This window comes from Lathyrus oleraceus, chromosome 3, assembly GCF_024323335.1.
Source record: "Lathyrus oleraceus cultivar Zhongwan6 chromosome 3, CAAS_Psat_ZW6_1.0, whole genome shotgun sequence".
Lineage (NCBI taxonomy): Eukaryota > Viridiplantae > Streptophyta > Magnoliopsida > Fabales > Fabaceae > Lathyrus > Lathyrus oleraceus.
In genome coordinates, this window is record NC_066581.1 from 244021993 (window position 1) to 244094081 (window position 72089).

Below are 72089 nucleotides of genomic sequence, written 5' to 3' on the forward strand. Positions count from 1 at the left end.
GCTATGTACGTGAATCACCACATTTATTTCAATGCAACTTCCTTACTTTTCAATTGTTCCCGTTGAACATTTTATTTTAATTTCATTTACTTTTGAGTTATCACTTTACGTTGTCGTCTACGCTATCGACACTAATTCTATTACAATAATAGAGTTCACCAAAAGCGTGTTCGTCGTGTACGTCTTTTGAATGTTGTAGCGCTATCGGTCACAAGTCACCCACAAGCTATAGCGTCGTTTAAACCGTTTGTGTGGAAAAACCTACGCTTGTTCAATAATTTGTCAGGATTCGTTCCTCACAAAGTTGTTCCGTCGAATTGAATAAGCCACACTTGCACTAGCACATGTCCTAGGATCAACTGGTCGATCCTGCAAGTAACCCTTAGTCTCAAGGCCTAACGAGGACCAGCGGTTGTTTACCAATTTCCACAGTAAACAACCCTGTACCTGGAAAAACAAAAAAAAAGCATTGGATGCATTCACATACCATTGCATTTTCATTCATCAATATGCATGAACATCATTTTCCAAAACAAAAAAAAACTCAGTCTTCCTTTTGTGCATACCCAGCTAGCTAATTACCCGACACACACTCAGAACTTGAAACATGTCTCGAAGGGCTATGGATGAACTCCTGCAAGGTTAAGAATTGTTGAGAGAGGAAGTCAACCAATTGAAAAGTTAGATAAGTTTGGTCATGGATGTCCTGCAAGCTTTGTTAAGGAAAGAGCGCAACCCTACACCATTTGCTGCAACAGAAATGGTGACCTCTATGCGTCCGTCCGGTGTCACCGTTGATCAAAGGCAACCACATGCAGTAAATTTTACAATTCAAGACTCTGTTCTTGGATGTCATCCTTGGCCCTTGATCCCAAGGTCTCCTCGCCAACAACCCTTGCCTATTCTCCAATAGAATCATAGGAATCAATTTCAGAACCAGAATCAGGCTCAAATCAGAACTTGAGTTGATCTAGAAATAAAACACCAAAATGTTGACCCGATCCTTGTGACATACAACCAGTTGCTACATTATTTTATTCAAAATGGTATGGTAGTACCTATATCATTGAGATTGATGCCTACGCCACACAAGCCTTGGTACAACGTAAATGCTAGGTGTGGTTTTCACGACGAGTCAAAAGGACATAACACTGAGAATTTGAAGTATATTTGTTATTTATTATAATAAACTATTTGTTTAGAGTATATAAAATCTTTTGTTGGTTTGTTTGAGCGGTGTAAGTCTCTTACTAGTTTGCTTGAGTTGTGGAAGCCTATTACCTGTGTGCTTGAGTAGAAGTCTCTTGCTAGTTTGCTTGAGCAAAAGTCTCTCTCTAGTGTGATTGACCAGTTGAAGTCTCTTGTTAGTTTGCTTAAGCAAAGTGTAATCGGTTTGATTATAGTGAAAATATCTTGTTGGACAAGGGACCAAACTACTCTCAGTTTATGAGAGAAACCAGGATAACACTGCGTGTTACTTTATCCCTTGCTTCTGATTATTATTCAATCCGTTGCTAACAACTATGAGATCAAATTCTTAAAGTGTTCAGATTCTGAAGTGGGTTTTTCAGAAGTAAAAAAGAATTAACATACATAATTCACCCCTCTTTCTTGTGTATTTTTCTCACCTTCAAAAACAACAACAACAACAACACCACCACCATTATGTGAAATAGATTGGAAGAACATACAAATAATATGTTCAAGGTTTGTAAAATTAGTTTATCCAACATGTGTATGAGAGGATAATAACACATAACCTTGAAATATCTATTAACTAATTAAGAAAACTTAAAGATTTTTCTGTCTTGCAATCCATCTCAAAGAATGATGTTTACGAATTTGAAGCGGTTGTAGATGGGTTAAGTTTAGGGAAAAACTTAATGAACAAATGATTTTATAGTTAAATTTGTGTATCAAACCCCTCGGTCAGTAGTGTAACCGATGGAATAGATCATTTAATGTTTAAAAAATAAAAAATAAAAAAGGTGTCACATTTAAAGAAATAAAAATATAAACTACCGTTTCTGTTATACGAAGCATGTCCCCTGAATTGGTTCACCCCTCGATCATCTATACCAACCGAGGAAAACAATGATATTTGTTTAAAAAAAATTAAAATATGGTGTATCCAGGAATTATACCTCAATTATTTATTGATTGAGGTGAAAGCTTTGTCATAAAATATATTATTTATAATAGTGAATAAGGATTCACTTATGTACTTCTCACATCTCCTAATGTGATCCATCCAGACATGAAAATAACCACCCAATATGTTCATCTCAAGGTTTACCGCATGTTGAATAACATAGAGGAGTTCAACACGCCTCATAAGACTCTAGAAAAATGAGAAAAAGTCTCTCAAATTCTTCATTGATGTTGTAAAAGATGAGAGTCCCATATTAAGAACGTTAATCCAACTTTGGACTTATAGGAACTAGTAACATATCTCACATCATGTCCATTTTATGATAAACTAGCATGTTGGCCATTCGAAACGCTAAACGAGCTTAGAAAAATACCAAGAAAAATAGTTATGGAGAAAATAGTGCGTCAAAGTGAGGATATTACAAGAGGTTTCCCCTTAGCAATTGTGATTGTGGTGCAAGATAGAATGATCGTGAAGAGATATTAGGAGAAAACACTTATCCAATTAAAAACCACTGGTGGAGAATCCTAAAAGTATCTTTCAAGATGTCTATGAATTCAACCTCGCCATATGGCCTAAAGCAAAATACCAAACCCGATGCACAAAAAAGACATATTGTGAGTACCATGACATTCATGGTCATTCCATCGATAAATGCCAAGAGCTAAAGAGACACAAAAAGAGACTAAATGACAAATGTCACTTGTGAAAATGTGTGGATGAAAATGATATACTTAACGACACATTAAGGTTTAGACATTGGAGAAGAAGTTCCATATTAGTAAACCAAGAAGTCCTGATAGAAGGAGAAACAAAGGCAAGACAAATGGTAGGAGGTTGGCACCTAATACAAAAAGATCAAACTCGTACTAAGGGATTTATGAGAGGATGATTGGGAAAAGTGCCAAAATAGGAATTTGACAGCCTCAAAATTAATTTGTGCTTTCACACAAGTCAAATAAACTATAAATTTAGTCACTTAAAAAAAGACTATGATGGTTATCTCAACATACTTAGAGAATTACAATATCCCAAAGAGTCTAATTGACCAAGGCAATTTGTTTGACATCATATTCTAATAGGCTTATAATCAATTAAGGTTACCTGAGGCAATCCTAAATCCCACAACATGATGTTGTGTATTAGTCATGGGAATCATAGAGGTTATGATCACCTTTGCAACAGGCATCAAATCTAAGTTATTTCAAACTAAGTTGCTAATAGTAGAAGACACATCTTCCTACAACATTATCATTAGAAGGACAATAATAACTCATTTGGAGCCATCATGTCAACACAAAGCTAGGAAATGAAGTTCCATCTCGATAATGGGAAATCACCATCATATACGATTACCAATAAGTGGATACACATTGTGACATCAACAACCTTAAGAAAGATCGAAGTGACCCCGATCGAGATGGGAACCCCATTTGATAAGACTAGAATGGGGAGTGAAAGTTCATTAAGTTGAAGCCAATGGAAGACATAAAAGACATACCTCAACTTATAGAGAAGGTAAATGAATTTGAGACCGCATACCACAAAAAAGTCACAAAGCTATGCACTCAAGTGACAACCAAAGGAGAAGCCAATTTTATGAAAAAACCGTGATACAAATCAAACCTATTTTCATGGATCCTATCCACATGTCTGAAATTGATCCAAATGTAGTCTCCTATCACCTAGCTATTAGTCAAATTGTCCGACCATTAGTGTAAAAGAAGAGTGAGATGAACACATAGAAGTAACTTGTTATTTACTAAGAAATTCAATATCTAAAAAATGAATGTTTCATCCATGAAGTTGTATATCTAACATGGTTGATCAACATCATGATGGTCAACAAATCCAACAACAAGTAAAGGATGTGTACATATCACTCATACATCATATATCTGAGGTTTAAGCTAATGTGACCTTCATATAATCCTCAAAGAACATAGCCTCAATCAAAGGACACAAATCCTCTCCTGATGCTCTCTCATATTTTTCATAGTGCTCCAATCTTAACCATTTATGCAGTAATTAATATTAATTACTTTTTATATTTGAACAAAATGAGTGGCTGAGATAGAGCAGGACCATTCAGCCACTGCAGAGGATCCATGTCCTCAATCAAAGGATCAAAAACTAAAAATATCATTTAAAATCAACAAGCTCAACTAAAACAATGTTAATTATTGTAAAACAACACCAATCCAACGTGAGAGACAAAAACCAGACATACTCGAAAAAAAGGGGAGAACTAAGGTGTAAGACCAAAGGAAAGCACAAATTGATAAAAAATAAAAAGGTTAAAAGAGTAGCGTGAAACTCATAAATGGTTGAAATAGAAATGGAGAAGAATAAAAATTGATGATGACAATACTACATTAATAATTATGAATGATATACAATCAATTATTACCATCCAATGATGACACTCATAATCAATAGAGCCAACCGTCGATAATGACTCTAAAAGTTACGACCACGTCATTACACCACTACTTTCAAGTTATTAAATCATACTATGCATTTATGATAATGAATAGTAATTACAGTTTTGTCAAATTATTATATTTATTTATTCAATAATTACTTATATTAATATGTGTGTAACACTTTTAAAAACTTTTATTTTTAAACAAGGGAGTACAATATATAACGACGAACAATGATGAGGGTGCATACAATTTTTATTAGGTATAATGTTGATACAAATTAGTATTGAAAAAGTAAAGAGACTACTCCTTATGTCCCTAATGAGTGATATAAATAAGTATTTCATATCAATTAAGAAAACTTGTAATAATGAAATAGAGAATAATATTTTTACTAAAGTATTTATTATCAAATATTGAGAGTGATGAAAGTAGTAATGATTAAGAGGTAGAATTGAAAAAAAGAAATTACTTTATATTGTAAATTTAAATGAAACATTTATTTTGAAATACTGTTTTATTACAAATGAACCACTGATTGTGAGTATTATTTTTGAACAAAACTCTTTAGTTAGAAAGACACTTATTTTAATATAGAGGAGTATAATGGGCTTAAAGTTTCAATCTTAAAGTTTCATTTTTGTCTTTTTAAAAAAACACGTTTTAAAGCAGATGTTTTAGAATTCAACTTAGAACTGACCTTGATGAAAACATATGTAGAGAAGCTAAAAGACTCAGATTCTGAAGGATCGGAATCTGATGACTTTGAACATGGTATCTCAATTTCTAGTGATAGCTCAGTCTCTAAAGACCCCAGCTTCTGATCCGTACTTTGTCTCCAAAGTAGACCGATCTTGTTGATCGCTCGACTGTGTGAGTCGAGAATGGGATACAAACTGCAAGTGCACAGTTCTATCGCGTAGTTTTAAAAGATATCGATCCCACAGGGACTTATGAATCGATATACCGTTATCTAAGGTTACTACGTAAATCTAAGGTGAAAATGTTTGATTGTTTGGGGAAAAACTAAGAGCTAAACTAAGATCTAGATTAAATATTAATAAAACGGATATCGGTATGTAGTTCGTCAAAACTAGGGAATCAAGTCTTTGTCGGTTTCTTGGTTTTAAAATGAATCGTTTCGGTTAACTTTATTGGTTAAAGGTTTTATCTCAAACTCTCGCTCTGTTGAATAAACCATGATTTTATATTAATGTAGCTGTCACTTATAATTAAGTCAAAAATCATATTTTGAAAACAATAAAGTTGCAGAAACTCCTTTTAAGAAAATACTGACCGTTTTAAACACCCTTATCTCAAACTCTCGCTCTGTTGACTTAGGTTATATAATCAAATCCAAATGCTTAACTCTCGTCCTCACATTCAATCTTTAAAAATACTTTTTGGAAAAGGTCAGAATTTAATTAACTCTAAAACTTGCTCTCGCCCTGATCTAGAATTAATGCCTAACTTACACTGTCCAGTTAAAATCTCAAACTCTCGCTCTATTGGTTTTAACTTCTTTATGTCTTTTACTTTTGTAAAAAATCTTGTTATTAAACCTGTAAGTTGAGACCGTAAAAAGATTGATTTTGATTTTAAGTTTAGATAGACCGACTCAGTCTTGATCCCTTATTCTGCTTACTTTACATACCGATACCTAGGCAAATTAGCCAGACATGCTAAATAAATAAGAATTTATATCATGCATAAACAGACTCATTCCAGGCAGATAATATAGATAAATAATAAAACAAAATATTAAATAATGATTAAAGAACCTGAATGCGTAATACAATAGTCTTGAACACTCCACCACAAGCCGGTAGGATTTGTTCTTGGATTCTTCAATTAAACAGTAAATTAAATCAAGGAAATAAAACTGGAATATAACGTAAGGTTAAATCCGGTATAAAGTTGCACAATAGTTTCCGGTGTAGAAACTATTATGCGAAAAATATCTAAAAGCTAAAATGGGAAAGGTAAATTTGCAAGGGAAGAAGAATGTAAAGCTTGCAAAAGAAATAAATAAAATAAACAATGCTGGAAAAGAAAAATAAGCAAAAGCGTGAAAAGAAAATTTGGCAGAGCTTCGGCAATATGAGCGTGGAAAAAACCGAGAGAGCTTTAGGTTTTTGAGATGGCTATTTATAATAGTGTTGGCAACTGCTTTCCGTTTCTCCTATTCTTCAACGTGGCTACATGCACGGCGTGGATATAGGAGACCAACTTCTCAACGTTCTTCTTCCAGTCTTTCTGAGGGCGTTACTTGCGCCAAAAAGGTAGTGGAATTGTGTGACGCCCGTCACACTATGTGTGACGTCCGTCACAAGGCTGTTTTGCGTGACGCTCGTCACGCACCCTGTGACGTCCGTCACAGGCACAACGTTGGTGACTTGTGCGCTTTGGGCTGGGCTTTGGAATTTGGTCCCTTTTCTCTCCTTTTTGCACCTCCTTTTCTTCCCTTTTTCACTTTTGCTTCAAAATGGATACCTGACATAAATAGCAAGGAAATACTGCATAATATCTGATAAAATGAGATAAACTAAAGTGAATGATAATATAATCTAATTGAATTAAGTCTTAAAATGTGATATAATTTCGTGTTATCAAACTCCCCCATACTTAAATCTTTGCTTGTCCTCAAGCAAAATTCAGTATAGAACTTGTTAAAAGTTTTAGCCAGATGAAATTTCAAAGCACACATCAATTCGTACTAGGTTGCAAATGGATTTTCGTTTAGGAGGACTTGAGTTTAATCTTGACATCAACAACTACCGTTATAACTTAGATAACCCTACCTTATGCAAATCAGTTCAAGTACCCTATGATAGCTATCCTGGTTCCTTAAGTCTTATTTTACCCGTTTTCATTCTAGCGAAATCACATTAAGCCCTTTATCTTTTCGCGCACATAGTGGAGTAACCGGTTAGTGATTATGATCCGCTTTTAGCTAGAAGTTCTGGTACATAAGTCGGATAACTTCATTATTCAGTCCATTGCAAATTGCGGGGGATCGAACCGTAGTCCGCCCTACCAAGTTCAGTACCAGATACCTACTGAACCAACTCATAATGGATTTTTCATATTGTGTTTTTGCATGATCTGCAACTTTTAGATTAAATGATCTGGTAAGGATCACCTAATTTAATCAGTGCATTTCCTGATATATTCATATATTTTATGTTACTTTGGGGATCATTCACTTATATTCATTGGCTCTCCACGTAGTTTGCTATTAAGACGGTGCTGACTTCTCGTATAAACTACTCGGGGTTGTTATAAAACTAAAAGTTCGAGGAATCGGTATAATAGGTACTTATCCTGATCTAACATATTGAGGTTCTCAGAGCGTTGTTATGGTAATGATTTTGTTTTGATTTCACTCAAGTTTTATAAAGTAAGCAACCTTTATACTTATTGGGTGTGTTAAAATTTTTTTTTTTTATGGCTCAAGAAAATTGAGGGAATGGATAATAGAAATTTTCACACTCGGACTTAACTTGAAATGAATTTTTTTTTTTTTTTTTTTTTTGATAAATAATAAGAAAGGGAAATAACAATGAAAGGGAAGGTAACATACTTGAAAAATGGAAATAGGAAGAATATTGTTTCCCCCCCATACTTAAACTAAACATTGTCCTCAATGTTTTAAGGAAATGAAATACAAGATGGAAAGGAAAAAAAAAACTACAACTAAGGTTGTCTTCCGCCTCTGGTTCTTGGACCTGGTGATCTCTGACGTAAGTCTAAGTTGTCGAACCTGCTGAACAACTCAGTAAACCGCTGGTCGGTTATGGCATTCCGAGCATCCTGTTGCTGTTGCATTTGATGCATCATCTGCATCATTTCGACATTCTGTGCCTGCATACCATCGATAGCATCCATAATGTCGTCGTTGGTTGCAGGCCTTCTTCGTCGACGACGTTGGGAGGATGGGCCAGTTGCATTACCGGAAGGGTTGAGCGGGACTGACTGTTGTGTAGGAGGATGATCACCTTGCTCCATTGCTTCAAACTCGTTTGTGGACGGGTTTGTTTGTGAAGGCTCGGTGGCTTCGGGAGCGTTTAGATCATAGAGGTGGCGGTCGGGGTTTGTGACATCAGTTAGGGCGATATTTGGTAGAACAACGCTTGGGACTGCCTGGTTGTTCACCATAAGATAATATCCTCCGCCTACTCTGTTCTTAATCAGGCGGCTGGATCGACAGTAGCTGATATCCATAGATAGGGGAGGTAGAGATTCTAAAGTTTGGAGTTTATCCCCTAGGTTTAGGCCAAGTGCTATGGTGGTGATTAATCCACCAATCATAAAAGGTTGCCGGCCTCTAGCACATAAGGTGCGGATATGATGAAATAGAAAGGAGGCGGCGTTTACCTTAGTATCCGGTTCGAAGACGCATTGGAGGAAAAATAGCTCCTTTGAGTTGACCTTGTTGTTGTTTGGTCGTCCAAAAACTGTGTTTTGCAAGATGCGGATAAAGTACCGGATAGTTGGGTTATGTATATGGGAAAGAAGGAGCTCTTCCCAGTTGTAGGCATCTATACCGGTAATTTTCTTAAAAAGGCCAAAAACGTCAATTGTGTTCCAGTTTGAGTTTGGAGGGATTCTGGGGTGTACCTGACCTTCTATGGGAAATTGTAACATGGTACTCAATTGGTTTTGGGTTAGAGAGTACTCGGTGTTAAACATACGGAAGGTTGCCGTACCGGTTAGAAATTCGTCTTCACCGGCGGGAGTGGTGTAGTCGTATGAACTTAAGAATTCTAAGGTTAGGGATGGGTAGGTGGGTTGATTATGAGTGCAAAGGAAGGTTAAGTCGGCTAGGCGGAGCATCCATTCGATACCTTGGAGTAGGCCTAATTGTTGTAAACAAGGTAAATCGGGGTACCTGGTGGAAACGACGCCTCGCTGTTGGAAACGCTCGAATTGCTCTTGCTGATAGTTGTCATCTCCGGATCGGAAGATGATATTTCCGAAATTTTGATTTCCCGCCATTGTGATGAATTTTGAAGGACTGATTTAGAGTGGAAAAGAATTGTATATTTGATATGAGAGAATTGTTTGTGGTGAATGAAGGAGGTTTTGGTAGGTATTTATAGGAGAAGGATTGGAAGATAGAAAGAAAAAGTGGTTGAAGAGTAATTAAGTGTGGTTAAATGAAAAGTGAATGGGGAATGTAAAAAGGTAAGGGGTGTAACGTTCGTCTCCAACGGCTCCCTAACGTTCACATGTCTGAGGGGCGTTACGCTCGTCACAAGGGTGTGACGTTCGTAACAGGAGTTATGCGTGCCGTTCGTCATGGAGTGTGTGACGCTCGTCACACAGTTCTTTTTGGCAGGGCATTCAGCAGCGCTTCACATAATTAATCTGGAGATGAATTTATTTTGATTATTTTGTTTTATTTGGTTTTTAGATTGTTCTATTTAATTTAGCTAATTAATTTGTGTTGCCTGCTATTCTATTTCACATAATAATAATTCATTCTGAGTAACAGTAGAACAGTAGAGAACATAGCCATTGCATAAATTAAATAAAAGCTTTAATAAAATTAACATAATGTAATACAGGAAGGGAAAACAATGAAATGAAAGGAAAATAAATGCGAATCATGAATTCAAATAACATTAATGAAAAATCTAGCCTAAAACTAAATAACTTAGAAAGAAATAACTAAATTCCATCTATCTTCGGATCTCTGGCCGGAGGAGCAAAAGAGTTAACACGATGCCGCAACATACGTAACTGACTTGCCGTGCTGCTCATGTATTCTAGGACTTCATGCCTCAAGTTGTGGAAATCTTCCCTGAGGGCGTGATGTTCTGACATCAAGGCTTCAATGACGGTTTTAATATCTGTTCCTGGCATATGATGTCGGAGATCAGGCATGGCTGATTCTTCGGTCAGGACAGGCTGAGGAGGAGGATCAATATCATAGTAGCCGGAAGGTGTCTGAGGGTCAGATTCAGCATGAGAGATATGGTCAACATAGTGCTCATAGTCATCACAGATCTCATAGTCCTGGATGGATTCGGTGGATCCAGCAGGAGTTGGGGTTTCATTCAGGTTATAGAGCCAGTTCCTTTGGTTATGAACACTAGTCCTAGGATCGGGCATGGTGAATAGGCAGAGAACCTGGTTATCAATAATAAGCTCAAACTCATCAGACCCTAAGTTCGCTATGAACATAGTGTTGAAGAGGAAAGGTATACTCATAGTAGTAATGCCACAAAAAGGGTTAAGGTCAAGCATAGGCTGACGCAATCCAATAGCATTACCTATCATGGTTATCAAACCGCCTATTCTAATGGGTGCTCGCTCATCCTGGATAAGGTGGTCCAAATTAGCTAACATAAAAGTAGCGCCGTTTACTGGACGGTTCTGGGAAGCACAAAATATGATGAAGAGTTCATCACGTGAAACTGAAGTACTATTTGGCTTCTTCCCAAATAAAGTGTGTGTCAGGATCTTATGGAAATAGCGGAAGGCTGGGTTGTGTATGCTTCCAGAGAGAAACTCATGTTCTTCGGGCTCATCATTTCCAGTCAGCTTACCCCAAAAGTGTTCAAGCTCTCTATATTCGAAAAGTTCTTCCTGGCTTACAGTGAATGTATCAAAGGAGGTAGGAAAACCCAAAAGGTTGGTAAAGTCTCTAATATTAAATTGGAACTCCATATTGAACATTCTGAACTGGATAAAACCTCTGCTAATTCCTTTTCCATGGCTGGGTAGATAGATTAATGAACTAAGGAATTCTAGTGTGAGTCTCCGGTAGGTGGTGAAATGTCTCAGGATAGGGGATGTCTCCCATCCTATCTGATTCAGCAGATACATGACACTCTGTCTCAGTCCAAGGGCAGTCATAGCCCATTCATCAGCATATAAACTAGGTAGCATCTCTCTAGCGGCTAATTCTTCAAACTTTTGCTTCTGAGCCATTCCTCTGAACTTGATACCCATACGATCAAAATGTCCCATCTGGTTAGTGTTAGCTAGAGAAAAGAAAACATGAGTTTAAGTCAGGATTTGGCCAAATGCCGAAAGAAGGAAAAAAAATATTATTACAATTTTTTTTTTTTTTTTCTTTTTAAATAAATCAAGAATGAATACTAAACAGAAATTAAAAGAATAATTAAGAAAGAAATAGGGAAATGATAATAATAGAATAATAAAATAACAAATTAATTTGTGGGTTGTCTCCCACTAAGCGCTTTGTTTAAATGTCGCAAGCTCGACAAAGAAACTGTTAAATATAGTTTATGAGTCCTGGGGGCGTTTCGTCTAAGTGTAGAATTTGCGAATCCTCGTTGGTTTCCGCATAGTGATAGTGTTTCAGACGTTGCCCGTTTACGGTGAACGGTTCTGTAGATTGTCCTTTTATTTCTACCGCTCCACTGGGAAAGATTTTAGTGATATGAAAAGGTCCTGACCATCTGGATCGTAGTTTTCCCGGGAATAACTTTAGTCTAGAGTTAAATAAAAGTACTGCGTCGCCTTGCTTGAAGATTTTCCTTGTGTTCACTGTGAAATTTGGCGAACAACCTCTGGTTTACCAAAACTTGTAGAATTGGGTCACTTGCAGGATCAACCACACAAATCCTAGGACATGTGCAAATCTAGATGGTCTTGAAGATGTCTAAAATCGCTATTGAATATTTCATTCCTGTTCTCTAAGCGTTTTACGTCGAAATGTGTTGATTACAATGTTAAATGGATGTAAATTTAACAAGATAAAGTAAATGGCGGAAAATAACTGATGAAACGTAAAGTGTCGAAAAGGATAAAGTGCAGAAAGATAAATGACTGGAAAGCATAAAAGAGATTTGTAAAGAATTTTAGACTTTATAAAATAAACTTTGAAAGAATTGGTGTTTGTTTACACATACATTTTCCAAATATGACTCTTTTCTCTCACACGGGTACTTTGAGTGTTTTCAGGAATTTTGTATATAGTAATTCTTCACACCCTTTTTTAGATAATAACTACCCTATATATACATAAATAACATAACTGTCATTAACGACTAAATCCTAAAACTACGACACATGGCTTTCTTCCTTTCGCCAGATGCTTCCACGCGTCTTCTGCCAAACGTCACAACCTTTTAAATTCAAATTTACTTTTAAGTCGAAATGACGTCTTCCTTCAGGATTTTGTCGAATTACCAACATACTGCAATGTCTTCCGTATTTTGTCGAAAATACCTTTCTAGTTGCAAATATCTTTGTCGAAATGACGAAACCTCCATTTTGTCGAAGTGTCGAACCATACTCTTTAGTCAAATTGTTTCAACCCCTGTCATCGTTTGTCGAAAACATCACTTCCCACACCAAATCTCATGGCGTCGAAAACGCACGTATACAAATTGCCCCCCAGCAAAGACGTTTCGACTGTTTGTTCTGGGAGAAACAGTCATTTGTTGTCAATCAGTGCTTTGATGCCATGTCACTTAAACCTCATTAAATGTAAGTCTGATAATCTCAATTTCCAATGCAGATTTATCATTACACTTTCTCCACAATGTCACGTCTAGCCCACGTTCACAGCCTACTTCCATCATTTCCTCACGTCATGGTTTCTTTTCAACTTCCAACTCTTTATTATTTCCATCAGAGACGGCCACGTGTCCCACTAACACCATTACCATCTAAAACGTTTCAACATCTTCTTCCTATAAATACCCATAAACCTTTTCTTTAAACCCTTTCACGTTTCAGATTTCCTTTTTTCATACCCATTTCTCAAGCTTTTCACATTTTCTGAGAAATCTTCTTCAGTTTTTTCCAGCAATGGCGCCTCAAAAACCCTCAAGCAGTAAACACTCCAAGAAGAAACAAGACTCATCTTTTCCTCCTGTGCATGATTTAAAAGGGCCAATGACCATAGGAAATCAACAGTATGTTCCGGAACCTCCAAATGAAAAAGAAAAAGACTGCATCTATAAATCTCAGGTACTAATCCCTGTTCTTATTTCTGGAAATTATCACGTTATGTTAGGTCCCCTTCCGAACCTAGAGATTAAACCAGAGCGTTTAAGAGAGTTTTTTCCATCTTACTTTCACACAAAACCCATAGGCGCTGGAAGAAAACCTCAGCCTAAAGAGAAAGTTGTAGAACAGAAAGATTCATCAAGTTCGACAGATATCGGAGAGTTGGACTTAGCCTATTTGAATTTTCCCAGGATATTTAGAACCTGCCCATGGTCGAAAGATCCTTCTGACTACGTATCTTGGTTAGATAAAATAGAAAAAGTTAAAGGGTCTTTTTGGAAAGAAATAGGCATTTTCGACCTTATCCAGTTGTCGAGAGTAGGACCCAATATCTGCCCAAATATGCTTTTGGCTTCTCTCTACTTTTGGGACAGTACTTACAACACCTTTCACCTTCCTTGTGGGATGGTTACGCCTACCCTTTTCGACGCAGCCGCCATTGTTGGTCTTCATCCCAATGGTATAGATTTCGACCCTACTGTCTTAAGTGAAGATACCATTGCTTTCGAGACTAGCCTTGCACCCTACTCCTTATTCATGTCCTATTACCATGATAAGAGTACCACTGAAGTTTTAGATGTCGAACATATAGCCTTTTTGACACTATGGCTGTCCAAATATGTGTTCTGTTCTCGCTCTCTTCAAGTTGCCAAGAGATTCATCACCATAGCCAATCAGCTTCATGCAGGCACGAAACTATGTTTGAGCGAAATGATTCTGGCGAATCTCTATGAATCTCTGAGTGAGAGTGTGCATTTCTTAAAGAACACCAAAACCCAAGGGAAAATCAACTTGTCAGGACCCTTTTGGCTCTTGCAACTATGGCTCAATGCCACATTTGAAGCTAGTCTTCCTGTAGCACCAGAAATAGATGAAGAAGAAGTAAACAATAGGACTGTCGAATGGCCAAGATTAGTGCTATTAACGCCAACTGATGAAGGAATCAGCCTTCGACAGGCATTTAAAGGCTATGTTATGATGTTTGCTAAAAGTCATCAATTTACTTCGACCATGGCACCTTTTGCTGATAGAAAGGTTGGACCTAAGTGGTTTACCCAACAACTGCCCTTGGAGATGCAAAAGGACGAAAACACATTTCTGAATGTTTGGGAATCGTTCCTGACCCCTAGGCTCCTTTTTTCTTATCGTAACACCACCAAAACCCAAATTGCTTTGATAGTTTATCAACCCAACCTTGTTTCTAGACAATTTGGTCTAATCCAAATCAAACCTCAGCCTATATTCCCCAAAAAGGGGTCCATCATCTTTTATAACTCCCTTCATACTGAAGACGAAGGCAAAGAGCTGTCGAAGAAACTAGCTGATGCTTCTCTCGACATTCGACCAGTTATTTTTCGACCATCATTCTTATGCACTCCTGAGTTTGATGAATGGTGGAAGGATTATTATTCCAACAAATTTTTCGACGTAGCTGCTTTTGCTACACATTTGACAAATGCTTTCGCTTTTGTGCAGGATCGGACCAAAAAAGGTATTCAACGACATATTAAGGAAATACAGAAATTTCAAAAATATTTTGAAACTGCGTATAGACCTGATGATCTTAGTCGAACCATATGCGAAGCAGCGGCTGAATTAAAACGCAAATTGACAGAGAAGTTTAAAAAACTGTCATTGCCTTCCAATCTTTCACCAGAGGCGCGCTATGACCTTGCTTTCAATTGTCATCCACCAAAGTTTCCTCCTTTGCCAACTGCTGACTTTGGGGTGGCGTTTGGTTTTCCACTTCCAGACTGGTTCCTTTGTGGGGATTTTATGAAAATTCTTCGTCAAAAGTATCAAAAACCTGCTGAGCGTGTGGTTCCGACTAAGTATCATCTGGGCGAATATCCGGGACACCTTCATATTGGAATAGAACACGTTCGCGTGGAAGATACCATTCTTGAAGGTGTTCACAGAAAAATATGATTTTTCTCTCTGTTATTCTAACTGTCTTATCATGTATCTCTTATATTTGTTTCTGAATTTTCTTTCTTTCCTTAGCCGTGAAGATCCCTGCTAAGAAAGCTGCTGTCGAAGCGTCGCCCAGTACTGCTAAGAAGCCTTCGACAAAGGTACAAAACTTTTTCTCTTCTTATTATTTCCCTTCCATTATTCAAAATTAACTGGCTTTGGCCGGTATGACTAGGTAAGTCGAAAACCCTCAACAATCCAAAAGAAGAAGAATGAAGAGGAGAAAGAAGAGGATAAAGTCCCTAATGAAGAGTCTGGTGACGAATCTCCGGAGTTAGTCCCTCCCCCTCAGAAGAAAAAGAAACTCACAAAGGTTTCTTCCCAAAGATCCATCGTTAACCCAATCAGGAAGGATTCTGCCAGCACTCCTTCTGCTAAACCTCAGTCGACAGATACGGGGCGTGGGAAGTCCAGTTTTGATACTGAAATTCCTGAGGTAATTTTTATTTCGACAGCATATGTTTTTACCTTTCCTACATCTTTCCTTCTAAATCTTAGAATTTATTTTTAGGAACAAGTGGTTGTCGAAAAAACGCCTGAGAAAATTCTGGAGGAAACAGCCCCAGAGGAAGATGTCCCCACAAGTGACCATGATATGCAAACCGTAGAAGAATTCGACACTACAGTGGGTGACGCCTCTGAAGATGAATCTCCTCCTCATCCAGGATTGCATGTTGCACCTCAAGGTGGTGATATTGAAATGGAGGTTGTGGTCGAAGATGACCCTGAAAATGGAGCTGCCAGAGACGGGGACAATCAGTCGAAACGAACAGAGGTCGAGCATACTTCGACGCGAAACACTCCACCTGCTCCTGACCGGGTCCAAGGGAGTAGCAAATCAACTGGTTCGACCAGTTTCTCTCGCGAGGAGCTTGAAAATCTCAAAGTACAAAGACCTTTGGAGTATCTGAAAGCCATGCTTAGCACCCGTTTCAATTTCCAGGATTCTTCTCAGAGTAGTTCGACCACTTCTGGGGCAACTTCTGAAGCACCATCACTTGGCAGCCTCCTGACCAAAATCAAAACGAAAATCCTTGATGTCGATTTGTTTAAAGTCTTGGAAGAGAATTCCCTTGCTCAAATTGGTCTTAAGAAACTCTTAAAGCAAGTGAATGTTTTGGAAACTTCTGCTGAGATTGGAAGTTTTGTGATGGAGTTGATGACTCTCATTGACTTGGCCACTGCAGATCTCCATCGTCTGACGGATCTTACCGCTCAAATCTCCTCCAAGTCTGAAACTCAAACTACTGAATGGGATGCCGTTTCGACTTCGACTGACAAAGTTTCAAAATTGCAAAAGCTTTCTGAAACGTATGTCGAAGAAGTTGCTGCTTGTAATGACAATATTCAAAAATGGAAAACACAGATAGCAGCCCTTCAAGAAAAGATCTCTCAAGAGGAGAAACGTAAGGCATCCATTCCGCAACCCAAACAGAGCGAGATTGACGAAGAATTGAGGGTGGGTATTCGACATGCAGAGAAAGCCCATCAACTTAGTCAGGAGATTGAGACTCTCTCTACTCACAAAAGTCTTTGTGATCATCGACTCCAACTCCAGAGGCAGAAGTTTGCCACTTTGAAGGATACTTTTGCCAATTTTAATTTTTAGTCGAATTTATTTTAGCAACTCTCAGCCCTTTGAGGCTTTCTTTGTAATAACTTTTGAATGCCATTTTTATTTGGCCCATCTTATCACAATTATGTTTTGCACTTATTCTGTTACTATTTTTATTTCCTGCAATATAGGCTTATATTTTTTCAAATACTTGCCATTTATTCTTAGGATTCTCTTATCTTTCTCTATTTCTTCTATTTCATATGCGCCGTTTGAGAATGTTCTCAAAACCTGGAAAGGTCCTTCCCATTTAGGAGACCACTTTCCCATTAATTTATCTTTTCGATCCATAGGAAGGATTACTTTCCACACAAGATCACCTATTAAGAAGGTCTTGGATCTCACTTTCTTGTTGTAAAATCTTTCGACTCTCCTCTTTTGTCTTCTTATTAGGTCTAGCGCGCGCAGCCTTTCTTCGTCTAAGTCAACTAGTTCGTCCATCATCATGCTCCAATATGTATCTGATGGGATTTCATGATGCCTTTGCACTCTAACTGACTGCAGATATATTTCGACTGGCAAAACTGCATCATGTCCGTAAGTCAACTTGAATGGGGTCGAATTCGTTGCCTCTTTGGGGGACGTTCGACAAGCCCACAAGGCTTGATCCAAAGTTTTATGCCAATTTCTAGGCTTTTTCCCCACATGCTTCTTAATCAAGTTTATCACTACCTTGTTGGCTGCTTCAACCTGCCCATTTGCTTGAGCGTAGTAGGGTGTCGAAGTAAGGAGCTTAAAACCTGTTTCTTGTGCAAACTTCTGCATGTTTTTACCAGTGAACACAGATCCTTGATCTGTTGTTATTGTCTCAGGTATCCCAAATCTGTAAATTATGTATTTTTGGATAAAGTCTATGACTGCTTCTTGATCCACATTCGCCAATGGTATGGCTTCGGTCCATTTTGTAAAATAGTCTATCCCAACCAAAATGTACCTTTGCCCTTTTGAGGAAGCTGGTCGAATCTCCCCGATCAAGTCCAACGCCCATCCTCTGAATGGCCAAGGTTTTATAATTGAGTGCAACTCACTTGCAGGGACATGAGGTATGCCTGCATGTACTTGACATTCCTGACAACCTTTTGCGAATTCGACACAATCTTTCAGCATTGTTGGCCAATACATTCCTTGTCGAAATAAAAGCCACTTCATTTTGTGACCTGCTTGGTGCGCGCCACACGCTCCACTGTGTACATTCGACAAGGCCATGTAGGCTTCATCCTCACTCAGGCATTTCAACAAAACTCCTTCTGCAGTCTTTTTGAACAATTCATTTCCCAAAAGTACGTAACTCAAAGCTCTGTATTTTATCTTTCTTTCTGCTTTCTGATTTGGGTCTTGTAGATAGTCCTTGACAGGCTTTCTCCAGTCTGTTATTCCTGAATCATCTATGTTGAATATCTCGAAGTTTTCTTCGTCACCGTATCCTAATCTTATTGACTCTAGATCTGATGGGGACAACTTGGTGGACACGACTCTTCTTCTGACTTCAATGGCTTCTTCTAACTTTTCCTTCGACACTTTGTATCCGGACGCTAGTTGAGCAAGATCATTCGCTTCTTGATTCTCCAACCTGGGAATGTGCCAGTTCGGAATCACCCATTATTTCGACTCTCGTTGCCCCCAATTTCAACAAGATTTCAAGTCCAGCGATCAAAGCTTCGTATTCTGCTTCATTATTTGAACACAGACTTTCAACTTTGTACTTGAATTTTGTTGGAATTTTTTCAGGAGAAATAATCAACATCCCAACGCCCGTTCCGTTTTTATGACTGGAACCGTCGAAGTACAGTTTCCAAGGTTCCAGTTCGACGTATTCTACGTCTTCGTTTATAGAGTGGTCCGCTATGAAATCAGAGACCACTTGTCCTTTCACTGCTTTTAAAGGCAGATATTTCAAGGAGTATTCTGTTAAAGCTAAAGCCCACTTTCCAATTCGACTATGTAAAATAGATTTAGATAACATATACTTTATTACGTCGAAATGGGAAGAAATATATACATCGACAGGTTTTATATAATGCTTTAGTTTAATACAAGAGAAATATACACACAGGCATAACTTTTCTATAACGCTATATCTAGTTTCGGCATCGTTCAGGACTCTACTGAGATAATAAATGGCCCTTTCGACGCCATTCTCATCTTCTTGACACAACATACTTCCTAATGTTTTGTCTGATGCCGAAATGTACAATCTCATATTTCTTTTTCTGCAAGGAGACATCAGGATTGGGGGATTAGCCAGGTACTCCTTGATTTTGTCGAAAGCCGCTTGCTGTTCTTGCCCCCATGCGAAGTCTTCTTTCTTTAGTCGAAGTAGAGGAGAGAAAGCTTGTGTCTTCCCACTGAGGTTGGAGATGAATCTTCTGAGAAAGTTGATTTTCCCTAGCAGAGACTGCAACCCCTTTTTGGTTGATGGCGCTTTCGCTTCCATTATGGCCTTGGCTTTATTCTCGTTTATTTCGATCCCCTTCTTATGGACCACAAAGCCTAAGAAATCACCCGCCTACACACCAAAAGCACATTTAAGTGGGTTCATTTTCAAACCAAACTTCCTCATCCTTTCAAAGGATTGTCGAAGATGATCTATGTGATTTTTTCCTGAAACAGACTTAATCACGATGTCGTCAATATACACTTGCATGAAAGTTTCGATGAAATCATGAAAGATGGAATTCATGGCACGTTGGTAAGTCGCTCCAGCGTTCTTTAAACCAAAAGGCATTACTACCCATTCATACGTTCCTATGACTCCAGGACAACGGAAAGCCGTTTTAGGAACGTCTTCTTCAGCGATAAAAATTTGGTTATAGCCAGAGTATCCGTCTAGCATACTTAAGTACTCGTGGCCGGCTGCAGAATCTATGAGCATTTCTGCCACTGGCATAGGATATTCATCCTTTGGGGTAGCCGAGTTTAAGTCTCGAAAATCAATACATACCCTAAGTTTGCCATTTTTCTTAATTACTGGAACAATATTTGCAATCCATTCGACATACCTGGTTGTGCGGATGAACTTGCATCTTAGAAGTCTTTCGACCTCTTCTTTTATCTTCGACAGGATTTCTGGTGCGAAGCGTCTCGGAGTCTGCTTTGCTGGCTTCTTCCCTTCCATTATTGGCAACTGCATTTCGACCAGACTTCTGTTAAGACCAGGCATTTCGTCATAATCCCATGCGAAGCAATCTTTGAATTCTTTCAGCAACTGGACTATTTCGACCTGGAACTGGGGGTCCATTTTTGCGCTTATATACGTTGGTCTATGTTCTGCCCCCACTCCTAAGTTTATTTCTTGTAAAGGATCCTGCGCCACCATCTTCTCGTTAGTTGACACTGGATCTTTTTCGAACCCCAGAGGTTCGTCGTCGTAAATGGCGTCAAGCTTTTGATGTTGCCATCCGCCCATTTGGTTGGTGATATGATCTTCCGCAACGTCTTCTTGAGGACATTGTTTGTTGGAGTTCTCTTGGTTGGCTTCGACAGCCATATTTTTTGCCTCAGCCTCAAGGGCCTCTTTTAGTTTGTTTTCGGCTATATAAGCCGTAATCTTTTCGATCGCTGATTGTTCACTCGTCATCGTCAAATTCACTACCCCATCCCGTCGGCGCTATATGAGTGGTTCCCCATATGTAAGTCTCGCCAATCACTTCTTTATCCCACTGGAATCCATGCGTTGGATGCAGGTACATGGAGCAATAGGCATTGTCTGTCGTCTTTAAGTCGAATTCTGCCGGGCTGCAGGGAGGTATATGAGCCAGGTTTTTGTCGAAGCTCTGGCTGTTGACAGTGTTTACTTCGGTCATGAAGTAGCTTTGGTCAGCCTCGATGTTTTCGACGATTCCATCTGGCCTCCATATGGCTATCCGTTGGTGCATTGAAGAGGGTACCGCTCCTACGCCATGAATCCATTCCCTACCAAGCAGCAGGTTGTAGTTGGCTTTCGAAGCGATGACTATGAACATCGTAGGTCTTGTTATGGTTCCTACAGTTAAGTTCACTTGGATGACTCCCATAGTTGTTCCTATCTTCCCTTCGTAATTTGACAGCACCATGTTGTGGGGCTTCGCGTCCGAATCGTCTTTTCCAATCTTCTTCAGCATGTAGTGGGGCATCAAGTTCACTGCCGCTCCCCCGTCCACCAGTATCTTGTTCACGCCGACATTTTCCACCTTTCCTTTTATAAACAGAGGTTTCAAATGCGCTTTCATGGAGTCGTCTGGTCTTTCGAAAAAAGCGTTCTGCTCTTCGATGCATCCGTTGTTCATTACATAGTAGCAGACGGGCTTGTGTGCCATTGTTTCTTCCTCCATTTCGTCTCCTTCATCCTCAATTTCCATGACTCTATCATAGTCTCTAGGGAGAACAGAGACCACGTTGCAAATCACGTTGAAGGATGCCTCAGAGTCAGAGTTAAAACTGTCGGTTACTTCATCGTCTTCCTGCATCTTCTCTTTCGACGCCACCGATTCGACAACTCTGCTAGGATTGATCTGGAGGGGAGTCTCTTTCCTGCTCCTTGTCTGACGATTGTTGCTAGATTCTGCTTCGTTTGGACCATTCATGTTCTTTTTCGCCATCTTTATTTCTGCCCTCTTCTGCCGTTGGAACCTCCTCCATTGGGACCTGGACATGGGATTTTTGCCTTTGTAATTCTCTGACGGGTATGGTCTTGGCTTGTGTTTTTTCATTTCCTTCTTGCCCTCCATCGACGCGCCTCTCTGGACCTCGAACTTTCCCCATTTCTTCTGCCCCTGGGCGTCCCTAATGGGTTGAACCCATTTGTCGTCTGTGGCTTTGTCAGATGGTTTGTAGGTGTTCTGGCGTCTCTCTCCGTGCCTCCACTGGTGGTGATCACCTCTTCTTGGGTCGTATCTCACTGCTTCCAGGTTGGTTGCTGCCTTTCTGTCGAAGACTGCGCTGCAGCGTGGGCACAACATTACTTCGGTTTTCATCCTTTGGCATCTCTTGATGAAGTCCATCAAGTTTTCCTCCTCTCTAGGGTATGCCAGCCTTTGGTATTCTTTCTGACGGCGATCTTCGCTCTCTTCGACCTGGTCCTTCTGAGATATTTCTACCATATTTACCCCAACATTTCGTTCGTCGGCGATGCTCAATTCGTTCATCTTCCTGATGAGCCTCTCTTCTTCGCCTTCGACGCCTTTTGGTGTCTGGTCGAACTTTTTCTCTGGGCAGCAGCACCAAGATATGGTCCTGGGACCATGTTTGCAACAGCATTTGTTCCAATTCCTTCTGGGATCTTCCATTGTCCTACGCAGAATCCCACTGATCATGGGCTTCGACGGACCGTTAGCGGCTTCCGCTTTGATTTTTGTGATTTCTTCACTGAAAGGCCCCATGGTGTTGACGCAGTTAGCGATATCACCTTTCTTCGTTTTGTTAGAATCAAGGCCTTCAGCAGCCTTGTTTTCAATCGCTGGGTCTTCAGTAACCCTCTCCTTCGTATTAGGGGCATGCTCCATTTCGTCGACTGTTTCCTCATTGTTTTCTGAAGAAGCATCTCCCCAACCGCTTGGTTGGATTGTGTTGATGTCGATCTGAGAGCTTGCCGGCGCGTTGTACTTCACAAGATAATCATATTTTCCACTTGGCTGTCCCAAGCGGTCCCAATTCTCCTCTTGTCGAAACTCCACATTCTCGACAGCATTGTCACCGTCCTTCTTGTCGAAACCTTCAGTAGTTTCTATTCCTCTCTGGCTTGCGAGATTATCAGCAATCTCGACCATGTTGACATTTGCGTCGAAGCTTCCAGGGGCTTCCACCATTTCCAAATTGCCATCAGGAGCAACTTTGGCCTCCACCATGTTTACGACGGATGGTTCAGCGTAGTGGGCTTCGACTGCTTGCATAGGATTCGAGTCGATCTTCATTTGTTGTTTTGGTTTGTCACCAAACTTGAGCCTTCCATCACGGATAGCATTTTGCACGAGATCCCTGAAAAGGAAACAACGAGACGTCTTATGGCCCAGAAAATTATGGTATTTACAAAAACCTCTCTTTTTTTGTTGTTCCACAGGCGGTTCTTTAGCGCCTGGTGGTTTTATTAATTGACCATCTTTAACCAACAGATCGAAGATTTCGTCACATTTAGTAATGTCGAACGTATAAGTCCTTTTGGGGAACTTATCGTTGGCTTCGACTGGGTTCCCGTTCGACGGCGTTAGTACTTTACACGAATAAGGCGGGCCTTGTTTTAGTTCTGCTAGGTCGATTTCCTGTTCGTCGAAGCTACTTGGTCCGTCTTCGTCGAACTCATCATCTTGGCGAACCCCTACGTAGGCTACCCTCTCTTTTTTATTCTTATTTGCCCTGAATTTTTCGTCCCTTAATCTTTCGACCTGTCTTACTCTATCCGCTAATTGTGCCATATCCCTCAGATACTGGGTATCTAGTTTCTTCCTTATAGAATAGTCTAGTCCCCCTGCGGCCATTTCGACCAACTCATGTTCTGGCACAGGGGTAAAACATCTAGCCTTTAGCAATCTGAACCTATTTAGATAATCATCTATTGGTTCGGAGTGTTTTCTCTTGACACTGGCTAATTCTTTCAGACTTATTTTCGTTTGTCCCATGTAGAATTGTTCATGGAACAGCCTTTCTAATTGGGTCCACGTGTATACTGAGTTTGCAGGCAAAGATGTAAACCAAGTAAACGCGTTTTTTGTTAAGGAACTAGGGAAATATTTTATTTTCAAATTTTCGTTACGGGCTATCTCCCCTGCCTCGATCAGGTAACGTGCCACATGTTCTATAGTGGACTCACTAGTGTCCCCTGAGAACTTTGTGAACTTAGGGACTTTCCACCTTGGTGGCAGTTCTTCTTGCAGAATGTATTCTGATAGTGGGGATGCGTAACTAGGCCTTTGTAAACCCATGTTCATTCCATTTTGTGCCATTATCGTTTCGACCATGGCTGCCAAGTTGTTTTCGACAGGCGGATTATCATACCGTATCCGTTGTTGCAATACAGCATCCGCGTCCTGGCCTCTCTGGATTACTATCCTTCTAGGCTCTTGTGGAATGGGGATTTCGACACGAGGCTGTTCGACTACATCCTCTTGGTTTCTGACGTTCGTTTGAGGATTGTCTAACGGTATCTGGTTTATCGTAGGCTCTTCCTGGACCGCTACCGCTGGGTTATGAATCACTTGTTCTCTGTGTCGAGTTTGAGGGACTCCAAAGAAATCAGCAATGCGCGTCATTTGCGCTGCCAATACTTGGTTTGTTTGAGTGGTGTTCTGTATCAGTGGATTAAACACCGCTCCCATTTGTTGCGTCAACATTTGGACCATATCATGATTACTCTCGTCCATCTGCTGTCTAATCACTTGCGCCGAATTATTTGTTATCGGCGGCACGTAAAATGGTTGTTGATTCAATCTACTCATGTTTCCACCATATCCTGACCCTTGTAAGGGTGAAGACACGTTGGCCATCGAATCTGAATATATTAACGGGGAGTTATGTAAATTTGCCATCACCGAAGTTGGCATTCCGAAGGGTTGTTCCCTACCAGGCGGAGGCATAGTGAAATTCGTTACAAAAGGCCTAGAAGTGTTTCCCACAGGGGGGGGGGTGTCCCAATGGGCATTTGTTGTGCCCTGAAGGACGAACTAGGCGCGTTTTGCGACATCGAAACCGCTGGTATCGACCCCGCTGACGAAGGTACAGCCTCTGACACAGGGACCGATCCTATATTGCCTTCTGTCGAAGGGACAGGGTTAGATACTGGGATGGATTCGTTAGGATTATTTGGCTGGTTCGCCATTTTCCTTACTCTTGTTCTTTTAGGTAATTCTACTTCGGATACGGCTAATTTACCGCTTCTCAGTCTCATACAAATGAAGAGCAGATTTTTACTAGCGATTATCTAACTTTCTAAATTTTTTGCACTGTCCCACTGGGCGTGCCAATTTGTTCGCTGTGAAATTTGGCGAACAACCTCTGGTTTACCAAAACTTGTAGAATTGGGTCACTTGCAGGATCAACCACACAAATCCTAGGACATGTGCAAATCTAGATGGTCTTGAAGATGTCTAAAATCGCTATTGAATATTTCATTCCTGTTCTCTAAGCGTTTTACGTCGAAATGTGTTGATTACAATGTTAAATGGATGTAAATTTAACAAGATAAAGTAAATGGCGGAAAATAACTGATGAAACGTAAAGTGTCGAAAAGGATAAAGTGCAGAAAGATAAATGACTGGAAAGCATAAAAGAGATTTGTAAAGAATTTTAGACTTTATAAAATAAACTTTGAAAGAATTGGTGTTTGTTTACACATACATTTTCCAAATATGACTCTTTTCTCTCACACGGGTACTTTGAGTGTTTTCAGGAATTTTGTATATAGTAATTCTTCACACCCTTTTTTAGATAATAACTACCCTATATATACATAAATAACATAACTGTCATTAACGACTAAATCCTAAAACTACGACACATGGCTTTCTTCCTTTCGCCAGATGCTTCCACGCGTCTTCTGCCAAACGTCACAACCTTTTAAATTCAAATTTACTTTTAAGTCGAAATGACGTCTTCCTTCAGGATTTTGTCGAATTACCAACATACTGCAATGTCTTCCGTATTTTGTCGAAAATACCTTTCTAGTTGCAAATATCTTTGTCGAAATGACGAAACCTCCATTTTGTCGAAGTGTCGAACCATACTCTTTAGTCAAATTGTTTCAACCCCTGTCATCGTTTGTCGAAAACATCACTTCCCACACCAAATCTCATGGCGTCGAAAACGCACGTATACACCTTGATATACGCTTGTCATGCCATTGTTTTGTTCTTTCTTTATAGATTTTGGCATTTTCATAGGCGTCTCTTCTGAGTTCCTCTAATTCGTTTATGTCAAGGATTCTCTTTTCACCGGCGGCTTTATAATTCAAATTTAAATTTCTAATAGCCCAATAGGCTTTATGTTCTAATTCTACCGGGAGGTGACAGGATTTTCCATAAATGAGCTTAAATGGGTTGTCCCTATGGGGGTTTTATAAGCAGTTCGATATGCCCACAAAGCTTCTGGTAATTTCAATGACCAATCTTTCCTTGAAGTGGCGACCGTTTTTTCTAGAATTTGCTTGATTTCTCTGTTAGACACTTCCACTTGTCCACTGGTTTGAGGGTGGTAAGGTGTTGCTATCCTATGTCTCACTCCATATTTAAGTAGTAGTTTTTCGAGTACCTTGGATATAAAGTGCGATCCACCATCACTGACTACTATTCTTGGGATGCCAAATCTCGGAAATATTATATTTTTAAAAAGTCTAGTTACTACTCGGGTGTCATTTGTTGGAGAAGCTATAGCTTCGATCCACTTTGATACGTAGTCAACTGCCACAAGTATGTATTTGTTACCGAAAGAGGATGGGAAAGGTCCCATGAAGTCTATCCCCCACACGTCAAAAATCTCTACTTCCAAAATACCTTTTTGTGGCATCTCGTCACGTCTAGATATGTTTCCCGTGCGTTGACATCTGTCACACTCCTTAATAGCCGTATGCACGTCCTTCCAAATAGTTGGCCAATAAAAGCCAGCTTGTAGGATTTTAGAGCAGGTCTTGGATGTACTTGTGTGTCCACCATAAGGAGCGGAGTGACAGTGTTGGATTATATTTTCTACCTCTTCTTCGGGTATACATCGACGGAAAATACCATCGGGGCCTCTTTTGAAAAGTAAGGGATCGTCCCAGTAATAGTGTTTTATGTCGTGGAAGAATCGTTTCTTCTGCTGGTAAGATAAAGTAGGTGGAACTATTCCGGTAGCTAAATAATTGACTAGATCAGCGTACCATGGTGTGACAGATATAGCTAAGGTGGTTTCTACTTGCATGTCGGAGTTGTTCTCTTCCAAAGTAGCTATGAGTTTGTCATACGAGAAATCATCATTAATGGATGTTCTTTCCGGTTCAAGGTTCTCAAGTCTAGAGAGGTGGTCTGCTACTACGTTGTCAGTTCCTTTCTTGTCCTTGATTTCTAAGTCGAATTCTTGTAGTAACAAGATCCATCTTAGGAGTCTAGGTTTAGCATCCTTTTTTGTTAAAAGGTACCTGATAGCAGCGTGATCGGTGTAAACTATTATTTTGGCTCCTACCAAGTAAGAACGAAATTTATCTAGCGCAAATACCACTGCTAGGAGTTCTTTCTCGGTTGTGGCATAATTCATCTGTGCTTCATCCAGGGTTCTGCTAGCGTAATATATAACGTGGAGCTTTTTATCCTTTCTTTGTCCTAGAACAGCACCTACAGCATAATCACTGGCATCGCACATTATTTCGAATGGTTCATTCCAGTCTGGTGTCTGCATAATGGGTGCGGAGATCAATGCTTGTTTGAGAGTTTGAAATGCTTTTAAACAGTTATCGTCGAATATGAATTCAGCATCTTTCATCAACAGTCCGGTTAAGGGTTTAGTTATCTTAGAGAAGTCTTTGATGAATCGTCGGTAAAAACCGGCGTGTCCTAAAAAGCTTCGTACTTCTCTCACGGTTGTTGGGGGTTGAAGATTTTCGATTACCTCTATTTTGGCTTTGTCTACTTCAATTCCTCTGTTCGAGATGATGTGTCCTAAAACAATTCCTTCTTGTACCATAAAGTGGCACTTTTCCCAATTAAGTACTAAGTTTACTTTTACACATCGCTCAAGAACTCTTTCTAGGTTTTCAAGGCATTCTTCGAAACTTTGTCCGTATACAGAAAAGTCATCCATAAATACTTCCATGATGTTTTCGAGAAAGTCGGCGAATATTGCCATCATGCATCTTTGAAAAGTTGCAGGGGCATTACACAGACCAAACGACATTCGTCTATAAGCGAAGGTACCAAAAGGGCATGTGAATGTTGTCTTTTCTTGGTCATCAGGGTGAATTGGTATTTGAAAGAAGCCTGAATAACCGTCTAGATAACAGAAATGTGAATGTTTAGCTAATCGTTCTAACATTTGGTCAATGAATGGTAAAGGGAAATGATCTTTTCGGGTTGCTTTGTTTAGTTTCCTATAATCAATGCACATTCTCCATCCCGATTCGATTCGTTTAGTTATAGTTTCTCCTTTTTCGTTTTCAATAACGGTTATGCCTCCTTTCTTTGGTACAACGTGTACAGGACTAACCCATTTGCTATCAGATATAGGATATATAATACCTGCTTCCAATAACTTGGTTATTTCTTTCTTTACTACCTCACTTAGGATCGGATTTAGTCTTCTCTGGTGTTCCCTAGAGGTTTTACAGTCTTCTTCTAACATGATGCGGTGCATACAAATAGAAGGGCTTATTCCTTTAAGATCGGTTATGTGGTATCCTAGTGCGGTTGGGTATTTTCTTAAGATATGTAGGAGTTTTTCTGTTTCGAGTCTTCCTAGATCGGCATTAACTATCACAGGTCGTTCAAGTTCTAAGTCTAGGAATTCATATCTCAGATTTTTGGGAAGTGTTTTCAAATCAGGGGTTGGTTTGTTAAGACACTGCGTAGGGTCCCGTGTTATTGCTAGGCATTGTTTAGATTTGTCCTCTAAAAGATAGTCTGATGATTTATCTTCTCCTGACTCTGCTTCTTTTATGCATTCATCGATGATATCCATGAAGTAACATGTATCTTCTATTGCAGGTGCTTTCAAGAATTGGGAAAGAATGAATTCAATTTTCTCTTCACCTACTTCGAAAGTGAGTCGTCCTCGTTTTACGTCTATGATTGCACCGGCAGTTGCTAAGAATGGTCTTCCTAGTATAATAGGTGTAGTATCATCTTCTCTAATGTCCATAATTGTGAAGTCAGTGGGAATGTAAAACTGACCTATGCGTACGGGAACGTTTTCAAGGATTCCTACAGGATATTTGATGGAACGATCTGCTAATTGCACAGACATTTTGGTCGGTCTTAATTCTCCCATTTCCAGTTTCTTACATATGGATAAAGGCATAACGCTAATTCCGGCTCCTAAATCGCATAAGGCTTTGTCTATGACAAATTTTCCTATGTGACAGGGTATAGAGAAACTACCCGGATCCTTGAGTTTAGGGGGCATGTTTTGGATTATAGCGCTACATTCGGCAGGGAGTGTAACGGTTTCGCTATCCTCAAGTTTCCTCTTATTAGAAAGAATTTCTTTTAAGAATTTAGCATATGAGGGCATCTGCATAATAGCTTCGGTAAACGGAATTGTAACGTTTAATTGTTTAAGGAGATCAACAAATTTTCTAAATTGGCCTACATCTTTGGTTTTAACAAGCCTTTGAGGGTAGGGTATAGGTGGTTTGTAAGGTGGTGGAGGTACATAAGGTTCCTTCTTTTCTAGGGTTTCCTTATTACTCTCTTCCTTTTCCTTAGGTTCACTTTCCTCAGTTGATTTCTTAGGGTTTTGGTTTTCTATCCTTGGGTCAGACGGTCCTTCCACTTCCGTTCCACTTCTTAATATAATTGCATGAGCTTGGCTTCTCGGATTAGGTTGGGGCTGTCCAGGGAATGTACCAGTTGGTGCAGCAGTAGGTGCTTGTTGTTGAGCTACCTGAGATATTTGCGTTTCCAGCATTTTGTTATGGGTAGCCAAGGCATCTACTTTGCTTGCTAGTTGTTTAAGTTGTTCGCCAGTGTGTATGTTCTGGTTTAAGAAATCTTTATTGGTTTGTTGTTGGGAAGCTATAAAGTTTTCCATCATGATTTCCAAGTTGGATTTTCTAGGGGTATTATTGTTAGGATTGGATTTCTGATATCCCGGAGGTATAGATGGGGCTTGATTTGGAGACTGTCCAGGTGCGTATAAAGCATTATTACTCTTATATGAAAAGTTTGGATGGTTCTTCCAATTTGGGTTATAGGTATTCGAATAGGGGCTTCCTTGAGCATAGTTTACTTGCTCTGCTTGGATTCCAGTCAAGAGTTGACATTCCGCAGGAGTGTGGCCTTGGATTCCACAGATCTCGCAATTCTGAGTTATAGCAACCACGGCGGCTGGAGGTGATACATTTAAACTTTCAATTTTCTGGACCAAAGCATCCACTTTTGCATTAACGTGATCAAGGTTACTTATCTCGTACATGCCAGTTTTCGGTTGAGGTTTTTCCACCGTTGTTCGTTCGGTTCCCCACTGATAGTGGTTTTGGGCCATGCTCTCGATAAGCTGGTAAGCATCAGCATAAGGTTTGTTCATTAGTGCACCACCTGCAGCGGCGTCTATTGTTAACCTTGTATTGTATAAGAGACCATTATAAAATGTGTGAATTACTAACCAGTCTTCCAAACCATGGTGTGGGCAAAGTCTCATCATGTCTTTGTATCTTTCCCATGCTTCGAAAAGAGACTCGTTGTCTTTCTGTTTAAATCTGTTTATCTGGGCTCTTAACATAGCTGTTTTGCTTGGCGGAAAATATCGGGCAAGAAAAACTTTCTTCAACTCGTTCCATGTGGTGACTGAGTTGGAGGGAAGTGATTGAAGCCATCTTCTAGCGTTATCTCTTAATGAGAAAGGAAAAAGACGAAGTCGAATTGCCTCTGAAGTGACACCATTAGCTTTAACAGTATCAGCGTATTGGACAAATACGGATAAATGAAGGTTTGGATCTTCGGTAAGATTTCCAGAGAATTGGTTCTGTTGCACAGCTTGCAACAGCGAAGGTTTAAGTTCAAAGTTGTTTGCTTCGATTGCGGGCGGAGCAATACTTGAATGCGGTTCATCTTGCGATGGAGCGGCGTAATCTCTAAGAGCACGAGCTGGTTCTGCCATCTCGGTTAAAGAAGGAAGATCTTTGAGATCAGGAAGGTCTATAGGAGGGAGATTGTTTTCAGCACGATATTCTCGAATTCGTCGTAAGACTCGGAGATATAGTTCGATATCGTTGATTCGTAAATAGAGTGGCTCGCCTTGAGAGCGAGTGCGTGGCATACAAATCAACGAAAGAAAGAATAGAAGAAAAAGAAACCTTAGTCTCTACAGCGTAACGGAAGAGTTACGATATCGATTAAATAGAAGTCCCCGGCAACGGCGCCAAAAACTTGATCGCTCGACTGTGTGAGTCGAGAATGGGATACAAACTGCAAGTGCACAGTTCTATCGCGTAGTTTTAAAAGATATCGATCCCACAGGGACTTATGAATCGATATACCGTTATCTAAGGTTACTACGTAAATCTAAGGTGAAAATGTTTGATTGTTTGGGGAAAAACTAAGAGCTAAACTAAGATCTAGATTAAATATTAATAAAACGGATATCGGTATGTAGTTCGTCAAAACTAGGGAATCAAGTCTTTGTCGGTTTCTTGGTTTTAAAATGAATCGTTTCGGTTAACTTTATTGGTTAAAGGTTTTATCTCAAACTCTCGCTCTGTTGAATAAACCATGATTTTATATTAATGTAGCTGTCACTTATAATTAAGTCAAAAATCATATTTTGAAAACAATAAAGTTGCAGAAACTCCTTTTAAGAAAATACTGACCGTTTTAAACACCCTTATCTCAAACTCTCGCTCTGTTGACTTAGGTTATATAATCAAATCCAAATGCTTAACTCTCGTCCTCACATTCAATCTTTAAAAATACTTTTTGGAAAAGGTCAGAATTTAATTAACTCTAAAACTTGCTCTCGCCCTGATCTAGAATTAATGCCTAACTTACACTGTCCAGTTAAAATCTCAAACTCTCGCTCTATTGGTTTTAACTTCTTTATGTCTTTTACTTTTGTAAAAAATCTTGTTATTAAACCTGTAAGTTGAGACCGTAAAAAGATTGATTTTGATTTTAAGTTTAGATAGACCGACTCAGTCTTGATCCCTTATTCTGCTTACTTTACATACCGATACCTGGGCAAATTAGCCAGACATGCTAAATAAATAAGAATTTATATCATGCATAAACAGACTCATTCCAGGCAGATAATATAGATAAATAATAAAACAAAATATTAAATAATGATTAAAGAACCTGAATGCGTAATACAATAGTCTTGAACACTCCACCACAAGCCGGTAGGATTTGTTCTTGGATTCTTCAATTAAACAGTAAATTAAATCAAGGAAATAAAACTGGAATATAACGTAAGGTTAAATCCGGTATAAAGTTGCACAATAGTTTCCGGTGTAGAAACTATTATGCGAAAAATATCTAAAAGCTAAAATGGGAAAGGTAAATTTGCAAGGGAAGAAGAATGTAAAGCTTGCAAAAGAAATAAATAAAATAAACAATGCTGGAAAAGAAAAATAAGCAAAAGCGTGAAAAGAAAATTTGGCAGAGCTTCGGCAATATGAGCGTGGAAAAAACCGAGAGAGCTTTAGGTTTTTGAGATGGCTATTTATAATAGTGTTGGCAACTGCTTTCCGTTTCTCCCATTCTTCAACGTGGCTACATGCACGGCGTGGATATAGGAGACCAACTTCTCAACGTTCTTCTTCCAGTCTTTCTGAGGGCGTTACTTGCGCCAAAAAGGTAGTGGAATTGTGTGACGCCCGTCACACTATGTGTGACGTCCGTCACAAGGCTGTTTTGCGTGACGCTCGTCACGCACCCTGTGACGTCCGTCACAGGCACAGCGTTGGTGACTTGTGCGCTTTGGGCTGGGCTTTGGCATTTGGTCCCTTTTCTCTCCTTTTTGCACCTCCTTTTCTTCCCTTTTTCACTTTTGCTTCAAAATGGATACCTGACATAAATAGCAAGGAAATACTGCATAATATCTGATAAAATGAGATAAACTAAAGTGAATGATAATATAATCTAATTGAATTAAGTCTTAAAATGTGATATAATTTCGTGTTATCACTTGTCGAAGCCAGACTTTTGGGAAAAGTCTACTAGAGTTTCTTAGTGCAAGGCTAAAGGAAAAATTGACCCAACCTCTTAAGTCTGCCCTAACATCTTGGTAGATACCTAGTATGAGGAAGATACAGCGGGCAAAGTTATTACACAATGGATAAAGATCTTAATATGATTGACTTCAAACGTCTCTCTTGGAAATGCTTCACATTAAAGATCACTTGTGCAAGTCACCTTCAAATAAATATTTTTCTGCCTCTATAAAAGGAGTTGAAGATTTGAAGGAAGCATCAATCAACGAAGAATCTAAAAAGGACAACTCTAAGCATAACTTTGAGATAACGTTTTTATAACTTGTTATTGCACAAGTTCTTGAGATTTCTTATCTTTGTATATCTTAGAAATCTTAAGTGTTTAAGAATATTTAAGGTTGATTGTATCACTTATATACTTTTGATTTTACATCAAGTATATTTGTTATCTATTATAATAAAGTATTTGTTTAAAGTATATGAAGTCTTTTGTTGGTTTGTTTGAGTAGTGTAAGTCTCTGGCTAGTTTGCTTGAGCAGTGAAAGCCTATCGCATGTGTGCTTAAGTAGAAGTCTCTTGCTAGTTTGCTTGAGCAAAAATCTCTCTATAGTGTGATTGAGTAGTTGAAGTCTCTTGTTAGTTTGCTTGAGCAAAGTGTAATCAGTTTGATTATAGTGAAAATATCTTGTTGGACAATGGACCTGACTAGTCTCAGTTTAGGAGAGAAACTAGGATAACTCTGTGTGTTGCTTTATCCCTTGCTCCTGATTATTATTCATTCCGCTGCTAACAACTATGAGATCAAATTCTTAACTTGTTCATATTCTTAAGTGGGTTTTTCAGAAGTAAAAAAGAATTAACATACACAATTCACCCCCTTTTCTTGTGTATTTTTCTCACCTTCAGAAACAACAACACCATTATGTGAAATAGATTGGAAGAACATACAAATAATATGTTCAAGGTTGGTAAAACTAGTTTCTCCAACGCGTGTATGGAAGGACAATATCACATAACCTTGAAACATTTCTTAACTAATTAATAAAACTTAAAGATTTTTCTGTCTTATAATCCATCTCAAAGAATGATGTTTACGAATTTGGAACGGTCGTAGATGGGTAAAGTTTAGGGAAAAACTTAATGAATAAATGATTTTATAGTTAAATTTGTGTATCAACCCCTCGATCAGTAGTGTAACCGAAGGAATAGATCATTTAATATTTAAAAAATAAAAAATAAAAAAGGCGTCACATTTAAAGAAATAAAAATATAAACTACCGTTTCTGTTATACGAAACATGTCCCCTGAATTGGTTCACCCCTCGATCATCTATACCAACCGAGGAAAACAACGATATTTGTTTTAAAAAAAATTAAAATGTGGTGTGTCCAGGAATTATACCTCAATTATTTATTGATTGAGGTGAAAGCTTTGTCATAAAATGTATTATTTATAATAATGAATAAGGATTCACTTATGTACTCCTCACATCTCCTAATGTGATCCATCCAGACATGGAAATAACCACCCAATATGTTCGTCTCAAGGTTTACCGCATGTTGAATAACATAGAGGAGTTCAACACACCTCATAAGACTCTAGAAAAATGAGAAAAAGTCTCTCAAATTCTTCATTGATACTTTAAAAGACGAGAGTCCCATATTAAGAACGTTAATCCAACTTTGGACTTATAGGAACTAGTAACATATCTCACATCATGTCCATTTTATGATAAACTAGCATGTTGGCCATTCGAAATGCTAAATGAGCTTAGAAAAATACCAGGAAAAATAGTTATGGAGAAAATAGTGCGTCAAAGTGAGGATATTACAAGAGGCTTCCCCTTAGCAATTGTGATTGTGGTGCAAGATAGAACGATCGTGAAGAGATATTAGGAGAAAACACTTATCCAATTAAAAACCACTGGTAGAGAATCCTAAAAGTATCTTTCAAGATGTCTATGAATCCAACCTTGCCATATGGCCTAAAGCAAAATACCAAACCCGATGCACAAAAAAGACATATTGTGAGTACCATGACATTCATGGTCATTCCATCGATGAATGCCAAGAGCTAAAGACACACAAAAAGAGACTAAATGACAAATGTCACTTGTGAAAATATGTGGATGAAAATGATATAATTAATGACACATTAAGGTCTAGACATTGGAGAAGAAGTTCGATATTAGTAAACCAAGAAGTCCTGATAGAAGGAGAAACAAAGGCAAGATAAATGGTAGGAGGTTGACACATAATACAAAAAGATCAAACTCATACTAGGGGATTTATTAGTGGATACACATTGTGATATCAACAGCCTTTACAAAAATCGAAGTGACCCCGATCGAGATGGGAAACCCATCTGATAAGACTAGAATGGGGAGTGAAAGTTCATTGAGTTGAACCCAAGGGATGACATAAAAGACATACCTCAACTTATGGAGAAGGTAAACGAATTTGAGATCGCATGCCACAAAAAAGTCACAAAGCTTTGCACTTAAGTGACAACCAAAGAAGAAGTCAATTTAATGCAAACACCGTGATACAAATTAAACCTATTTGCATGGATCCTAGCCAACATGTATGAAATTGATCCAAATGTAGTCTCCTATCACCTAGCTATTAGTCACATTGTCCGACCATTAGTGTAAAAGAAGAGTGAGATGGACGCATAGAAGTAACTTGATGTTTACTAAGAAATTCAAAATCTAGAAAATGAATGTTTCATCCATGAAGTTGTATATCCAACATGGTTGATCAACATCATGATGGTCAACAAATCCAACAACAAGTAAATGATGTGTACATATCACTCATACATCATATATCTGAGGTTTAAGCTAATGTGACCTTCATATAATCCTCAAAGAACATAGCCTATATCAAAGGATCAAAAACTAAAATTGTCATTTAAAATCAACAAGCTCAACTAAAATAATGTTAATTATTGTAAAACATCACCAATCCAATGTGAGAGACAAAAAATCAGACATACTCGGAAAAAAAATGGGAGAACTAAGGTGTAAGGCCAAAGGAAAACACAAATTGATAAAAAATTAAAAGGTTAAAAGAGTAGCGTGAAACCCATAAATGGTTGAAATAGAAATGGAGAAGAATAAAAATTGATGATGGCAATACTACATTAACAATTATGAAAGATATACAATCAATTATTGCAATCTAATGTCACAATCAATAGAGCCAACCGTCATGATAATGACTCTAAAAGTTACGACCACGTCATTACACCACTAATGGGAATTTCACACACACGCGTTACAACTAATCTTTTAAAAACCGGACAAAATCGTCCGATTCAACCGATTGGACCCGGAACCGGAGATGAATTCGGTTGGGTCAACCTTTCAAAATCACTAGTGGATCAAAATCGGAGTAAAATCGGAAAAATTGGGTTGAACCGTACAAAACCATTCGAACCAAAGAACCGGAGCCAATTTTAAAAAACCGTCCGGTTCAAAAAAATGCATCAAATTGACCATTTTTTTAATTTTTAATTTTTTTTAATATGTCAATATCAAAATTTAACCTAGATTCTTAATCATAAAAAAAATTCCATACTTTTTTTATAACCATACAAACTTTTAAGTTTTGTCATTCCATTATAGTTTTTCTTTCGACCGTACTCCATCATCATCACGCTCCCCCTTTCAAACATAGTCACGATATCTAACTCAATACTGATTATCGTTCAAGTCAATATTGCTTTTTATTGTCAATTAAGATTTATTTGCCGTAGTTCAACTCAAATTCATTTTTTTAAATAAATTATATTGTATTATATTATTTATTTTTGGTATTTTATCTTATTTAATTTAGATATTCTTAATTATTTGAACATTATTTTAGTTATTATATTTTATCATTTTAATTTTGGTTTGAATTAATTTAATTTAGGTTATTGTAATTTTTTAATTTGGTCTAATTATTCTTAAATGAATTTTGAAATGAAGTGTAGAACTATGTTATATTATTATATATATTATTGATATTGTTGTATTAAATTTATAATGAATTTTTGAAGTAATTATTTTATTAAGTTGTGAACATATGATTATGTGTGACATATTTATGAAATTTAATTTGGTCGACCGTAGATTTAATCAATTGAACCAATTAAATCTTAAACCGCAAATTTCACCGGTTCAATCTTCGATCCGGTTTTTAAAACATTGCGTTACAACACAAATTATGAACACATGCAAATAATGGCGTGACACTCCATCACAACTTCTAGACTTCCAAGTCATGTATGATAGTTGAGAAGTTCACAAGTGATGTATCATGCTATTAAATTATTGAATGCACAATGACTTGGGGAGTATTGCTTTCTATTATATGCAATCATTATCTTAATTGGTAGAAAGATTTTTTATTTGAAGTAACAACAATTGTAAAAGCTTTGAACAACTCATTTTTGCAATGATATATCATATGTTAGATCTGTAATCTCATTACTATTGGAAAACATTTGTTAAAGATAAGGACTACACTTACCGTTTAATATCCCTCAAGTATACATCTCTTATTCTGTATATTATTATGTAAGTACGTATTTGCATGAGTGAAATTGGATAAGTCATATCCAAATTTCCACTTTCACTACTTCATCTGGTTATGTATTATGGTTTGGATAATGGACTTCTATTTTCGCTATTTCGTCTAACCATCCACTATGATGCAAAATACCTAATCAGAAGAGTGAATAATGATAAGACTTGATTGATCTTATTTTACCTAATAATAATAATGATATTTTACATTTAGTTTATATAAGACCAATCGTCGGAGTTCCCTCTATTCCAAGATGGATGACTGCTAAAACATGATAACGATTATAAAAACGAGTAATTTAAAAAGAGTGTTAAACTACATAACACTAACAAAAGAAAGAATAGCATGCATATAAAAAAATTATTTGATAAATGTGTATGTATTAAAATGTTCCAGAAAACTTATAACAACGAAAAAGTGAAACTTAAATTAAGAGATAAACTAAAATTACAAGAAAGCTAGTAAACAAAATTCTCGTGAAAAGTGTTGTAGAATGGTTTGCTTTAGATTAAAACTTCAAGCTCATTATATTCACCATCTCCCAAAATAAGTGTCTTTCTAACTAAAAAAAATGTGTCCCAAAATAATAAATGCAATATTAATTAATTTTTTCCAACTTAACCTCTAAGAAATACTACACTACTTTCAAGTTATCAAATCATATTATGGATTTATGACAGTTAATAGTAATTACAGTTTTGTCAAATTGTTATATTTATTTATTCAATAATTACTTTTATTAATATGTGTGTAATACTTTTAAAAACTTTTATTTTTAGACACAGGAGTATAATATAAGAGTCATAACGACGAACAATGATGAGGGTGAAGGAGATCGGCGATCCAAAACATAGCGGAAATTAAAAATTCTCCTTTAGTGATTCTTACGAATGAGCATGATCAGTGATAGAATCGTTACTTCTTGTGGCGATTGAAATCTTTGATGTAGATCTAAGGAGTGATCACGAACGTTGAATGGTGACAATCCCTCTACTCAGTCCACACGAACGGATTCCTTCAGTCTCAGTGTTAGCTGCTACGAATGACAGCTTTGAGTGAGAGAGAGAGAAACAAAATTTTATCTAATCAAATGCTTCTGCAAGTTCTATTTATAGAACCACTTGTGTGAGCTGCAAGCTAAAAAACCAACTTAAGTGAATATGGCACATATCTTATGATATACCAAAATCATTTAAGCACGTGGTACCTTACCATATTTCGTATTCTACTTAAATGCACTGTACCTTACGATGTTCTACAATTCACTTAAGTGCATCTTACCTTATGATGTTCCTTATTTACCCTATCTCTCATCAATCCGTCATTTTGTGTGTGACCTTGTAGGTTTTCGCGACACTGACAATTATATTAAATCATGTATTTAACATAATATACAGTAAGCGATATCTAGTAATATCACTGCTACTCAAGACACGAAAATGTCACGTGATCTGACAAATCCTTTTGTGATAATACTTATGTGTACAATTATCCTTTTGCCCTTATGTCTATATTGAACACAAGGCATAGACCGTGTCATCCTTGTCCAGTTCAATATTGAACCCTTAGACATTCATCTTGTTACGCAAGATGAGCAAATTCCATCTAAGTCACTCATGTCTCTCAACATGCTTTGTGGAGTACCCATCAACTGTCTTTATGGCCACCCAGTTACGGACAATATTTGATCAGCAATAAAGCATTCGACTCTACATCTAGGGTCCATAGTGGTTTCAGGTCGAAGGGTGATATACACCACTATCACCATGAGAATACCTTATGAAACTTTGCATAACATTCTATATAGTATTCTCATAGAGGATCAATCCAGTATAAATATTACTCCTAATATTCATACCTATGTTTAAGACTTGATAACTCCTTATCCATGATCCATGAGATGTGATCACCAGTCTATAGACATAATAGTCTTAATGCTTTAATATTATTCCACTTCACAACAAAGCTCGACTACAGATACTTTAAGAATAATATCTTTATGTTTAATGAGATCTCATGATTAAGTCACACTTGATACATTAAACGGACTAGCTATTCCAAGGACTTTATTAAATAATTCGATACAAATACCAAAAGTATTGGTCTCTAGGGCTTACACCAACATAGGATGTATACAATTTTTATTAGATATAATGTTGATACAAATTAGTATTGAAAAAGTAAAGAGACTACTCCTTATGTCCCTAATAAGTGATATAAATAAGTATTTCATACAAATTAAGAAAATTTGTAATAATGAAAGAGAGAAAATAATATTTTTTTCTAAAATATCTATTATCAAATACTGAGAGTGATGAAAGTAGTAATCATTAAGAGATAGAATTGAAAAAAAAATTAATTTACATTGTAAATTTAAATGAATAATTCATTTTAAAAAACTGTCTTATTTCACATGGATCACTGATTGTGGGTATTATTTTTGAACAAAATTCTTTAGTTAGAAAGACACTTATTTTAATATAGAGGAGTATAACGGGCTTACAATTTCATTTTTGTCTTTTTAAAAAAACACTGTTTTAAAGCAGATGTTTTAGAAGAAGGAGGGATAACACATATTAACCATGTTTTCTCATTGAACACTTATTCTTCATCCGACTTTTGATGTTTTTTTTATATGTTTACGAGTGCAATTACATGCGTGTGTTTTCCTAACATGCATTAACCGTATTTTGACATTGTTGAAGTTAGTTTAGTAATTTTTGTTGAGAATGTATCAAGTGTGAGTAGTGTGGATAATAGTCCCACATTGGTTGGTAATGTGGAGACTTGAGCATTTATAAGTGAGAGAACCCACTCACCTATAACCTTAAGATTTTGAGTGAATATGTGGTGTGTCTCTCACAAAGGTGTTGCTCTAAAAAAGAAAGTCACATAATGTTCAATGCTCCATAGTAAAACCTCCCCAACAAATGGTATCAGAGCCTTTGGTTTCAGAAAGGGACCAAGTTACTTGTATCGAAAGTCAACGGCACTAGGATGATGAATAACGAAGTGTGTCAACGGCGCCAGTGTGTCTCTAACAAAGATGTTGCTCTAAAAAAGAAAGTCACACAATGTTCAATGCTCCCTAATAAAACCTCCTCCAACAATTTTGACTATTTGCCATTAAATGATTACATTTAACACATTTTTATTATAAAAAAAACCAGCTAAAAAGACGATGCAAAAGAGGAAAAAAAATCCTAAGGCAAACAATTTCAAATATATAATTCAATTAAAGTTTACTCATTTCATTACATCACCCATATTATTTATTTCAAACAAAACACACATAATCCAAACTCTAACACACAATTACTTAAACAATTTTGTATGCTTCCAAATACAAAAAACTATAACCAAAGCAACAATCAAAAGCACTACAATTCCAACATACTTTTTCCAAATCCCTCTCTTCATTTGTGATTCACTCTGAAATTTCATGACTTGAACATCCCTCTCTAAGACATTAATTTTGTGTTCCATATCACTTTCAAATTGATTAATTTTAACTTCCACATCACTATTCATCACATCTCCCTCCTTCTTGGCTTCCTTCAACTCAACCATTGAAGTTTGGGATGCAATGAATTCATCCTCCCACATGAAATAGTCACAATATAACATTTTATCCTACAACATAATCAACAAGAAATCAATAACACATTGTTAAATTAACTTAAAATACTTTGTTTAATTGATTTACCTCAAAATTAAAATATGGACATCCAAAGAAACGTCTGTTAGGATTCTTAGCTGTCTTTGATGTGAATATGGCACACTTTTCTTCACAATTGCATATAGGAGCAGCCATATTCTCATGTGTTGAAGAACTTCCACTCATTTTGTCAACAAAGATTATTGGTAATTTATAAACTCAACAAGGAACAAAAGTCTTTTAAGAAAAACTTAGAAATGTGAAAGGAAATGGATGAAGAATAAGATGATTGATTTAGAGATAATTTTTATTTATACTAGTAGTGACTAGAGAGTGTACATTATATTTAGAAATTATTTTTTTCTCTCAAAGAAAACTAAGGACTTAGACAGTATAATTATAGAATGGTTAAACACACCACAAATTAGCTGCTATTGGCTAGTTGTGATCGGTCCAATCCAAGTTCAATAGCATATTTATATAAAATAGAGAAATTGAGTTTCAAGTTACATGTGAAATAAACCAATGAACCATGTCTTTGCAATTTCGTTTCCATGATGTAAAGGAACAAACGGTCTTTCGAAAGTCAGAAACTCAAGAATTGGTGTTAATATATGCTTTTGTCAATAGTATTTTATGGTGCGAGTATCAACACATTGAGTAAGGATGAAATTTTTTAATTACATAAATATTTAAATGAGTTGTATTCTTAGTCTCACTAGAGTTACTATAAACACTTGATTTATATATTAAGAGTCTGTGATATTGAAGAATATTTAGATAGAAAATATTGTTTAATTTTGAGAATTTTGAAGAATATTTTTTTTAATCCATCTTGTAATCTTTTGTAACAATTTTGAAGTATAGTGAATTAGAGAGTTGATCTCTCTTATAGATTAGGTCAATTTAATCAAATTGGAAAAATATTGTGTCGTCGCATTTTATATTTTTATTGTACTGAGTCTATTTAATTGATTCTCATTGTTCTTTGTCTCACACGTCAAAGATCTTGGTGTAGTTGAGCCTTTCAATTTCATAATAAATTGCGTCGATCGTGAGGCAAATGAGTTAAGTTTACAAGTGAACATCATGGTTCCAAATAGAATATCAAGAGCTACGATTCTGGATTGTGGAAGATGAGACACAAGAAATTTTAATTCAACAAAGGTGTTTGGAAACATTGAAGGGATAAATATTGATGCTTGTAAACCTAATGTTAGAACAAAATTTGGTTGTGCATCTATACATTTGAGTTTTAATGATAAAAATATAGTTTTTGTGTGAGAATAATTTTGGTAGTCTAACGGTTTGTTATTGTCTAGCTTTAACAGGCCATTCTGATTCTGAATTTATGACGTGCAACGTCATCAGTTTCCGAACATTTATTTTGAAATTCACTTATGCGTTGAATCACTCTTGAGAAGTTCTAAAGGACACTATGTTGCTGCTGCAATGTTCTTTCTGCTTTTGTGCTGATTCACTCTTAAGAAGTTCTAAAAGACGTTATGTTGATGCTGAAAGTCTGAAAAATACAAGAAAGGGGGGTTTGAATTGGGTTTTACAAAAAAAAAGTTTTTTACCAACTCAAGAACACCACTAAAGAGTTAATAGCAAAGAGATAAACAAGTTTTTCACTTATGCGCTGAATTTATGACGTGCAACGTCAAAGAGATCAAAAGTTAACAGTAGGCACGAAATGCACATAGAGAGGTTTTGGTTTTACCTTCTGACTTTCGTCAGGTTTCGTAGTTTCTGTACAACCTAAATCTTTCTTTCCATTTCTGCTAACTCCACAGATCAGAGAAGCCATTTTGCTTCTATCTATGCTTTTAGCTATAAAGTGCTGGAATGCTCTGTCATATCTAATGACGCAATCAGTACCAGAAGCCTTTGAGACTATTTCCTCATCTAGTTTTGAAATTTTACTTTTTAAAGCAAAGTTGTTACTTTCTAAGAAAATAATTTTTCATTTAGAGAAGAAATATCTTTCTCAAACTCACTGCGAGTTTCAGAAGCAACTACTTGGACTTGTTTAAGGTCCTTGTATTTACTCTAAAGACTCTGATACTTTTCTAGTATTTCAGAGAGACATGATTCAAGATTAAAACGAGATAAGTTAGAAAATTTCTCTTCAGAATCGGAGTCGGATTTTGATTCTGATGATACCTTGTCTTATGGTTCTTTAGAACCTTCGGAATCATCTGTAGTTTCCATCAATGCAACATTGACTTTTTCTTCGTCATAATCTTCTTCTTCGGATTCTGAGTCATCTCATGTAGCCATCAACCCCTTCTTTCCTATAGAAAAATTCTTCTTAGGTCTTCTATCATTTTTCAACTTAGGACAATCATTTTTGTAGTGTCATAGCTCCTTGTACTCAAAGCAAATAAATTCTTTTCCAGAACCATGCTTCTTTTGTCCAGACGAAGAATCAAAATGACCATAAGTCCTTCTGGCTCCTCTGAACTTCCCTTAACCATTGTGTCTGTGCTTCCAGAGTCTGTTGACTCTCTTTGAAATTAAAGACAACTCATCATCATCTTTCGAGTCTTCATCAGACTCTTATGATTCTTTCTCGGCTAGATAAGCTTTTGTCTTCTCAGACTTAGACTTTAAGACAATGAATTTACTTCGCTTCTGAGGTTCATCTTCCTCGAGCTCAATCTTGTGGCTTCTTAAAGAACTAACAAGTTCTTCAAGACTGATACTGTTGAGATCATTTTCCAGCTTCAAAGCAGTTACCATAGGTCTCCATTTTTTAGGAAGATTTCTGATAATCTTCTTGACGTGGTCAGCTGTAGAGTATCCTTTGTCCAGAACTTTCAGTCCTGCAACAAGCATCTGAAACCTTGATAACATAGTCTCAACAGTTTTATCATCTTCCATTTTGAATTCCTTGTATTTCTGGATTAAGGCCAAGATCTTTGTCTCATTTACTTAAGCATTCCCCTCATGAGTCATCCTCAGAGAATCAAAAATGGATTTGACAGAATCTCTATTTGTTATCTTCTCATACTCAGTATAAGAGATAACATTTAGCAATATAGTTTTGGTCTTGTGATGATTTTTGAATCTTTCCTCTGTTGATCAGTCATACCACTTCTTGCTATATTATTTCCTTCAGCATTAACTGGGTGAACGTAGTCATCGACTACAATATCCCAGAGGTCAACATCGTAACCAAGAAAGAAACTTTCTATTCTATCTTTCCAATAATCAAAATTTTCACCAACAAAGATTGGTGGTTTTGCATTGTAATGATCTCTTTCATTATTGTTAACAACGTTAGCCGTGACCACTGATTCTCACACAAACTAGATCGGTCCTGAACATGGTGAAGTGTTGATAAAACTTTTATCACAAACAGAACCAGAGCTCTGATGTCAACTGAAGGTGTGAAAAACACAAGAAAGAGGGGGTTTGAATTGGGTTTTACAAAACAAAAGTTTTTTACCAACTCAAGAACACCACTAAAAAGTTAATAGCAAAAAGATAAAAACACAAGTATTTTTATCTTGGTTCACTTGAAACTCAAAGTTACTCCAGTCCACCCGCCAAAGTGATTTTTTCTTATACACAAGGATTTAATCCATTATAATCAACAGATTACAATAATTACAAAGAATAACCTTCTTTGTCTTCTCAAGGATCCGACTATACTCTAGTCTTCTTAAGGACTCACAAAGAGTAACCTTCAATTAAGTGGTGGTGACCGACGAGAGCAACCGTTTGGTTAAAGCAAGTTTTTTGTGACTTAGGGTTTGATTAACAGTTCCATAAATAATGATCGAGAAGATTGGATTGGTGCAAAATTTAGACTTTATAATGATCTCGTTAAAAAATTATGTGGATAATTATAATTGTTTAGGTTTATCGAATTAACAATTCTTAAAAACTAAAATTGAGAACATAATCAAACCACTTTAATTTTCATCAATTCGATTTGATTTTTAAACCAAATTAGAAAAATCGCTTTTCTTGTTTGATTTGATTTGGATGGTATACTTAATCGGTTTTTTTATTCGCTTACATCCATAATTATAAGATTATTACGAGCCAAAATCTATTTTTACATTAAAACAATTAAGTGACCTTAATAGTAGTTTAGAAAGATTCCACTATATTGGATTTGTCTAATCTTAAACCAACTCGGCTCAAATTTGAATGTAAGCGGCAATAAGAAAACATCTTAAAACAATTGGTGTATGTAGACTAGCGATTAAAAGCACAGCCAATAATACAATAGAATTGAATAAAAGTACTACACTTTTCTCAATGATATTTCATATATAAGGAAAGAAGTAAACAATCATATTGAGCACTTCCACACATAATGGATGAAAGAATCAAATTGTTTGGAGACAAAATCATATCGATTTCCTAAAGATAGGTCCACATGCCATTTCTTAATGTTTTATTAGCACCAACCAACCAAGTAAGTTGTGGTGGTTCATAGTGCATGATTCTAAGGTGTAATATCATTAATTTAACAAGCTTAAAAAGAAAAGCTATTTTTCTTATATGCCTATACATGATGACCATGTCAAATACACACCTCATAACTCATAAGATATTCTCCTAAATAGAAAAATGAAATAACTGGATGAAACTTATTGGCTAAAAAAAGACGAGAAATATGTTGAGACTTGTTGCACATTTATAATAGAAACTACGCAAGTCTTCCCTTGAAATGGAACATTGATGTTTAGAAAACCAAAACAAGAGTATTTAGAAATAACACCAATCTAAAGTATACAATGCTAACTGGTAAGTGTTTTAAATAGTTGGAGTCAACAAATCCAAAACAAGTGTAGCTTCAATATTCATGTATATGCTTTTGTTAATAGTATTTTAGGTGCGAGTATCAACACATTGAGTAAGGATGGAACTTTTTTTATTTACATAAAAATTTAAATGAGTTGTATTAAGGGGGCTCACTAGGGGGTTAAGACACCTCAAAATTTAATAAAAGCTTTACAAATATTTATAGTTATCGATCAAATCCTTACATCGTCCAGAGGAGTAAGAATCTAATCATGTAAAAAAAAAAGACAATATATAATTTTTTTAATAAAAATATACAACATCGCTTAATATTATGATTAATAAAAGTATAACAATTACATAACAAATAATAATAATAATAATAATAATAATAATAATAAATAATAATAATAATAATAATAATAATAATAATAATAATTATTATTATTATTATAACAACGAAAATAAATTATTATTTTTTATAATATGTCAAAAGCCTCAAGTAAGAAAAAGAGAAAAAAAAACATGTTCTTGGTAGTGTCAATTTTCTTGTGGAGGGGCTCCGGAAAAACAACAATGGCAATATGCGGTCTAGATAGAAGACTGCAATTGTCGGGCGGTTATCGGTTAGGGTCAATTCGATTCTCGAATCCAATGAGGGATTGTGCTTTGGGTTAGATATGGATCTTTGGAGTTTTGACGGTTATAAATATGATTATCTCACTTGTTGGAATACAAGTTGCATATGGTATTGTAATCTTAGTGACAAGCAAAGTTAGAAATTTCTAGGATTATATTCTTGGAGTTTAACATCCATTGACATTATCAAAGAAGTTTGAGAAACATTTTAAATACCTTGAATTTGTGTGATTCAGATACTAAAAGTTGGGGTGTTGAGAATTTGTTATCAATCAATTAGTATTGATTGATATTCAATTAGTCATAAGTGTAATTATGTTATTACCTATTATGTATAACCATATTTGCATATAAATATACATAATGTGTGATCATATTCGACACACAGAAATACAATCACAACATGGTATCAGAGTTGATTGACCTACTGTCTTCCCCAAAATTATTTCCAGCCAACCACGATAATGTCACGTGCATCGTCGCCGCCCCAAAGACCTTTTGGTGATATACTCGTACTGCCTGATTCGTCTCCTCCCGATCGGTCAGAAACCAAACATCCAGCCGGCCCATGTGCCCTCACGCGCCTTCCATCCGCCCACGCTTGAATCTCACACGACTTTCTATAAGTCGCGCATGGCCCATCACCGTTTTTGTCGTCCGCAGCGCCTTCCTGTGCTCTTTCCAGATCTGCTCTCAATTTTTTTAAGCCATCAAATATCAAGGGATATATCGATTTCGTCACGTTCACTATGGTTCACTTCTCCCGTGTGAGAAACTAACCGGAACTGCCAACTACAACATATGGGTTGGTGCTGTCAAAATGTGGTTTCACGGTCAAGGATATGAGGATTACTTAACTACCAAATACTTAACTACCAAATCAGACAATATTCCCGCCACCAAACGCGATAAGTGAAAACAAACTGATGATTCTGTATGCATTGTGTTATAGTTTTCCATATCAAGTAATCTCCAAGCACATTACCAAGCCTTTGCCACCTGCTATTAGGTTTGAAAAAGGCTAAGAAATTCTTCTCTAATGATGTCCATAATCTTTATAGTGTCATCACCAAACTCAACTCTTTGAAATTGAAGAATATGGGTATGCAAGCCTATGAGTAAGCTTGACGTGTTAAAGGCAAATTTCACAATCCTAATGTCTTTTACAAAACATGCAACAACTTATACGGAACAACAAAATAAATATTTCATGATCGTGGCACTTTCCAGACTACCATCAGAACTTGATTCCGTTTGGAATCAGATTTTATTAGGATCCAATGTTCCTAACTATGAAGCAGTTAATGAACAACTGTTCTGCTTAGCTACACCCCATGCTTTTGGATCGGTTTCTACTCCATCTCCCACTGAATCATTTGCTCTTGCTTCCCACTATCATGGTCGTGATGGACGAACCAGTGGACAGGGGTGGCATCATCATGGTATTTTTTATAACTATTGCAATCTTTACGGTCACATTGAAGTCGGTTGTCGTATAAAGGCAAGAGAACAACAACGACAACCATGGGCCGATGCCTTTGATCAAACGGATATCACTAAAGACGTTACTATTCATGCCGCTGATTACAATGATTTCCTTCAATTCAAAGCAGGCTATCAACCATCATCATCCTCCGTTGTTGCTCAGTCGGGTAATCCTGTAGCCTTTGTCTCTACATCTTCACTTGGTCATTGGGTCCTTGACTCTGGTGCCTCTGATCATATGACTAGTAATAAATCCCTTTTACTTCACTTGTCTTTTTCTGATTCTTTGCCTTTTGTGACTGTGGCGGATGACTCTAAAATCAAAGTTTAAGCCATTGGTCAGGCGCATCCACTTCCAAACTTTTCTTTAGAGTTTGTCCTCTACATTCATGGTTGTCCTTTTAATCTAATATATTTTCACAAACTTACTCGTAAGCAGGGAGTGAATATGAAGGATTATATCATCTTGATTGTGCAGCCCTTTTTAATGATAATTTAGTTTATGTCCAGGATCGACGTAAGCAGGGAGTGAATATGAAGGATTATATCATCTATCTCCACCGATAGCATGTGCTTCTATTGCTTCTCAAGACCTTACACATCAACGTTTATGTCACCCTAGTCTTAATAAAATGTGTTTTTTAGGACCTAGTTTTTCTAAGCTTTCATATTTTGAGTCTTAGTCTTGTCAATTAGGTAAACATATTCGTAGTACTTATTGTCAAGGAGTACATAAAAATGTTGTATCACCTTTTGCTTTAGTTCACTATGATATTTGGGGTCCTAGTCATGTGAAGTCTACTTTAGGATATTATTACTTTGTAACTTTCATCGATGATTCCTCACGATGCACTTAGCTATTTCTAATGAAAAACCATTCAGATGTTTTTCGTATATTCCAAGAGTTTTATGATGAAATTAAAAACCAGTTTACCTCTTCCATTAAAATTTTACGCATTGATAATGCTCGTGAATATATATCATCCCATTTTCAATCTTTTTTGACATCACATGGAATTATTCACCAATCATCATGTGCTCATACACCACAACAGAACGATGTTGCTGAATGCAAGACTCATCATTTTGTTGAAACCGCGCAAACTCTTTTACTTCACCATAATATACCTTCTCATTTTTGGGGTGATTCTATCCTCACAACATATCACCTTATCAACCGAATTCATTCATCGGTCCTTCAAGGTCAGATTCCATACTCTATCTTGAATCCGCAATATGATATCTACCCCATTCATCTTCTCATTTTTAGTTGCACATGCTTTGTTCATGATCTTAGTCCAAGTAAAGAGAAACTTTCCTCCAAATCTCTCAAATGTATTTTTCCAGGCTACTCACATATACAAAAGGGATATAATTGTTTTTGTCCTTAACTTTAACGATGCATTGTTTCCTCTGATGTTACATTCTTTAAAAGTTCCCATTTTTTCTCTGCCTTTGTTCACCCGATGAGATTTGTAATTTAGATGTTCAATATATCCCTTTTGTCATCCCCACACCCATTAAACATCCATTGCAGGTCTACCAGCGACGAGCACCCCTTCGATCAGAAGTTAGAGATGATATTGATCCACCAGTACAATCTCCTGGTCCAACTGTTCCTCCAGCTGCGTCACCTGAACTTAACCTTCCAATAGCATTACAAAAAGGTATTTGCTCTCATAATCAAAATCCTAGATATGTTTGTGTTTGAAATTATGACCGTCTCTTTACTTCCTATTTTTGTTTTGTGTCTTCTTTGGATTCTGTGTTTGTTCCTAAGTCCACATGTGAAGCTATGACTGATCCCAATTGGCGTCAGGCGATGGTGGAAGAAATGTTTACATTGAATTCAAATAACAATTGAAACATTGTTACTTTACCTACAATGGGATGCCACTGGGTTTATATAGTGAAAGTTGGACCAGATGGTCAGATTGATCGTTTCAAAGCTTGTTTGGTCGCCAAGGGATACACATATAATTGGCCTTGATTATGGTGGCAGTTTTTCTCAAGCTGACAAGATTAGTTCAATTCGTATCTTCCTTGCAATGACTGCTATTAATCATTGGTCTCTTCATCACTTGGACATTAAAAATTCCTTTTTACACTGAGAATTGAAGGAGGAAGTGTATATGGATCAACCTCCAAGTTTTACTGTTCCTGGAAATTCAAGACTTGTTTGTCGGCTTAGTCGCTCTCTTTATGGGTTGAAACAGTCTCAACGTGCTTGGTTTGGTAGCTTCATCTCTGCCTTGATACATTTTGGTATGACTAGATCTGAAGAAGATCACTATGTTTTCTTCCTTCATTCCTTCACCAGTCATCGCATCTTTCTTGTGGTCTATATTGATGACATTGTTATCACTGGACACGATATAAAGGGTATCCAGTGACTCAAAACTCACCTTTTTAAAAAATTTTAGACAAAATATTTGGGTCCACTCAAATACTTCTTAGGCATTGAAGTTGCTCAGCCCTCATCAGGCATTGCAATTAACCAACATAAGTATGCATTAGACATCCTAACTAAAACTGGTATGCTTGATTGTCTTTTGATTGATACTCCTATGGGTCCCAACGTCAAGCTTCTTCTGGGTTAAGGGGAGTTGTTTAAAGACCCAAGAATATATCGACATCTAGTGGGCAGACTTAATCATCTTATCGTCACCAGAACTGATATTACTTTTGCAGTGAGTATTGTGAGCCAATTTCTGAATGCTCCTTGTGATACTCATTGGAATGCAGTTATTCAAATTCTTAGATATATAAAGAATGCACCAGGAAGAGGCTTATTATGTGAAGATAAGGCTGATACTAAAATCACTTGTTATTTAGATGCAGACTGGGTAGGATCTCCGTCGGATATGAGAGCCACTTATGGATATTGTGTTCTTATTAGAGGAAATATGATCTCATGGAGGAGCAAGAAACAATACACAGTTGCACTATCTAGTGTTAAAGTTGAATATTGTGTTATGGCAGCAACCTCAAAGGAACTTGCATGGCTTAAGAATTTTCTCTAAGAACATAGGTTGGTAGACCTTCAGGAAACAAAACTCATATGCGACAATCAAGCGACACTCCACATTGCATCTAATCCGGTTTTCCATGAACAGACCAAGCACATAGAAATAGACAATCACTATGTTAGGAGAAATAACTGCATAATTTGTTAAATCTTAAGATCAATTGACTGATATGTTTACCAAGTCTAAGGGTTCTAGAGTGAATTATATTTATAAAAAACTTGGATCATACAATATATACGATCCGGCTTGAGGGAAAGTGTTGAGAATCCGTTATCAATAAATTAGTATTGATTGATATTCAATTAGTCATAAGTGCAATTATATTGTTACCTATTCTGTATAACCATATTTGCATATAAATATATAGCATGTGTGATCATATTCGACACACATAAATATTATCACAATAGTGAGATTGTGAAACACTTGGGGGTATAAAATATGGTTTTTGTTTGTGAACTTTGAAGACTATTTTCTTGTAACTTATATTATAATATCTTGTAACAATTTTGAAGTATAGTGAATCGAAAAGTTCTTATCTCCTTAGTAGGACAATCTGATTGAAGCGTGTAACCAAATTTTTTTAATTGTCTTTTATATTATTGCACTAGATCTAATTTCTTGGTTGCTATTGTTTTTTTTGTCTCATACGTCAAAGATCTTGGTGTGATTGAACTTTTGAATTAAATAAGTGGTGTCCAGTATGGGGGAAAAAGGGTTAACTTTACAAGTGAGCAACAAGGGTTCTAAATGGGACATTGAGAAGTTTTCCAAAGATGACGAATTTAGATTCTGGAATGTGAAAATGCAAGCAGTCTTAATTCAAAAAAGGCATGTGGAAGCATTGAAGGGAGGACATTGATGCATGCATACCTAACACAAGCAGAAAAGGCCGAGATGGTGGATAAGGCCATAAATGCCATTATCCTGTGACTCGGGGATAAATTTCTAATAAAAGTCGCGAGGGATAAAATCACAACTGAGATATGGGTCAAGATTAAGTCATTGTGTATGACCAAGTCCTTAAATCAGAAATTGTGTCTAAAACAACAACTTTATTCTTTCTGTATGGTGGGGAATAAATCTATAATGAAGAAGTTGACATAATTTCACAAGGCCATTGATGATTTGCAAAATATTGAGGTGAAAATTGATGATGAGTACAAGGATCTAATCTTGTTAATCTCATTATCCTAATCCTTTGAGAACTTTAAGGATGGCATTATTTATGGTAAATTAGGGACTATAACTTTGGATGAAGTTCAGATGACCGTAAAATCAAAGGAGCTATCAAATATGACACATTTAAAAATTGTTGATAGTGGTGAAGGCTTAATTGTCTTAAGAGGAAGAAGTGAGAGTAGAGGAGACCAGAAAAGGAAGAGATCCATATCAAAGTCCAATTCCATGTCCAAGGCTTTTGATAAGTCAAAGTTCAAATGCTTCACTTTTCACAAAAGCGGTCACTTCAAGAAGGATTGTCCCAAAAAAAGGAGTAAGGAAGTTGTGTTTAGATTGCAATTTTCTTAGATGAAGAAGATTATTAAAGTGGTGGAATACTAGTGGTAACAAGTTTTAAGATAAATAAGAGTTATTTTATGCGCTCAAGATGATCTTATCACATGTGTCCAAGAAAAGAATATTTTGAGACTCTGGAGTTAAAAGAAGGTGAAGTCCTTTGATTTAGAAATAAAAATGATTGCAAAGTTCATGACTCTGAGTTCCTTCTCCATAATGTGAGGTATGTTCTCGAGCTTAAATGAAAATTGTTGTCCATAAACATGTTCGATGATCTGGGCTACCTCACTAGAGTTGAACGTGGAGTGTTGAAAATTTGCATGTTGTATTGATAATGGTTAAACTGTCCAAAATATATGGGTGTATATTTTGGACAATTCCACTGTAACTGTACATGTATTATTAGTTAGTTAAGAATTTCATAAAAAAACTAAGTTATGGCATTTGAGGTTAGGGAATTTCCAACAAAAGAGTATTAGTTGAACTTGCTAAACAATGGTTGTTATGGAATGAGTAATTGAATAAGATGCAACTTTTGATAACTGTGTACTAGGAAAACAACACAAGGTGAAGTTTAGGAGTGATGTGAAAATTTTTAGTTCACCTCTTGAGTATGTTTATTCAAATCTATGGGGTTCAAAAAGGGTGGAAACTCATTGGGGGTGATTTCTATCTTCTCTATATTGTTGATGATTTCTCAGTAAAAGTATGAGTCTATATTTTAAAAAGTAAAAGTGACACCTTTGAAAAGTTTAATGAATGATATATTCTTATAGTAAATCATTTGGAAATTAAAATGAATATATTAAGAACTGACAATGACCTGGAGTTTTTTTAGAGAAATTAAATGATTTTTCTAGGAAACAAGGTATTAAAAGGCATACAGTTGTTGCTGGCACACGTCAACAAAATGGACTAGCATAGCGCATGAATATAACCTTTTTTAGAGAAAGAAAATGACATGTTGTTGGGATCTAGGATACCAAAGAGTTTCCAGGTGAAGCGATTTCTAAAATAATTTACTTGACCAACATATGTCCATCCAAAATAAAATTCAAGACACCTATGAAAGTTTGGAGTGGGAAACCTTAGACTACTTAAATTTGAAGAACTTTGGAGCTTTAGCATTGACACATATCAAGTAAGAAAAATATTAATCTTTGGATGTAAAATATATCTTCATTGGTTATCTTGAAGGGGTGAAAGATTAAAAATCGTGGAAGATGGATCATGAGGATCAAAATTTATCACAAGTGCATGGGTGTTACTTTTGATGAGACCCATATGGGGATGACGTGCAAATACCTGGATGTTAAAGAATCATAAACTATGGTGGAGAAGACTCATTTTGAGATGGAGGTTCCTGCTAGTGAGACTAGAGATTAAGAGATATTTGAGACTTCCATTTCCATTACTATTTAATGGTAACCTATAATGGCTCCTAATCTGTTAGCTTGTGATATATTTAAGAGGGATATTATAATGCGTTAGAGGTAAAATTAAGTTGATCTTATTTGTTATAATTAAAATATGGATGAAAGGTTGCAATACTCAAAACTAAAGACCTTCAAAGAAGCATTCAAAAGTAAATATAGTCAAATATGGTTAAGGGAGGTAAATGATAAGATGCATTCACTGATAAAGAACCATATTGGGGAGATTTTGAGACTACCCAAGAAATAAAGGGCGATTGGATGCAAATGGATCTTCAAGAATAATGAAGGTATTCCAAAAATTCAAGAACTAAGGTTTAAGCCAAGGCTTGTATAAAAGGTTTTATTCTGGTGGAAGTTGAGGGGATTGATTACAATGAAATATTTTCACATGTGGTAAAACATTGTTCTGTTAGGTTACTTATGGTTATTATGAATGAATATAATCTCGAATTAGAATAAAGAGACATCAATTTTTTTTATTACTATCTTCCCCATGGGTATCCACTTACATCCCTAGAAAAAAATGTTATTTGTGGATATATGTATATATCAGCGGGTATCTTAAAACTCGCGATTTACCCGTATAGCGGATACCCACATGTATATGGGAGAAATACAAATATCATATTTATCCAAAAAGGGGCAGACACGAATACCATACAATCCACCACATGGATATACATTTACATTCATTGGCTTAATACTCTGTAGCGGTAAATTCATGACCATCAAGCTATGGATAAGCTTGACGTCAGTAAAACCAGAGTCGCCACCGCGTTTTTATTTTTTCCAAGGGAAAAGTACGAACAAAACCCAAAGATAAGAAGTTTTTAAATCAAAACTAATAAAATGCCAGAGATTACAGGTAAGGGGGTTGGTTACACAGAGGGAAGGTGTTAACACCCAAAGCATCCTAGGTACTCCTAGGGAGCCCTTTTTGTGTGTACATGTGTTTTGGATATAAAAGATGTTTGTAATAAATAGAGTGTGAAGATGAGAAAAGAATTTATTAATTACATTTTTAGTTATTTTTTAACAAAATTTAAGTTTGAAAGAGGCACAAAAGGCCTAAAAAAAGTTTGAATGGGTGTTAGTTCTTTTCGTCTTTTAAAATTTTAAGTCAAACATGGTTAAGTTCATTTACAAGTTTGATCAAGAAAAAGAGTTTGAAAATGCAATGGCATAAGGCCAAAGTTTCTAATTTGCAACCAAGTCATAGTTTAGAAATCACAAGCAAAGAAGATTTTGAAAGGGGGGAGAGATTTGAAATTTAAGAAGTGGGAGGAGATGAAGAGACTAATCCTAAGCAAAAATTAAAAGTTAAGAGTTGAAAAGATCTGACCAATAGGATGCAATCCAGTAGACAAGAATGTCATATGGAAACCCAATTTTCCCTTGGACTTTAGAATCAAGCAATACCAATACACACAATAGCAAGGTGAAAAGCAAGGCATCAAATAAAGATAGCCACATCCAAGCTTAGCAACTCCATGATCTTCTTCATAATCTCCCATATATCAAATGACATACTCCTTGAATGGCTTAGAATAAGGCACTAGACGCAGATTCAAAGTAACAATTGCATTAAGACCATGTAGCAGATGAACTTAAAAGGGATCTCAATACTTGCTTCAGATGAAAGTTTAATTCACAATGACTGGCTTCAGAAAAGTTGGCATTGGCCAAGTCCTTTTTGCATAGGGAATGTTGCCTAATTCTAAGTCCAATGTCTCAGGTCAAATCCAACATTTCACATAATTTTTTTAGGGTTTTTGTTGTTATTGTGTACATTAAGGTCAAAAGACCATAAACACAAACAAAATACACAAACAATTATATACAATTACAAGATATGGCTCACGTGAGCAAAGTAAAAATGACATTAAAGTAAACAAGTTAAATGGTATGAATAATGGCAAATGATAAAGACTTGAATTTAAAGTGAAAAAAGTAAATGACTTGAAATTAAAAGTTAGTCAAATGTAAGTTGATTAGAAGTTAGTATTGCTTTTGCTTTTTTATTGTTTAAGTCATTCTTTGGAGAACACTCAACCCTCTATTCACAAGCATGAATCCTTGAACCAAGACATCTTCCAAAGGAAGGAAAAAAGGCCAAGTTTTCACACAATACCATGAAAGGGGGGAGACTTACAATCTCACTTACTAGAATGTTATGCTTTTGTGTCAAAATTTAGCGTTATGTTAAGCAACCGTAATTGGACTTATGTAGAAGTCACAACTATTTGAGGCCGGGCAATAGAAATTTTAGTGTTAATGCATGTTAGAGATATGGTATTGTGAATCATACCCCTAAAACATACCACACTTAAAAGAAAATGGCAAGAGGGTGAACCTAATCTCATCCATACTTATGTTGATTTTGCAATCAACTAGCCTTAGGATGTAGAGATATCATAGGTCAATGAAATGGATGAGATAGAATGAGATTGAAGACGAAGGGGGGGGGGGGGGGATGAAACAAACACAAATTGGTCATGGGAGGACTTTTATCAAATTAAAACCATTCATTCATTTTGGGAGATGAAATGCATATTTCATCAATCCCCTAAATCCAATGATTTTAATCCAACAAAGTCAAATCAACCTTGACCAAGTCCCAACAACAAAAGTCAAACTCAACCAGTCAATCGAAATAGCTCAACATAATTTATTTACAATTACATAATTAAAAATCAATTAAAAAATACATTAAATTAAATTAGGGTTGGTCAAAATCCTAAAACCTCTTCAAAACACCAAATAAATGGCCAAGAGATTTATCATAGGTCAAACAAGGTCAAAAGACCTTGGGGAAAAATTTCATTATTTTTGGAAACTTAAAAGTATTTTTAAACAATTTAAAATATGCACAAAAACAATTAAATCATGAAAAATATTAATATTGATCCAAAAAATAATTTTAATTCAGAAAATGAAAGAGAAAAATATTTGATTTTTTTTTGTAAAAGTCCCATATTTTTTGGATAAATATTAAAATTAATATGAATTAATAAAAATAAGTCAATTAAAATGAAAATCAGAAAATGCTAAAAAATGTGGACCACTTGATCTCCCTCATGAATTGAGGTGGCAGATCAAGTGGATTAGAGCGTGCCATCCATGGTGAACCTTAGTCAATGTTCCACACGTGTGGTAATCAATTTGGATGATCAAGATTAAAACAAAATAGAAGGATCATGTGGTCTGGATATGTGCCAACACATAGCCGGAGCCAGAGCTCCAGTCTTCTTCTCCGGTGGACCTCATCGGACTGGTCCACCTTCAACCATCACCAAAATAAAAAAGGAGGACATGAATTTAAAGTAAAAATGCTCAGGAGCTCGAATCTGGCCTCAATTTCACCTAACTCCAAGTATATAGAAAGATACAGGGAGTTGAATTTTGAGGATCATGATCTGAGTTGCTTCGATTTGACCTCTAAGCAACTCAATCTTGTTGCCTACATTGATAGGACTTCAGACAACCAAAAATCAACAAGAATAGTGGAGAATTGAGTGAGAATCAAAGAGATGAAAAATTCAGAAATTCACCTTCACTGCAGGTTCAGATGGACACGATCTTGCTCTCAATTGTGCTTGGCCTTGCTTTGGATGCTTGATGGAGTGGAAATGGATTAAGGAAGAAGAAGGACTCTTGGAGTTTGAATCTCAAAATAGTGGGAGATTTCAAACTTGATTTTCAATGAAAATCACCAGGCTTATCCTTTGAATGTGGAGGTTTAAGGTTGTAGTTTCAAAGCTTGTGCGCCAGGGTCCTCAATTCTGAGCGAGATGACTTCTATTTATAGCCAAGGTCATTGATAATTGCACACCTCTTCAAAAATTCAAAAATAGCAAATCACCTTTGCATGGATGCATGGCCGTGTGATAGGCCCATGTAATGATGCATTCAGGTCCAAAAATGAGTGTAAGCAATGCTGAATTCATGTGGAAAGGCCATGCATTCGTGTGTGAGAAATGGAACTTCAAATCTTCCAAATGGTCCTTCAACTTTAAGCCATGCGCAAGTCATTCATTATTTGTCCAAATGAGATGAATTTGGACTTTTTGGAAAGGTTAGATCAAGAGGAACAACTTTCATGTTGAACACTTTTTTATTTGAATCTCGGATCATGATGAATTTGGAGGTGGAAGTTTGGAAAATCAAACATATCAAAACAAATTCTAAGTACCAAGCCATATGCTCACTTCTTCCACCTTGAGTAACTTTATCTATTGGATTCAAATGAGAAAAGTTCCTTCATCAAAGTTGTAGCTATCTCAAAGTCCTTCAAATTGGTCAAAAATTTGACCTCATTCGGATTTAGCATGAAGGAGTTATGCATTTTAGAAGTTGAGGAAAATTACTTGTTCAATGGTATTGGCCCAAAATGATTTATAATGTTTCCTCATATCACATGCATTTAAAAGTTGAATTTTCACTTCCTCCAAACATCAAAGTTAAAATAGACATCTTGTATTTGATTATGCAACTTTAATGGATTTCGTCTTATAAAAATTGAGCAAGTTATGGTCTTGGGAAGTTGACCTCCAAATCAGGGTTTAGACAAAATGACCTATAATATTTCACCATAAAAAATGACTTTACAAGCAAAACTAACTCTTGACCTCAACATTAAAGTTGTTTGGAATGTCATTTAGAGTAAAGTTTCTCTTTGTATCATTTTCATATGATAAAAAGTGTAGGAGATAGGGTCTAGGGAACCCCAGTTTTGATTAGTTGACTTTCTCTGGTCAACCACCATGAGTCAACTTGATATCTTGATATTCTATTGACTTTTGGGACTCATGGAGGATCATATATGCATAAGATGATTTAATGTGAAGTATCCTTTGAAATATTTGATCAGTTCGTGAAGAAACTTGTTGAAGAAGTTATATAAGATACCCAGATGAATTAGGGTTTCCAAGGCAAACCAACTCCCCACTCTTGATGATTTATTGATAAAAATAACATGTGAAGATCATGGGAATTCATATATGATACTTAGATCCATTATAAACCATTTCTTGATTGAGCTTCTTTTCATTGAGGGTCTCAAACCCTATATATGAGCTTGATAGAGCATAAGGGAGCATCCACACTACCTACAAAAGACTTAATCTATACAATGACATATTTTTGGTATTTTGGTTAGTAAACAAAGAAAAATGAAGTATGATACAATCAAATGGTGCTTGGTGATCTCTCCCAATGCAAACCCAAAGAATGAGGGGTAAGGAGGATGCCAAGGTATGAGCCCAATGCTAATGCATATGATGAGAATAACATGAGGGATCTTAGGGTCGAAATTGGGGTCTTACATGCTCCAATCAATTGGATGGCTCAAAAAAGTTTTTCCAAACGATTGGAAGAAGTCCCTAATCTATTGGGTATTTCAAAAAACTTTTAAAAGATAGTGGACACTTTCCTAATCACTTGGCTCAGTATTGAAAACATTTTTAAGATATAAAAAGGTTAGAAAAAAAAGTTTAAGTGTGTGTGTGTGTGTGACTTTCCTTAAAACTTAAGAGCTACTTCCTTACTTATACAAAACTCTGGTCACTTAGATAGACACACCCGGACAAGCTTTCACACTTCCTCTCTTTCATTACTATAAGGATTCAAGATTCTTTTCCAGATACATCGATCACATAAGCACTTCAATCTTGAGTATCTTTTCTTGATGAGGTTTGAGATGTGTTTTTCTAGTTGGGTCACCATCATCAGTGAGTTGAAATCTATTTCCACCGACTTCAACATTAACACTTGTTGTCATCATCAAAACTTCAAGGAGGATCTTTTATGGGTCTATCCATGTTTATACCTGCAAGCACATAGATCCACAAACTCAAGATAAAGACACTTTGGAGGATTATAGGATCAATCTATGTAGGTAATATGGAAACTAGAAAAACCTAATTAGGTTTTATGTTTACGTTGTTTGGGAAACCATAAACTAGAAATCAATAATTAGTGCTTACATTAACTATTACTCAAGCATAATCTGTTTCCCTTGTTGAATGGTTCAAATGAGCAATATGAATAAGATGTGTATTTAGGGATTCATGAAGCACTGTAGAATATGTAAAGATAAAATGTGATAGTCAAAATGTCACTCACTTGGCCAATCATCAAGTTTATCGCGAGATGACAATCTACATTGACATTCAACTGCACTTATAAGGGACATGATCAAGTCAAATGAGATTCATGCTTAAAAGGTGCTCTAAGAAGAGAATCTTACAACTACTCACCAAATCATTGCCAAGATAAAGGTTAAAGCATTGATAATACTTGATCGAATTTGCTGAAGGGTGATTCAAGCTTTGGAGAGAGAAGGCATCATTATCAGTTTAAAGTTAATATGGATAATTTTTGTAATATGCCTTTCAACCTCAAGTGAGAAAACAAATAACAAAACATGTTTCATATTAAGAATGATGTATGTCAAATCCTCCATATTTTACAACAATATATTTCTTTTATACTTGTTAAGAATGGTAAAACCAATGTTAAAAGCCTATTCAGATGGAATAGTAGTGATTGGAATCCCTAATAAATCACGAGTGATTAGTGCATTTTTATGCACTTTCTTCTACTATAGTACTTAGGCAACTCTATTGTTTATTCTATTATTTTTACTATTTTAGTGTGTTTTATATTTAAGTTTATTTCTATCTTTATTTTATTGTCGTACTTTATTTTCAGCCTAAACAGTTATTTGATATCTTTTCACTGTGTAGGCCATAACTTTAGCTCCAAGAATCAGATTGATGTGTTCTGATATATGTTAGAAATCTAAGAAAAATAGCTACAAGTTTTATGTTGAAGTTAAAAGCTTATTTAGAGTGAAGAAGGGTCGAATAATTCATTTTAGTTCCAGACTTAAGAAATAATTAGAATTGGACCGTTTTCGTTATGTTTTCGGGTCAGATTGCTTTAGGGCTGATTTCCCTTGTAACAACAAAAACCAAAAATAGTTTCCCTTGTCATTCATTCTGAATTTTCACGATACAATATTGCTTGTAAGATTCACTAAGGATTGGCCTACTGATTCATGTTTCTGCCAATACTTTTAGGTTTTATATTTTCAACCCAATTTCTCTTCCCTTTTAATATTCTTTTATATATTTTATATTCTTAATTCGAGTTATATAGATTCATGTTATGTTATTCTTATTGGTTTATGTTTCTTGATCACACTTGTTAATTCATGAGTGATGAATCCGCTTGCTTCATTCGAATAATATGAGTGTAAACCTCATAGTGTCAACTTCGCTTATTAATTAATACTGTAATCAAAAGGGGATTAGAATCCGCTCAGGATTGTGGATTTATAATTACCAATGATAAGTTGGGAAATTGAACCACAAGTTTACTTGTTTCAGCTTCTTTCATAATCACTTTTACCTATATTCTCAATCGAATCTAAAACCCCCTTATATCGTTTCCTTATTAGGTTAATTTTTCCAAGAGACCTTGTGATACAACTCGAGTGTCGTTTCCCGAACTACAGTTTTATTTGCTTGATTTTGACCCTTGTGCAACAGCAGATCAAATGGGCATTTGCATCACATTCAATGGATTTCTGCATATCAATATTTATGGGAAAATATCACTTATCTCAACTCAATGATTGTAGATGAAACATTGCTTTGCATCATCTTAAGACAAAATGTATTTCATTTTTGAAAAGGTTTTTAAGATTAATCACACGTCGGTGAGAGAAGAGTTTGATATGTTTGATGTATTTTTAGTGAATGATGAACTTTTGATGAGAACGAGACATGAGCCTAGGGATCAAACATTTGGGGTTCCACCGGAATGCTAGATTCCAACGGTCCTTTTTCATTCTAAGTTATAAGAAAATCTGTTTGATGGACAACGAACGCTTGATAAGAACAAGACACATGCCTTGGAATCAATTGTTCAAGGATTACATCGGAATGCTTGATCCCAACGATCAATTTTAGTCCAAATTTATTAAGTGTTTTAAGAACGAAATAAAAGAATGGTTATCCCTAGATGCATGCCTCTGGACCAATCATTCGAGGGTTCTGTTGGAATTCTAGATTCCAACAGTCATCTTCTTTCGAGTTTGTTTAGAAAAAAGTTTTAATATTGTGTTTTATTTTAAGAAAAGTCACTCGATATCTAATTGAGGTTTGATTTCCAGAGATGATTTGAGAAATGGTTTTTGAAAATAGTTTGAAGTGTTTTAAGAGTTAAAGAAAAGAATGAATGGTTATCCCAAGATGCGTGCCTCGAGACCGATCATTCGAGGGTTCTGCCGGAATGCTAGATTCCAGCAGTCCTCTTCTTTTCAGTTTATTTAAGAAAAAAATATGATATTACATTTGATTTAAGAAAAGTCATTCGAGGTTTGATTCGTGTAAATGAAAAAAGGTTTAAAGTTAAAGTGATTATGAATGAAATCAAATCGATGGTTTGAAAAAAATGATTATTGAAATGATATTGAAGCGGTTTTTGAAATGATGGTAAAATTGAAATTTGTACGAAACTGTTAGTATACACACACAATATGAACATGAATAGAGATCACCTGATTAACCGACTTAACACAATGAGACCGTTTAAACAATTAATCAAATAAAACAATTAATTAATCTAATAAATACAAGAATCAACTAATCAAATTCATGGGAATAAAATCAAATGCTCGATTAAGATAAAAAAATTAACCAATCATCATTTAATTAATTAATTAATTATCAAAAGAAAATATTTATTAAAGAAAACAACAAAAAAGGTGTACAAGCACATAGTGAGGGTGATGTGGAAACTAAATAAAATGCCAACCAAAGGCCTGAAGTACAATCCAAAATACAAACCTTAATTTCAAATTAAAACAAATGAATATTTTAAAGTAAAATAAAATATGAAAATAAATAAATGGAGACTGACCCCATCAGAAAATAGCTTAACAACATAAGCTTGACTTTTTCAACCCTTCCACGTGTCAATTTGTTGTTAGTAACAAAAGAAACACATCAGTAAAGTGCCAAACCAAAAAAGGAAAAAAAAGTCCGTTCAATTTTTGAAGCATCGAAACATGTAATGCATGACAAAGTAAAGGCATAAGGTAAACTAAGAACAATCAACTTGCTTTGAGGTATACTGCAGAAAACACCAAGAAAATGCATCCCCACTAGATAAACTATACATACCAGAAAAAAATTCAAACTCTTGACATCTCATCCAAATAATACATAAGAAAACTAAGATAAATAGTCTAAAAGAAATCATATTTCAATTATGCAGGCAAACAATAACAACACAACCTTGATCTTTCTTCACCCTATCTCTCAATCTTGAGCAAAAAATAGAATGACAAATCCAAAATTAGTATAATTCCAACAATAAAACAACAAACATCATCAAAATTAAAGAGAACATACATGAACGTTTTAAGAACAAAACAACAACTAAAATATCTTATGTTGGGGTGAATCAAACGAAATGCGAAAGACCGAAACTACCTTCGTAAATTCATATAGGAGTAAAATCAGTGGTGGAGTACAATCTCCGGTGACTTAACGCTCTCGATGTCTGCAATGATGATTTTGCTGCATGGTGAGACCTGAGGTGTGGTCGTGGTATCCAACACCGTCGACGATGCATTTTCTTTTCAGTTGAGAGAGACTCAGTTTCTCTTCTTTGTCATTCCTCTTTCATTTATTCTCTATTACTCTCTATTTGAGAGAGATGGAGACATGTTTAAGAGTTGTAGTGTTGGCTAGTTTGTATCGACAAGGGGAGGTTTGTTATTATTCTCACGGTGGTTGTAATTGTGAGGGGCGGAGGATGAGGTTGAAGATGACACACGGTGGTGGTGCTGGTTTAATGTGTTCGTGAAGCAAGTTGCAACAATTGTTATGTTGAAGGTTTATATGAAGGTTTGTTGTAGGTTGAAGTGAGTTGGAAGGAAAAATGTGGTATGTTCTACGTGATGGTTGGGTGTCGAAGGCAGAAAGAGGGAGATCTAAGTTGTTTGTCTATGGTGAAAAAAGAAATGAAGTAGGAAGGTTGAGAGATAATGGTTAGTGTGAATGATGGAGACGGGGGGAATAATGTGGGTAATTTAAGGGTGTTTGCCGGAAACAAAGGTGGTTGTGTAGGGTGTTTCGATTGGGGTTAATGGGTGGATGAAGGGAAAAACGACATGAGGGAAAGGGGAAGCTTGGTTAGGAGCTTTGTTTTGTTCAGAAAGATGATTCACCACCATAAAAAAAATCCTCCCTCTCGAGTCTTCTATGTGTGGGTTTATATGCAGACCCCTTTCAAATGTTTCCTAATTCCTTCTTAATTTAGTGAGATATGTTTCAATTTTGAAAAAAAATCCTCCCCCACTAATGACATACTGACACGTGTGGAAATATGGTATCATAAAAAGATCAAATTTGTGTTCTTCAAAGCTAGTCACGTGAGAGGAAGAGCGAGTCGTTGGGGGGGGGGGGGGAGGGGGAAACTTATTTGTGAGAGAGAGAAATATTATTTTTTATTCATGAGTGTGTTTTGTTGACATTTAAAAGGAAAGTATTTTTTCAATTTTTCCAAAGAGCTGTCACGCGCCTTTCATCTTGTGGCCAAATGATTTTCGTTTCTCCCTTTTTATTATATATATTTTTCTTAATTTTAATTGGTCAAGGATAAAATATATGGATGCAAATGAGATCCCTTGATTAATTTGAATTCGATGGTCATGATCAAAACAGAGAAATAGAAATTGGTACTCGATTTAAAATGTCTGGAATGCCCTTTCTAGAGTTTTATGAGATAAAAATGCAATTAAATCAAATAATTCAAATAAAAATCACACATCTTAAAATAAATACCATGTGATTAAAATGAAGATTTGAAAAATTACATTTAATTATCCTTGACAACTTGGAAAAATAATAAAAATAAAAAGACTAAAAATAAATAAAAATCAAACACAAAAGTGCTCAAAAAATTAAACTAGATGCATTAAAATGATCAGTGCAAAATAAAGTTCCCAGAAACATACATGTTTTAATCAAATTTTGAAATAAGAAATGACCGATTAAAAGGTTCAAGCCGTTCAAAATGCGACTGCAAAAGTAGCCGAAAAAATAAAGCAAGCATGCCATGTTAAACTATGTGAACCATAAATTTATAAAGTTGACATCTGCAAGCTCGATTTTGAAATTTTTGGCTCGTTAGTTTTACACACATTTGAGAATCAGTTCGACTGGTTTGTCTCTAGATCCTAAAATTTATTTTGGTTGACATTTTAGGCATTGTGCAAGTTGAAATGTACGCTATGATATGTAGATGATGTGAATGCCACATTGTATGTATCGATTTATTGAATGAGGGGGAAAATTAGGGTATGGCAATAATATTGACATGGTAACATGAATTGATTGTTGCATGATGAATGATGTGATGCATAAATGATGAGATATTTATGAGGATCCTTTTGGTGAACCTTGTTGTGTTACTACATGGTATTTGAGAGTCATGCGTCATGGTGTACGGGTTTCGGTCCAGTTTTGATGAGTCTCGGTCCTATGATGATGAATCGGGTACGAGTAGCTAATTCCTATTACGGCAGATTATGAAGTGTTAACTATGGGGATGGTAACGAGTTTTGCTGAGCCTCGATCCCATGGTGATGGATTGGGTGCGAGTAGATAATTCCTATTATGGGGGATTGATGAAGCGTTACATATGGTGATGGTAGCAATTTTGTGTGCTCCGGTTCCAAGAGGAAATTTGATACTATGGTGGGGGATCGGGGAGCAAAAAGAACTTGAGTGTTCACATTTGGTATCACATGCATGTCGAGTCGGTGTTGAGTACATTGCATAAGTGTTGCATTTGCATTAATTGTGGTGTATATTATGTTTATGGGGATCGAGACGTTGTTGCGTATGATGTTAATGCTAATTGAGATATGGTTGTGTATGATGTTGATGATAATTGAGATGTCGTCGTGTATGATGTTGATGATGATTGGGTGTGAGAATACGATACATTGTTGTGCATGATTGTGTAGATGTGGTACTCTATTCTTCATTTTATACCATTTATTATTGAAATAAATTCTCACCCCTTATGTTTGATTATTGGCTTTACACAGGTATCATGCAGATACTCAGGAGTAGCTTTGTTGCAGTAAGAGGAAGGTAGCTCTTGGAGTGGCTTCCTATAGTTTGTCGTTTCCTTTACTAATGTTTTTATTTTGTTAATGTAACATCGGGTTGGAATCTTTACTTTAATTCGTTTTGTTTTGTTGAATTATTATTTACGTTTGATGAGATTTTAACATTGTGATGAGTTGAACAATACGACTCTTGTTATTGCATTATGAAAGTTGGAGTTATGAGACTTAACGTCCTGAGTTGCATTTATTATGTTTAAATTGATTGATAATGATTATGCGGTGATGACACTCTAAGTGAAGGTGAGCACACAATGACAAGTCTTATGTGATATTTTGTAACCCGTGTTATGGAGAAGGATATGTTTCATGTGAGTGATGGGTTTAAGGTGTTACATAGTTGTATCAGAGCAGGTCTGTCCGTCCGGCCAGGTTGTTTAATTATGATTGTTCCCTCGTATGCGACATGTGTTTGAGAACATTGTTGATGCTTATTTTGTTTTCCATTTGAAGGTCGAGAATGAAACAAGTGGGGGAGAAACATGTTTTTCTCTTAGATGTTCTAACTCTAGAGAGCTTGGACATCATGTTGTAACATGCGAGAGTGCAGTGTTGACTAGTTCAACTGTTTTAAGCATATTGTGCTTTTCCTGAACCCGAAGAGAGGTTGAATCCGAGGATGGTGTCGGTTAACAAATGGTGTGATCCTTGAAGGAAGATAGTCAGATGTTCTCGTTAGTCGCTTCCTTGTGAGGGAGAAGCCAATGTTTTGGCTAGAGATGAGCCAATGGTGTGTTGGGTATCCTGACGTGTTCCCTAAGGATGTGTACGATTTGTATTTTGTTGGAACAAGTTGACATTATTCTTGGAATGAATTGGTTGGAGTTAAACCAAGTGTTTACTAATTATTTTGATAAGTTGGTGTAGTGTGTCGTTGATTGCAAGAGCTAAGGCGATGTCGAAGTTGTGTTGTTCCTGACACTGAAGATGTCAGGGATTCAAGATTCCTGTCTATCGGTCAAGTTGGGATCTATTTAGGGAAAACGATAAGTTATTGTTAATATTGCTTCTCGGAGAGTAGAGAGCAATGTGACGACTAGTGTTATGCCAGTGGTGTGTGATTCCTGATGTTTTTCTGAAGATATCTGTGAATTGCCTCCAGAGCATGAATCAAAGTTTAATGCAGTGTGTGAATTTTTGGACGTGTTTCCTGAAGACATCAGTGAGTTGTCGTTAGAGCGTGAACTGGAGTTTTCTATAGACTTAGTACCTGTACTAGTCCGGTATCGATGACTCCTTATAAGATGTCTACTTTTGAGTTGTGTGAATTGAAGAAGCAACTGGAAGATCTGCTTGAGAAAAAGTTTGTTCATACGAGTGTTTGACCATGGGATGCGCCAATGTTATTAGTGAAGAAGAAAGACGGTAGTATGAGGCTATGTGTGGAACATCTGAGAATTGTATTACATACGTTGAAAGTGAACCGGTTGTATGCAAAGTTTTCTAAGAGTGAGTTCTTGTCAAGAGATGTGAGTTTTCTTGGTCATGTGATTCTAGTGGTGGTATAGTTGTGGATCCATAAAAGATAGATGCCGTGTTACAATGGGAGACTGCGAAGTCTGTCACAGAAATAAAAAGTTTTTTTTTTGGATTGACTTGTTATTATAGGAAGTTCATTGAAGGTTTTTCAAAGTTAGAATTGCCGTTAACTCAGTTGAGTCAAAAGGGTCAAGCCTATGTTTGGGAGGTGCATTGTGAAGAGAGTTTCCAAGAACTCAATAAGAAGTTGTCGTCTACTCCAGTTTTTATTTTTCTGAATCCAAGTGAGTCACTTGTTGTATATTATGATGTTTCAAAGATTGGACTAAGAGGTGTCTTAATGCAGAATGGTCAGGTTGTTGATTATACCTCAAGACAATTGAGAGTTCAAGAAAGGAATTATCCTACGCATGATCTTAAGTTGGCAACAATAGTATTCATGTTGAAGATTTGGAGGCACTTCCTATTTGGCTTCAAATTCAAAATGTTCAGTGATCATAGGAGTTTGAAATATTTATATGATTAGAAGAGTTGAATATGAGGCAAAAGAGATGGCTTGAACTTGTGAAGGATTTTGATTTTGACTTGAGTTACCATCCGGGTAAAGCTAATGTTGTAGTTGATGTGATGAGTAGGAAGTATTTACACATGTTAATGTTTCTGGTTCGAGAGTTAGAAATGATTGAGAAATTTCGAGATATGAGTTTAGTGTGTGAAGAAACTCCTAACAGTGTGAAGTTAGGTATGTTGAAGCTAATGAGTGGTATCCTTGAAGAGATCAGAGAGGGTCAGAGATATGATTTAAGTTTGTTAGATCATCTCACATTAATCAACCAAGGTAACATAAGTGATTTCTGAGTCGATGAGAATGGTGTGATGAGGTTTAGAGTAGAGTTTGTGTTCCTAATGTACCTGGGCTTAAGAAGAGTATTCTTGAGGAGGGTCATAGAAGTGGATTAAGTATTCATCCTGATACTAGAAGATGTATCAATATTTAAAGAGGTTATTTTGGTGGCCAGGAATGAAGGAAGATGTTATTGAGTTTACGTATTCGTGTTTGACTTACCGGAAGTCGAAGATTGAACATCAGAAGTTGTTAGGTCTGATGCAACCGATGAATATTCCAGAGAGGAAATGGGATAACGTTTTTATGAATTTTTTGAGGCTTCCTGGTATACCTTCGAGTATTATGCCGGATAGAGATCCGATATTTACGTCAAGATTTTGGAAGAGTTGCAAGCTGAATTTGGAACTAAGCTGAAGTTGAGTTCTACTTATCATCCGCAGACGGAGGGTCAAACAGATAAGACTATCCAGTCTTTAGAGGATTTCCTGAGGGCTTGTATGCTAGAATAAGAAGGTGCTTGGAGTAGCTACTTTCCATTTATTGAGTGTAACTATAACAATAGTTCCCATGTTAGTATTGGGATATCACCGTATGAGGCTTTGTATCGTAAGGGGCATATGATTCCTTTATATTAGTATGAGTCAGGCGAGAGTGTTGTGCTTGGACCTGAGATTGTTCAGCACACGATTGAGAATATCAAGATGATCCAAGAGGAGGAAAGCACTTGAGTTCCAAGTGGAAGTCACGTGTTTTTTAGAGGTACCCAAATAATCGGTGTTGGTCAAGCCTTGAAGTCTTGAAAGCTCACTCCGTGTTTCATCGGTCCTTACTCGATTTTGTAGAGGATATGAGGAGTAACCTATCATATTTCCTTGGTGAGGATAATGTAGGAATGACCAGTTGGTGGAAACATAACTTAGGAGCTTGAAGAGGTAGATGAGGGATTCGTATATGAATCTGTTCACTTGAGGTAATTTTCAAGGACATAAATTCTTTAAGTGGGGGAGAGTAGTAACACCCTATTTTTCTAGAAATTATTTATATTAATTAATTATAATTTTATGTGTATCTAATTATTATTTGTATAATAATTGGGTTATTTTGGGGCGACAAGGGTGGGTGACCCTTAGGTAGAGAGTGTGGAGGGTAATTAGAGGTTGGTAGATTCATTTAGAACTATTTAATAAAATAAAATATTAGTTTAGTGTTATCATTTGAATGAAATAATAAAAGAAAAGGAAAACATTATTAGTATTATTTTTATTAAAATAAAATTAGAGCCAAGAAGGGCATGGCGGTAAATGAGAGGTTAAGCAAGGGCAATTGTGGAAATTTATAATTGAGGGAGATTAGGTTAATGATAAAAAGGTTAGTAAAAGATTAAAGAGTTTTTACATAGAAAAAAAATCAGAATTTGGTGGGAAAAGAAGGAGTGTGGTGGAAGGGTAGAATGGAGGAACCTTAACCTCCTTAGGATTGGGTGTTTTGATTCATAATTTGAATTGTGATGTTATGATGGTTGTTATATGATAATTATATGATGAATTTCTTGTATCTTATATATGTGTATTTTTCAATTTTGATGATTGAATCTATATCCATCATTGTTGTAATTTCAAAGATTTTAGGCATAATCTTAAGATAATGATTTGATGATTTAATTGTTTTAAAGTTGTAAATTAACTTGAGATAATTAGAGTATTGTATGGGTTGTAATTTTTGAGTGTTTTTTGTTTTTACGGAATTGAAATCGGAAGTCCGAAAGGCCTTCAACGATGAAAAACCCAGAAAATTTTGCATTTTGTCTATCACGACCGCACTCAACCCAGGGGGCGCGTTCAGCGCAGGAGCCGTTGTTCATGTTTTCGGTCAAAATCGTTTTGGCCATAACTTTTGATTTATATACCCAAATGACGTTTCATTTGAAGCATTAGAAAGCTAACACTCGGATCCATAATGTGATAGTGATAGGTGAACTGTTTGAGTATTACTCCTATTCCTACTGTATTGGTGAATTTTTTGTTCATATGTTTGGTTAATGAATTGTTGACATATCCCGACGATTTTTGTCATAACTTTCATTCCGTAAGTTCGATTTTGATGCCTTTTGAAGTGTTAAAAAGTTAACCCTATTCCGTTTGAAGAGTTAGAAAGCTAAACCTCATATATATAACATGGTAGTGATTGGTGAGATGTTTTAATATTATTGATGTGCCTATTATGTTGATAAATATATTGGTTTATATGTTTAGTTGATGAATCGTTGCATTGTTGTAACATCGTGGTGTGATAATGATGTTGTTATATCTATGATGTTATGATAATGATGTTAAGGTGTTGATGAGTTGCTACAATTTGTTGATATTATTGACGTGGTAACATGAATTGATTATTGTATGATAAATGATGTGATGCATAAATGATGAGATTCGCGTGGGGATCCTTTTGGGGAACCTTGTTATGTTAATGCATGTTATTTGAGTGTCATGCATTAGTGTATGGGCTTCGGTCCAGTTTTGGTGAGCCTCGATCATATGGTGATGGATCGGGTCCGAGTAGCTAATTCCTATTACGGAGGTTTAGTGAAGTGTTACATATGATGATGGTAACAAGTTATGGTGATCCTCGATCCCATGGTGATGGAACATGTGCGAGTAGTTAATTCCTATTATGGGTGATTAGTGAAGTGTTACCTATGGTGATGGTAGAAATTTTGCGTGCTCCGGTTCCAAGAGGGAATCTGATCCTATGGTGGGGATTGGGGAGCAAAATGAACCTAAGTGTTCATATGTGGTACCACATGCATGTCGAGTCGGTGTTGAGTACATTACATAAGTGTTGAATTTGCATTAATTGTTGTTGCATATGATGTTGATGAGGATCAATACGTTATTACATATGATGTTAATGATAATTGATATGTGGTTACGTATAATGTCGATGATGATTGAGATGTTATTGTGTATGACATTGACGATGATTGATAATATGATATATTATTGTGCATGGTTGTATAGATGTGGTACTCTATTCTTCATTTTATACTATTTATTTTTGAAATAAATTTTCACCCCTTCTGTTTGAATGTTATCTTTACATGGCCATCATGTAGATACTCAGGAGTAGGTTTGTTGTAGTAAGTGGAAGGTCGCTCTTGGAGTGACTTCTTATAGTTTGTCATTTCCTTTAGTATGGTCTTGATTTGGTCAATGTAACATTGGGCTGGGAGTGTTTGCTTTAATTTGTTTTGTTTTGTTGAATTATTATTTATGTTTGATGAGATTTCAACATTGTGATGAGTTGAACAATACGACTCTTGTTCTTGCGCTATGAAAGTTGGAGTTATGAGACTTAACATCCTGAGTTGCATTTATTATGTTTAAATTTATTGATAATGATTCTATTACAATGATATCCTAAGTGAAGGTGAGCATACGATAACAGGTCTTATGTGATATTTTGGAACCCGTGTTACGAAGCAGGATATGTTTG

General features: G+C 36.3%; 1 protein-coding gene and 1 pseudogene across 1 annotated transcript; one reads left to right on the forward strand and one right to left on the reverse strand.

Moving 5' to 3' along the window:
- Window positions 1–30422: 30422 nt before the first annotated feature.
- On the forward strand, window positions 30423–30522 carry LOC127133910 (uncharacterized; annotated as a pseudogene).
- A 10213-nt stretch (window positions 30523–40735) lies between these two features.
- Window positions 40736–41471, reverse strand: LOC127129126 (uncharacterized). Its single transcript, XM_051058421.1, has 2 exons — window positions 41238–41471; window positions 40736–41164 (listed from the first exon to the last, which is right to left on the reverse strand). Exons 1-2 carry the CDS (start codon window positions 41373–41375, stop codon window positions 40847–40849), a joined length of 456 nt encoding a protein of 151 aa, XP_050914378.1. The 5' UTR covers window positions 41376–41471; the 3' UTR covers window positions 40736–40846.
- Between the last annotated feature and the right edge of the window lie 30618 nt (window positions 41472–72089).

What these genes read in the sequence shown, in the direction of transcription:
- LOC127129126 (XM_051058421.1), bottom strand. Translation starts at nt 41,375, where the DNA reads ATGAGTGGAAGTTCTTCAACACATGAGAATATGGCTGCTCCTATATGC. An exon ending in GTCCATATTTTAATTTTGAG is followed by an intron (nt 41,165 to 41,237) that starts GTAAATCAATTA and finishes ATTATGTTGTAG; the next exon opens with GATAAAATGTTATATTGTGA.